Consider the following 67,082-nt stretch of genomic DNA (forward strand, 5'->3'; position numbering starts at 1 on the left):
CCCACGGAGGCGAGGACAGGAAGAGACAAACACCAAAGAACTTCAGACAGTTCCATCTCTGCATCGGGGTAGCTCCGAGTCGCAGTTACGTCCAGCAGCCTTGGCTGGCTACGGAAACAACTGCATCACTACCTAGCTCGGAGTGGCTGGCGGCCACCCATCTGGCCCGGGAAGCGGCTGAATCCATACCGCAATGACAGCTCCGAATACTGATAGCAAGGCTCCAAGAAGCAATGGTTCTCCAACGCGGCCTAAAGCTGGCAAGTGGCTGTTCTAGCCTTCCACCGGCCATTTGCTCCCAGGGAATCTTGGCAAGACGACCCCGCAAACACACTCAATCCCAGGGCCACTTTTATTCCCAGTACCAAAATGCCCAGTACGAAGATGAGCATCAGGTTAAGTCCAACCGAAACTAGGGACAGCCGGTGGACTCGGAGTCCGGAGTCTGTGAACCGGACCATGAACTGGAATGCGACTTCGGGCCGGACCATGACAATATAAGAATTCAATAAGATCATATTCAACCAGCATTCTGTGTGTGTTGTTTGATTTTCCAGCATCTGAAGATTGACTCGTGTTTGCAATATATGAATTGATTAGAGAACTATACTTTGCCAAATCATTTATATCGATGATTTGGCTAAACGAATACATAGGTGCATTACCAATAATGCTGATGATACAACGTCTGATGGGATTGTCTGCAATATTAAGAAGATCAAAAGCACAGTCGGTTATAGATATTCACAGAGAAATGGTACACGGTGTTTAATCCGGGTAATTGTGAGTTGCTTTATTTTGTGAGGTAAAACGGAAGGCAAGGTATACACTTAATGGGTAACCGCTTAATATCATTGATGTAAAGAATGATTTGGATTTCCAAGCACGCAGTTCACTGTAAGTAGCTACACAAATGAATCAATTGTACGGTAGGGCTGTTGAGCAGAAGAGTAAGGAAGTCATACTGCAAACATATAAACGTTTGGTCAAACCTCACTTTGAGTATTGTGTGCAGCTCCGATCCATAAGATATCGGTCCAGAATTAGGCCATTTTGCCCATCGAGACTTCTCCGCCATACTCCTCCACTGTTGTGCAGAACAACTTGGAGTGCTTGTGCATGAATCGCAGAAGGTTGGCTCGCAGGTACAACAGGTTATTAAGAAGGGAAACGGAATGTTGGCCTTCATTGCAAGAGGGATTGAATTCAAGAGCAGGGAGGTCATGCTGCCCTAGACAGGGTACTGATGAGGCCGCACCTGGAGTACTGTGTGCAGTCCTATCCCCATACTTGAGGAAGGATATACTGGCTTTGGAGCCAGTGCAGAGGAGCTTCACCAGGTTCATTCTAGAGATGAACGGTTAGCCTATGAGGAGAGATTGAGCCTCCTAGGAATATACTCTCTGGAATTCAGAAGAATGAGAGGTTAACTCATAGAGACATATAACATTTTGAAACGGATAGATACGATAGAAGTAGGAAAGTTGTTTCCATCGGTAGGTGAAACTTGAACTAGGGGACATTGCCTCAAGATTCAAGGAAGAAGATTTAGGACGGAGATGAGGAAAAACTGCTTTTCCCAGAGAGTGGTCAATCTGTGGAATTCCCTGCCTGGGGAAGCATTTGAGCTTCTTCAGTAAATATATTTAAGACATAGTTAGATAGATTTTAATATAGTCAGGGAATTAAGGGTTATGGGGAAAAGGCAGGTAGATGGAGCTGAGTTTACGGACAGATCAGTCATGATCTTATTGAATGGCGGGGCAGGCTCGATGGGCCGGATGGGGCCTTCTCCTGCTCCTATTCCTTATGGTTCTTAAGTTGTATACTTGTATTTCCAGAAGGCGTTCGATAAGGTGCCGCACAATCGACTTATAAATAAGATACGGATGCATGGAGTCGGAGAAAGTGTATTGGCATGGGTAGTTGATTGATTAATCGACAGAAGGCAGAGAGTTGGTATAAATGGGCGTTTCTCCGATTGGCAGTCGGTGGTGAGTGGGGTGCCGCAGGGGTCGGTGCTGGGCCCGCAGCTGTTTACCATTTACATTGATGATTTGGAAAAGGGGGCTGAGTGTAGCGTAGCAAGTTTTCCTGATGACACTACACTGAGTGGAAAAGCAAATTGTACAGAGGATGTGGAGAGTCTGCAGAGGGATAAAGATTGGTTAAGTGCGTGGGCCAAGGTCTAGCAGATGGAACACAACGCTCGTAAATGCGAGATCATCCACTTTAGAAGGAATGATAGAAAAGCAGATTATTATTTAAATGGAAAAATATTGCAGCATACTGTTGTGCAGATAGACTTGGGAGTGCTTGTTCATGAATCGCAACAAGTTGGCTTGCAGTTACAACAGGATATTGAGAAGGGAAACGGAATGTTGGTCTTCATTGCTACAGAGATTGAATTCAAGAGCAGGGAGGTCATGCTGCAACTATAGAGTGTACAGGTGAGGCCGCACCTGGAATATTGTGTGCAGTTCTGGGCTCCATACTTGAAGAAGTATATACTGGCGTTGAAAACAGTGCAGAGGAGGTTGACCAGGTTGATTCCAGGGTGGAAGGGGTTAACCTATGAGGAGCAATTGAGTCGCTTGGGACTATACTCTCCGGAATTCAGAAGAATGAGAGGGGATCTTATAGAAACATACCAAATATTGAAAGGGATAGATAAGATAGAAGGAAAGTTGTTTCCCCTTAATACGACCACATGGTTAGCACAGTCAATGTGGGCCGAGTGGTCTGTTCCCGTTCTTTACCTTTCTCTGTTCTATGTAGGACAAACAGAAGGCAGAAGTTTCTTTTCTCAGAGCAAACAATCCTGTCAGTGGTGATGAACGTAGAAATGTTTTCGACCCAGGACAAGGTTTGGTGCAATTCACCCGAACAAGCTGAGGATGGTTTCTAGTCTCGAGAGTGGGAGATAAGGTTACAGTGAGATGAACTGTGATTACAATTGGTGGAGAATCAGAGTGGAGCCGCTGCTAAACTCTCAGTTTATCTGCTCAGCCGATGGACAAGAGTCGCACTGACACAAGGTGAGGTGGAGAGTTGGGTCTGATGGTGTTTGAAACAATATCCCCTTTGCTGGAGGAATGCCACTCGCTGTTTGCAGCCCTAGTAACATCACAATTTCCATTGTTTGCAGTTTCGCAATTAATTCACTAAGGTAATCACAATGTCGCAACCCGAGGTTGCACTTGGCTGAGGCAATCAGATTGTAAATAAATTTTTAAAAAATGTTTATTTTAAAATTTGTTGAAACCTGTCCCCATGGAGTCGGTAAATGGTATTAAAACCCCAGGTATGTGCAGCCTCGACATTTCATTCCTGGAGATCGCCTGCTGTTCATGGGGACAGATCGCTGACCAGAGAAAATGCCTGCATTGTTTGATAGTGTGGATAAAATACTGAACGTGTTCATTGTCGCCATTGGAGTTCCTGGTGAGTGAGCACAGATATTCGTGTCTGGCACTTCTGTCTGTAAACCGGTGTGAGTTGTTTGGGGTCATTTTACAAGCTTCCCGCTTGATGCTCGTGGCAGTATATCCGTCAGTCATATCGATCCTGTCTATTCAATATTCTGATTTATCAGATTTAATGACAAAGGGAACTAAACCCCTGTCTCTCCTCTAACTCACGGAATCGACTCGAACGTTGTTCTTGCATTTGATGGGATTTCGTGCAGAGTGGTACCAATGCTGGGATCAGGCAGCCCTGTGGGAATGTGAGACACTGAATGTTTTGAGTTATTGACCCAATTGAATAATTGGTCCTTTAATGACACCCTTTCCGTCTTGTCCCAGGGCTGGGATCCGGGAATCCTTCGGGAAGGTGTGATTGGGAACCTTTAGTCCATTACCAACACATCGCCTTATCTCCACATTGAAGACGGCAGGTCGGAATAGCCTTTTTCCTCTCCTATGTCTTATGCTCTAAGGGTCTCAGCGACGGGTCCAGGAGTTTCTGACCTCTGGCGGAAACCCGAACCTGTGAATGAGTTTAATAATGCCCGGTGTCTATTCTCTTCCCTTTCCCTGCAGTGAATTTAGCGGCGATTGTGATCCTGTCCCGGGGAAAGTGCGGCCTCTCTACCTGCACCACTCGCTACCTGGTGGCCATGGCAGCGGGGGATCTGCTGACCGTAGTCATAGAGGTCCTTTTGCGTCAAGTCTTATATTATTACTTTCCGTGGAATTTTCTGAGAATTACCCCTGTGTGCAGGGTAATCGAAGTACTGAGGAAAACAGCTACAAACTGGTCTGTCTGGTTCACCGTCGCATTCACTTTTGATCGGTTTGTCGCCATCTGCTGTCAGAAGCTGAAAACAAAATAATGCACCGAGAAAACTGCGGCTGTGGTTGCCACAACAACCGGCGTGCTGTCCTTTCTAAAAAACTTTCCCCGCTACTTTCTCTGGGAACCCAGACAGATAATCAACAATGTCCAGTGGTTCTGTAAACTCACAGACAATACTTCCACTGACCTCGGGTGGGTAGTAAATCGTTGGCTTGACACAGTTTTAAATCCGTTCATCCCTTTCGTGGTGATTCTGCTCCTCAACGCTCTGACGGTCAGGCACATTGTTGTGGCCAGTCGTGTCCGTAAGGGGCTGAGGGGTCAGAGCAAGGGGGAGAACCGCCGGTACCCGGAGATGGAGATCCGGAGGAGGTCTGTGATTTTACTCTTCACACTCTCCGGCAGCTTCATCCGCCTGTGGATGACGTGGGTGTTGAATTTCATGTATTATGAGATCAAAGGAATACGATTCAATTTCACTGATTCTGAATGGATCTTTCATAACGTCGGAGCCTTGCTGAAGAATGTCAGCTGATGCACGAACACATTTATTTACGCGGTGACTCAGTCGAAATTCAGGGAGCAGGTGATCAGCGCGGTGAAATATCCGTTCACCTCGGTGATTCAGTTCATTACTCAAGCCGCGCACTGAGCGAGTCTGGAGGCGGCAACAGTGTCTCCAGTCCGGGCCCCAGATCCTCACATTCACCGCCTGATCTCTCATGTATTATTTCAGGTAGGAGTATCCCATGGACCGGCAGTTCCTGGACATTAGGAGCAGCAGGGGTGTGAACCAGAAGCGGATGGAGGAGCGTGCATCGTGAACGAGGGAGAGAGGGATGTGGTTGTGATGGAGAACCGTGAGACAGTGACTGAGCGAGGTGGGGAAGAGAGAGCGGTCCTCGCGTGGGCTTGTGGTGTTTGGCAAAACGAGCGAGATTGTGTGTGTGTGTGTGTGTGTGTGTTTGTGTGTGTGTGTGTGTGTGTGTGTGTGTGTGTGTGTGTGTGTGTGTGTGTGTGTGTGTGTGTGTGTGTGTGTGTGTGTGTGTGTGTGTGTGTGTGAGAGAGAGAGAGCGAAATGTGGTCAAAGTGGAAAGTGTACAGAAACGGTTTACGAGTCTGATGCCAGGAAATGGGGTGGGGGAGCTGTGTTATTGAGTTTGTCCAGCCCGGGTCCTTATTCTCCTTCATGAGTGACCAGCCTTGATTGTAAGTTCTACCCACCGTCAATGCGGGGCTGGAGATGGGGAAGGTGGACAATTCACATGCATTTACGTAGTTTTGCAGTCGGGACACAGTGCTCCGTGTGGTTGTAGTGGTGGGTCTGAATTCTGGGATGAGTTCGCAGTCAACGCAGGCTCGTAGGATTTTGCGAGTAAAACATGTCCGTGACTTTTCAGTTTATAACAAAAGTCGGAGACCTTTACTTTGATTCCAAAGAAGCCAAAACCAGTCGCTCTACACTTTCGTCATTAGGTCTGGCAGCGCCTGTGTATGAGTCCCGGTCCTACGTCCTGTTCCCAAGGAGGGGTCCCGGTTCTGTGTTGTATGTATGAGTCCCGGTCCTACGTCCTGTTCCCAAGGAGGGGTCCCGGTTCTGTGTTCTATGTATGAGTCCCGGTCCTACGTCCTGTTCCCAAGGAGGGGTCCTGGCTCTGTGTTCGGTGTTTGAGACCCGGTCCTACGTCCTGTTCCCAAGGAGGGGACCTGGCTCTGTGTTCTGTGTTTGAGACCCGGTCCTACGTCCTGTTCCCAAGGAGGGGACCTGGCTCTGTGTTCTGTGTTTGAGACCCGGTCCTACGTCCTGTTCCCAAGGTGGGGTCCTGGCTCTGTGTTCTATGTATGAGTCCCGGTCCTACGTCCTGTTCCCAAGGAGGGGTCCTGGCTCTGTGTTCTATGTATGAGTCCCGGTCCTACGTCCTGTTCCCAAGGAGGGGTCCTGGCTCTGTGTTCGGTGTTTGAGTCCTGGCCCTACGTCCTGTTCCCAAGGAGGGGTCCTGGCTCTGTTTTCTGTGTATGAGTCCCGGCACTACGTCCTGTTCCCGAGGAGGGGTCCTGGCTCTGTGTTCTATGTATGAGTCCCGGTCCTACGTCCTGTTCCCAAGGAGGGGTCCTGGCTCTGTTTTCGGTGTTTGAGACCCGGTCCTACGTCCTGTTCCCAAGGAGGGCTCCTGGCTCTGTGTTCTGTGTTTGAGACCCGGTCCTACGTCCTGTTCCCAAGGAGGGTCCTGGCTCTGTGTTCTATGTATGATTCCCGGTCCGACGTCCTGTTCCCAACGAGGGTTCTTGGCTCTGTGTTCGGTGTTTGAGACCCGGTCCTACGTCCTGTTCCCAAGGAGGGGTCCTGGCTCTGTGTTCGGTGTTTGAGACCAGGCCCTACGTCCTGTTCCCAAGGAGGGGTCCTGGCTCTGTGTTCGGTGTTTGAGACCCAGTCCTCCGTCCTGTTCCCAAGGAGGGGTCCTGGCTCTGTGCTCTGCGTTCCTGTACCCAAGACCAAAGCTCTCTGTTCTGCATTGTTGTCTCCCAAGACCAAGGCTCTGTGTTCCAGTCTGCCAAGTCTGAGCTTCATGTCCCCGTCCAAGTCTGATCATCCAGCCCATGAGTCCCAAGTCCAGTCCTGTTGCCTTACCATGATTTGTCCTCACCTAGATCCGAACTCCGAGCTTTGGACAAGACCCAGGTTCCAATTCCCAGTCCAGTCTTGTTAGTTTCCAAGTTTCTAGTTCCTCGTCCAGGTCCTGCTTTCCTAGTCTAGTCCTAGAACAGGTTCTGTGTCCTAGTCTTGTACAGGGCCTGTGGCTTGTCCACCGTCATTTCTTTCCCACTTCCCTTTCTTTCTTGACACCCCTAGTCTTCTGCCTGGTATTTCAGAGTCTGAAGCTTGCCACCCTATGACAGATCTCACCAAACCGAATGGGGCAGAACGGGAACAAGCGTTACTGCTCACTGTGCTGTTCTGAACCAATTTAACATGGCAATTTCATGCCAAGCTGATCCAATCCCATTTGCACATACAAGGTCCACATCCCTCCATTCACCTCATGAGGATTCTGATATCCTCCATCGCCTCTGTATCTACCATCGCCTCTGTAATTCCAGACACTCACCACTATGAGAATGACAAAAAAGTAACACTTGCAACGCACATCTCCTGCATCCATTATTTTGAGGTTTAACATTACTGTGTTATACAGGTTGTGTTTTATCCCGCATCAGTGTCGGGAAAGGATGCAAATGATACTAACTTAAAAAACAAATAAATAAATAAATAAATAGTTAGAGAACAAGTGCCTGCGTTTCAACCGTCTCTCTTGGGACAGGAATTGGCTTGAATAGACCCCCGTCGCTTTGCACATACGCTGAAGGGTCTTTGTCCCCGCCGTCGGTGTGTATGACCAGACCTTCACTATCCTGCAAGCATACAAAACCATGAGGAGATACAAAACGTCTTTTAAGTTAGTTTAAGCATGTGGCCGTTGAGAAAGAAGTGTTGGGTCTCTTAACGAGCATTAAGCGGGATATGTTTCCAGCGCCTGACAGGAATTACTGCACATTATTGAGAGGGAGGAGATGGGTATACTGCGAATTTGACCAATGCATTTCTGTTCTCACCAAACCCGAAAGGTACAGAACGGAAACAAGTCCTTCTGCTCAGTGCGTTGTTCTGAACGAATTGAACTGGTAATTTCATGCCGAGCTGAACCAGTCTCTTCTGCTCACACAAGGTCCACATCCCTCCATTCTCCAGTCCTCACTCCCTCCGCCGGCCACAGAGGAGGGGAACCTGAGAGTCGTTCCTCCCGTAGTTTCCTTGAAGTCCGAAGAAGGCTCGCTCTTCACAACGCTGAGAGAGCGGTTTAAGATGTAGATAGTTTAGGGTCAGTCTGATATCGAACTGTGATTGACAGAGGGGAGGAGAGTTGGTGAGAGGAAGTCATTACATCGCCCCTCCCCTCATCCTCTATCCACCTCTACACCAAACCCCATCTCCGTTGCCACTCCCTTCCCAATAACTCACTCGGACTCTAAGAACTCCTCTCTCCAGGGAAGAGTTCCGCGCCTCCGGCACCCCTCCACCTGCTGCGCACCTTAATGTGTTAGTCGATTCTTCCCTAACCTGCACAGTTCCACTCCGGCAACCGCTCCGTCCTCGATACGCCGATCACCCCCATCTCCGCTCCCCTCTCTGAACACTTTAGCGCGCTCATCATTCAATTAGGTACCTACAGCCCTCACCGTCTACTCAAACTTCCCTCCCCTACAGCCGTTACCCACTCCCTTCTCCATACCCTAGCGGAACCTCGTCCCCCAGTCTCTTCCCGAATTCGTGACTCCCTCTCTGCCCATCCCCTCCTTCTCCTGCACCCACACCGTCCTCGTCACTCCTCCCTCCCCTACACACCTCCGGGGATCCATCACCGCGTCCGTCACCTACAGCACTCCGCGTCTCCTTCAGTTGCTCCCTCGCCCGCACCTCTCACAAATTTGTGACGCCCCCTTGCTCAAACATTACGTTAATCCGGCTACCTGGAGGCAATCACTTCCGACTGACTAAGATTTACCGCAGAGAAGCAGGACAGTTTCGCATCGAAGTACTTCTCCACTGCCGAGCGCGATGGAAATGGTCCGGATTTACCGGAGAGTGGAGAAGGAGGGGCCGGTTCAGCTCGCTTTCCGCGGGGTTAACCCGTCTCCGCGCTGAGCTCAGACTTGAAACGTCACTGGAGAAGGACAACGATGAAGTGCAGCACCAACTACTATCGTCAGACCGTCTCTCCTATTTCCCATCTGCCCTATCAGTCTTCCAGCCCACAACTCTCCCCTACCCAGAACCTCCTCCCTCCCCAGCTCTCTCCTCTGCTCTCCACACGCCGAATTCCCCTCGATCTTCCTTCTCTCTCCACCTCTCCCCACCTCTCGCACTGTCTCTACCTCTTCTCTATACCGGTCTTTCTCAAAACCTTTCCCCGTCCATCCCATGCACTCTCCCTATTCCCCATCTGCTGCCGATCTCTCTTGTCCTGTCTCTCTTGGTTTTCTCCCCTCTTACTTTCCCATCTCTCTCTCTCTCTTTCTCTCTCTCTCTCTCTCTCTCTCTCTCTCTCTCTCTCTCTCTCTCTCTCTCTCTCTCTCTCTCTCTCTCTCTCTCTCTCTCTCTCTCTCTCTCTCTCTCTCTCTCTCTCTCTCGAAGTCCCCGGATTGTTGGGATATTATCTAGGGAAGGTACGACCTGCACAGAAAGGACACTTTACACAAAAACGACGGCTGTTCGGAAGGGTTTGAACTAATTTGTCAGAGGGAATGGAACCGGGAAGATCGGGCTGAGGACGGAGTATTTGGTTTAAAAACAGACGCCGTGCGTCGTGATCCTGTCAGAAAGACGATACCAATGACAAGGAAAAGGTAGGCTGTTTACGAAAAACTGTCTGGTACTGGATCTGAAGAGAGGGAACTTGTAGAATACCTGCGAGATGGCATTTTAGAGCAGCTCGTGGTTGGCCGACAGGGGGCTCAGTTAATCCGGATTGGGTGTGCGTACTGAACCGGATTTGATTCGGTCGCTTACGGTGGAGAAACTCTTCGGAGACAGTGATCAAAATACTAGGGATGGACAATAAATGCTGGCTTAGCTGGAGACGCTCACACCTCGTAAATGAATTAAAAAAAATAATATCATAGAATTCACCCTGCAATTTTAGAGGGAGAAGGGAAAGTCAGATCTATCAGCATTACAGTGGAGTAAAGGAAATTACACAGTCAGGGGGATTAAGCAGGGCAAAGCTGATTGGAAGGGGACATGCACAGGAACCTAAGCTAAGCGCAATGGCTGCAGTTTCTGTGAGCACATCCCGAATAAGAATAAGTGTTGATGACGAAACCATGGCTGACAGGGATGTCAAAGTCAACAGTAAATCAAATGAGTGGTAATATAATAGAACAAAAATTGGTGGGAACTTAGAGGATTGAAAACTTTACGAAAACATTAAAAAAAAACACCAGAGCGTAACAAAAAAGGCATGAGTGGAAATATGAAATAGGAAGGAAAGCTAACAGCAATATCAAAGATTTTCCGAATTTATGTATTGCCGTAGTTAATATTTCCACTGCGAGCGCTGTAGAAGATTTCATTTTATAGCTTTCTGTGGAAGCGGCGTGCTCTGTTGCTAGTGTTTAAGTTTCAGTTAAAGATAAGGGGACGGCGATAATCAACTAATGAGTCATCCATTCAGGATGGTGGAATGGGAAAAGTTTCTAGAGAAAGCTGGGCGGAGAGCAATTTGTGAGGGACACTGCTGGGTTTCGGGGTCTTTTGGCGGGAGCTGGGGAGAGGGGACGATCAGGGGAGACGGCCATAGGGTTCGATCCGGAGGCAAGGCGCGATCCGAAGGAGGCCAAGATGAGATGTTTTACCGGTGACGGTGATGTGACTCGTCGGCATGAGCAATGGACAGTGCCAGCATTTGGAAGATATGAGCCCCAACGCTGTGTGCATTTAGCCTGGTTTAATTGTTAATGGGCCCTTTGATTTTTCTTCTTTTCCTCTTAATAACTGTTCGCTAAAGCTGGAATTAGTAAATATACTTACGTTATAATTGTAAGTTGTGTATAATCTGCTATTCCCTGCCGATGCACAACTGCATCTGGGTAATATTTACATCCCATCGCTCAAGTCGGGATTCCGTTATTGGAAACCTCCCGGAATTCTGGTTTGCTGGGTCCGAAATCACACCGCCCCTAGACCTACATTGTTTGAGAAAGATGACAGTCCGGTGGCTGTCAGCAGAGCCGACTGACTGCGAAGTTTCTATACAAGTGGCAGAGAAGCGAGAATAGATGTTAGGTGTCTACACTGGAGAGGTTGTAATGGGGCATCGCTCTCCCTCTACCACTGACCACACCTGCTCCCACTGACGCCGCCGCCTCCTCTCCCTGACTCCGTCTCTCATCCTACAAACTCCACTGTCTCAGCTGTACTCCTCCCACCGATGTTCCTCTGGTTGGCCTTCAGTGGTGAGCGGAAAACTAAGCGGGTTAGATCTGGGCACACAACAGTTCACCCTCCATATTACCGGTTTGGACGAGGGGACACAGCGAAGCGAAGTTCATTTTACTGATCACACTAAACTGGAAAGTAGATTCAATGGTGGATATAGATAGTCTGCACAGAGTTATGAACAGGTTCGGAGACATGGCAAAGGTAATTCGGATCTATTACAACGTTGGGAATGCGAGATTCTCCACTTTGGTGGGGAAAACACAATTGATTATTTAAACAGTGAAGGATTGCAGAGCGATTTTGCGCGGAGGGACTTGTGAGTGTTTCTGCATGAGTCGCAAAAGGTGCAATTGTTTATGAGCAGGCAAATGGAAGTTCGGCCTCCGTGGCTGGAGGGGTTGAATTTCAAAGCAGGGGGATTATGCTGCATACTTTCAGGGTAGTGCCGACGCAGCAGCCGGAGTATCGTATGCATTTGTGCTCTCCCTACTTGAGGAAAGATTAAATACAGGACTGGCCCTTCGGACCACCATGTGCTGACCACTTCTCAACCCAGTTTTCCATCCTATCAATGTTCCGCTGTAACCTTTGACAGCCCTCCAGACTATCCACAACACGCCCAGCCTTTGTGTCATCCGCTTCTCATCCAGATCATGTATAAAATCACTAAGAGAAGGGGTCCCACAACAGATCCCTGAGGCACCCCACTGCTGACCAACCTCCATGTTCAATATGAACCGTCTACAACCTTGTGTGTCTTTGTCTTCTGTGGGCAAGGCATTTCTGGATCCACAAACAAGGTCCCCTTGGATCCCATGCCACCGAATTTCTCAATAAGCCTTACATGGTGTACTTTATCAAATGCCTTGCGGAAATACATGTACACTACATCTAGTGTTCTACCTTCATCAATGTCCTTAGTCATATCCTCAAAAAAATTCATTCAGGCTCGCAAGGCACGACCTGCCTTTGACAAAGCCATGCTGACAATTCCTAAACATATTATGCCTCTCCAACTGTTCATAAATCCTGCCTCTCAGGATCTTCTCCATCAGCTTACCAACCACTGAAATACGACTCTACAGGCCTATAATTTCCTGGGCTACGCCTAATCCCTTTCGTGAATAATTGAACAACATCCGCAACTCTACAATTCTCTGGAACCTGTCCCATCGCCATTGATGAGAGAGGTTCCAGAGGATGGTAGAGTTGCCATTGTTGATGCAAAGGTCCTTACCAGAGGCACAAGCAGTCTTTTCCCTCCACTCCCATATTAGTCTGGGATACATATCTTCCGGACCCACAAACATCCAACTTTATGCTTTCTAAAACTCCAGAACATCCTCTTTCTTAATGTGAATATGCTCAAGCTTTTCAATCCGCTGTAAGTTATTCCTACATTCGCCAAGATCCTTTTCCACTACCTCAGCTATATTCTCCCGTTCCATACACAGTCTTCTGCATTGTCACATTGGAATGGTCCTATTCTCTCATGTCGTATCCTCTTGATCTTCACATACGTGTGGAATTCCTTGGGGGTTTTCTTTAATTCTGCTCGCCACGGCCTTCTCATGGCCCCTTCCGGCTCTGCTAATTTCATTCTTAAGCTTCTTCCTGCTTGACTTATAATCTTCATGATTTCTATCATTATTTACGTTTTTGAACCTTTCGGAAGCTTTCTTCTCTTCTTGACTAGGTTTTTATCTGCCTTGGTTCACCATTGTTTCTGTACCCTACCATCCTTTCCCTTTCTCATTGGAACTTACTTATGTAGAACTCCACGCTGATATCCCCTGAACATTTGCCACATTTCTGCCTTACTTTTCCCTGAGAACATATGTTCGCAATGTATGCTTCCAGGTTCTTGCCTTGTATTTCCCCTTACTCCAAGTAAACGCTTTCCCAACTTGTCTGTTTCTATCCTTCTCCAATGCAATGTTAACAGAGATAGAATTGTGATCACTATCTCCAAAATGCTGTCCAACTGAGAGACCTGACACCTGACCAGGTTCGTTTCCCGATAGCAGACCAAGTACAGCCTCTCCTCTTGTAGGCTTATATAAATCTTGTTTCCGGAAACCTTCCTGAACGCACCTAACAAACAGCACACTATCTATCCTTCCTGCTCTACAGAGGTGCAAATCAGTAATTGGGAAATTAAAATCTCCCACCAAAATAGCCCTGTTATTATTAGACCTTTCCAGAATCTGTCTCCCTATCTGCTCCTCGATGTCCCCGTTACACAGGACTTATGAACTGGGACCTTCTTCGTGCAAGGGCTTCAGATAGGGCTGAATTTATTCAGTGTATGCTGGAGAGTTCATTGAATCAATATGTGGGCGGTCCAACTGGACCTGGTGTTGGGTAATTAGCCTGGCCAGGGGACTAACCTTTCAGTGGGGAGCAGTTAGGGAACAGTGATCACATCTCATTAACTCTCACGACCACGACAGATAAGGTTTGGTATGATGCTTCCGGGGGGTGTTAAATTGGAGTAGGATACATTAGGCAAGAACTGAGAAGAGATTTTGCGAAGACCTTTTCTCCAGCAACTCCACATCAGACAGACGGAGATTGTTGGAAGATCAATAGCATTGAGTACAGGAATGGTGTGTCCCCGTTAGCATGAAAGACGGGGTTGGAAATTAATGCAACTTTGGATGTCCAGAGAGATGATGAATGCAAACAAGAATGAAAAGGAAAAGTGGGTCTCATCAAACGATGCACATGAAGCATATAAAGAAGCCGGTAAAGAAGACCGGAGTGGAATTAGGGAAGCCAGGGGGAAGCATGTAATGTCCTTGGCAAGTAGGATTCAGGAGAATCCCAAGGCTTTCCATACCGACATCAAGAGCAACAGGATATCACGGGAGAGGGTGGGACCACTCACGGATAATGGGGGAGCATTTGCTTGTCTGCGGAGAATTGCGTGAGGCAATTAATAAGTACTTTGCTTCTGTATTTATGAAAGAAAAAGATATGAAGGCTCAGAAAGTCAGCACTGAGTGTTTAAACACGTTTCGGTGTTTAGAGATCAAACACGAGGAAGTGTTGTACCTCCTATGAGTACTAAGTTGGAGGACTCCAGGGCCCGACGGGATGTACACCAGTTTTCGTTCCTGTTTTCGGATCCGGGCCTTATGCTTCAGTACCCTCTCGGGCCTGGCCTCACCGCCTCGGTTCTGCTTATTCCGAAATTTCCAATTCGGCCCCACTTTAAAATCGATCTAATCTCGGATCTGTCCTCGGTCTCGGACAGGGCGTCGGACTCTGCCTCGCCTCTGTTCTGCTACATCGAATCGCCTCTAAGTCCGCTCCAACAATGGCTGCACATTGACTCTTTCTCGGATCTCCGACCTGGACCCCGACGGCTTGATTCGGCCTTCAAGGAAGCACCGTCCAGCGCTGTTGAGCTTCCAGTTCACACCGCAGAAATGCCGGTTTATACAGGCGTTCCGAAGCTCAGCTCCGAATGGAACGATAGAGGCTTTTGTTTGCAGCGATCGTTTACCAGAAAAAAATAAGTTGTTGATAACGTATTTAGTTGTTTTCTTTTTCTGTTTGCCGCGGATAAGTGGTTACTGAGCTTGACCAGCACCAACTTACACCGGAAGCCTCTCCGGCTCTCCTTACTTCTACTTCCTGGAGACCACAATCAATTTATCGGTTTCGATTATGTCGAGTGCAAGGCTATTGTTTGTGACCTCAACTTGCCGATCTATCTCACTCCTGTATCGCTCCTCATCACGCTCTGAGATTCTGCCTGCAACAGTTGTATTATCAGCAAAATTATAGATGATGTAAGCTGAGCTGTGCCAATGCCACTGTTACAGTTAGAAGGTTTATCGCGTTTAGTGCAGCCGAATAGTTCTGCATCCCTCGTAGTCACCGGGACACGATGAACACGATCACACTGACAGAATTATATCGGCCAAACCTTAACTGATCAATCGACCGATCCCGTGATGTTCCGGATCCAGTGCTTTTAACTGGGAATTCACTTCGATAGGTTGCGGGGCTAACCCGGCATGTTCACTAGCTCGTTGTGCAACGAGGGATCTACTTGGGGTTCTCCCGATGTGGTCCAGATGTCAGCGGCATACACTATCATCCTCAAGAGCTGAAATTACTACAAATTTTCCTTTCATCCAGGATTCCTGCGAACAAAAATAAACAGATCTCCCACCTAAAAGTGCCGTTGTACCGTATTTCAATCGTACTACACTTTCCTTGCCTTTTGTCTCTCTTGCTCGGCCTTCCGGCTCTGTCGCGATAAATCTAATTGGGTATGCAACCTGCGTTCCATCAGTACCCGTGTGGTGGTTTGTTTGATTATGTGACACCGGAAAAATAGCCATTAGATCCTGTGGAGTATAATCCCCATTCAACGGTTGTGTCCCCGTTTGACAGTCTGGACAGCTCATTCAGCCATACCGTTTGAAGATGGGTGATAAGTGGGCGTATGTTGCGATCGAACTTCACTGCTTTGTAAAAACAGTTGAAATCCCTTACCTGTAAAAGCGGGACAATTATCACAGTATCGGGGATATCATGCGTACAAAATACTGTGTGTAAAATGTTTATCTTCGTCTGGCCGGTCGAGGTTTTAACCGCTTTGGCCTCAATCTATTTGAAATGCGCATCGGCGACTACCAATGATATGTGACTGTCCAATGAACCCGAGTAGTGAACGTGTGAACGTCTTCAGGGGCTAGTTGGCCATGGGACGGAGCGTTTATAGGTCGAGACTGCTGGCAGGGATCTCATGCACGAACAATGTGCTCGATGCCTTCATCAATTTTTGGCCATCAAACGTAATTCCGGGCCAGAGCCTTCATACGTTTTATGAGGAGTAGATCATTTGCCATTTCTGCTTGCTTTGCCAGTCTTCATGATCTCCTTTACCTATACCAAAATATGTCAGTGTCTGGGAATCCATTTTACCCTCTTGAGAGTGCTCGGGAAATAATATTTGGATTGTTTATTTATGGAATGGTGACCTTCATCAACAGTGAATTTCAACATCTCTGTTTTGCATTGGATTGATGAGCGTCCTACTGTCAACACTCGGGGAAAGTGGAAGTTGGTGACCACTGACCAGAACGTGTCTTGGTCAGCCACATCATGATCAGTAAGAAGAGATCTGATGCTGTGGAACGTTTTGGTTTGGATGGAGGCTAAGATCGGTTAACACTGGCCTAGTGTACTTTCTTTTGGCAAGTAGGACTGAATGAGTGTCGGTGTCAACAGTCAGTAGGCTTCTGCTGAAATTCAGCGCAACAGTAACATGGGAAAACCCGGAGTATAATTCCTGTGATTCATAGCTAAGGACACTTTGTTAACGTCAGTACCATCTGCCGCTGTTGTAGATGATGGGGACGTCACCGCTCTTTGTACTTGGCACTCTTGCAACATAACTTTATTTTGATCTGACGCTTCGATACCATTTGCGATATCAAAGGCTGACTGAAGTGAGAGCTCTGATTCTGCCGATAGGCGACGGTGAATGCGAACATCACGCCGACGTCTAAGTGATCTTGTATCATAACTCCTTTAACAGCAACGTAAGCACAAAGTTCAGTCAGTTTTCTTAATTCAGCAACAAACGTTGCTATCGATTCATTTTCTAACTGAAAACGAGAGCTGAATCTAACGCGTTGCACAATATCTAATGGTTTAGGATTGTAATGAGATGCAATTAATCTCAGAAGTTCCTCAGAAAATTTCAGAGAAAGCAAATCGGTATTCATCAAACTTCGGACGATGTTGTTTGTTTCCAGTCTGCATAAACTGAGCAAGATAGTAACCTTTTGATTGGCTCAGTGATGTTGGCCGCGAAGTACTAGTCAAACATTTCAACGCAAACCTTCTCTTCGTCTGTGAAACACAGTGTTACTGAACTTGTCCAATTAAGGTCATGGTTCAAATGTGAACATAGAATCCAAAAGAGCGAGCGTCACAGATCGCATCCTCGTCACCACTGTTTTACGTAAGATTGTTAACCGTGTCCAGTGCAGCCGAAAAGGCCAGCTTGACTCGAAATCACGCAGAAAAAAATGAACATGCTGACACTCACAGAGTTAGTAGGTCAAAAGTGAATTGATAGGTGGAGAAGCCGGCGACATCGACCCATCCCGTGATGACCCATGACAGACTAACAACGCCCACACAGAGGATAGGACACTCTACTCTCACCTCTATCTCTTCCTCTCTCTTTTAAACCCATTCTCCCTCTGTCTCCCCATCCCTCTTCCTCTACCACTGTCTCAGCATTCTCTCCCATCCTTCTCACCGTCTCTCACATTCCATCTCGCCACCCATCTACTGTATTTCTCGATCTCTCGCTATACCCCTCTATGTCTATCCCTCTCTCCACCTACCCACCAAGTTCCTCCCAACATCTCCCTCTCCAACCTTTCCCCGTTTCCCTCACTCTCAGAGGACCGTGTGTGGGGTCACAATGACCTTGTTGTTTAGCTGTTTTGTGTCGCTGATTGTGTCCGTCCTCATCTCCATCGTCAATTGCAGGGACATCGAGTGATACACTGCACGGGCTCCTGTGGTAAGTGGGATCTTTCAGTGCACGGGATGTGTGTGGGGAGTGACGCAAAAGAGAGAGTGGGAAGAGCGAGAGGATGATAAGTGGAGAGAGAAGAATGAGAGACGGGTGTGGGGACGGGGGAAAGGGGGTCTAGGGAAAAGGGACGCTGGAGGGTGGGATAAGGGGAAGGAGACTGAAAGGTAGCGGGATCCGTGAGGGGGAGGGGAGAGCAGAAGGACAGAGATTGGGGAGCGAGGGTTGTATAACGAGACGGAGAGCGTAGTGAAGTGGATGGCTGAAAACGGGGTGAAGATGGTTTTACTCATCTTGTCCCCTCCTTTTCATACTCCGTTCCACAATCTCTGACTCTTCTGCAGTATATCGTGGTGACCCACTCCAACTAGTCTGCACCCCCAGAGCTCGCCACCATCTTCTCCAGAAAGCCCGCCGCCAGTCCTGCCTTTGAGGGGCCCCTTGCCCATGCACGGGACTGTTTGATACAGTTGGGAGGAACAGCCTAAGAAGGGCAGTGAAATATCTCGGCGGGGTTTGGAAACGGTGTGAGGGTGCCAGCAGTTTCTCGTAACCATCGTCCTCCCCGTAGCTAGCTCATTTCCAGCAATAGCGGGTTGACTCCCCAACCGTCGCCATCCCATCACTCCCGATTCCTCCTCCACTCGCCTCTGCACGTCATGCATCTTATTCTCAGCCGGTGGCCATTTTGTGATGGGAATCTTACCGCACCTTCATCGTGCCCCATTCCACCTTCTTCCATCTTCGAGTTTATCACTGCCCCACCCTCACTGCCCCGCCACTCCTGATCCCCTCCACCCCATTATTGCCCGTCCTCCTACTTTGAGTCAATCTCTTCCCCACGTTACTGTCCTCTCACTCCTTACTCCATCCCTTTACTCTTGAAACACTCCACTCTCTGTCCCCTCGTCCTCCTCTCTATCACTGCCCTTCTCATACTGGCTGGGGATCATTTATTTCTGGGTACCAAAGCCGACGCTTCTCCCAGTATCATAGATTGTCTCGAACCCTGACGTTCACCGTCCGCTCACTCCTCGCTCTGTTCATTTAATCCCAACTACCCAATCACCACTTTCCTTTCCTCCGCTTCCCTCTCTCCCCGCCGTCCGTCTAAACTTCTACCAGCAGCCATTTTGTGACAAGGAGTGGGGCCCTCCCACCCATCTCCCCAGCAATAAGTGAGTCACTCTTCACCACAGCGTCATGTCACTTTTTTCCCACATCATCATTGGCAAACCCCTATTCCCGCCCCCTTCCACAGCCCTCGATCCTCACACCACCTCGATGTTGTGCATCTTAAGCTGGTTGACTGACATTTTGTGATGCCAATTTTCATCCCCACTCCCAGTATTTTATCCCTCTTTCATCCAGTCTCCTATCCGTTCCATCAGTCCGGACTCTCTCCCCTCCCTGACCCTTGGCTTCTCTCCCGCCATCCATCCCGTCCTGTGTGGTCAACGTATTCTTTTGTGCACGCACAACTTCCTTCTGTCGATATGTGACACTCCCACTCCCTCCTAGCGACGTTCAACTCTCCTAACCATCAGCCCTGACCGCGTCCCCTGACCCCCTGACCCCCCTTTTCCCCCATCCACACCCCCACCAACAGCCCTTGATAGCGTCCATCTTATCCTGGCCAGCGGGCGTTTTGGGAAGGAACTCTTACCACCCACCCTTCCTCCACTATTGAGTAAGTCCCTCACCCACCCTCACCATCCTGTCCCTCTCTTCGCCGTCCTATCACTCCCTTCCCTTCCTATCGTTTCACCGTTCCACGCCCCGCCCTTGTCTTATCTATGTTCGCCGCCAATTAGTGACAGGCACTTCCGTGAGTGTTGAGTGAGTTACTTCGCCACGCTCATCGTCTTATCAGTCCACTTCTCGTCCCATCACTCTATGTATATACACGAAGTAATTACTTACAATTAAGTCATATATACAATACCCAATCCTGGATAAAATACACCACCTAGACTTTCAAATTAAAATCCCGCTATTACCATCTAATCACACTCGATCCCAGATTGTATCCGTGGACATCGCACGTTCCTTCGCCATCCATTCTTTGTGCAACCATGACCATTGTAAGTCAGTGAATTGCTCCTTCCCAGGCGCCCACATTAACAAGGATCCGCCCATTTTAAATCACCGCGTCATTCACTCTCTTCTGCTCACTTCTATCAATATGCCACTCCCTCCTCAGCAGCTATTTCTGGTGAAGTGTCCGCAATTTTAAGTCCATGTGTCATTTATTCCTTCTCTACCGCTCACTTAAACTAAGGCATCGCTCCCTCCTTGGTGCCCATTTCAACAAAGCCGTTGGGGTCTCTTTCAGTCACGACATCTTCTTTCCCTCAACAAAATTAATAATGTTGTTGGCGTCTCTTCCTGGCGCTGACTTTGACCAAGTTATCACTAACCCTAACTTGCCACGTCAGCAATATAAGCGATTCAGTGGCCGGTTTAAATCAGCGTATGTCTTCCTCCCAGTGGACAATTTTACATCGACCCGTTACCTTCTCTTTTCTCAATGTGTCACTCCGTCCCTTTTGGCCATTTTATCCCAATGGGTCTCTCTCGTCTTGTTGGTGTTTTTAAGTCTGTCCGTCACTCCCTCACTACCTGCCATTACAACAATGGAAACAGTGACCATTTTAGGTCGGGAGCCAAAACCTCTGATTTGTCAGTTTCTCACTCCCTCCCTGGCGTCCATTTTCGGTCGTTGTATCTCTCCCTCCCTGGTAACCAATTTAAATCCGCGAGTAATTCCCCTTATCGTGGCAATGGCATACCGGCGCGTCATTCTCTCCCTGATGATAATTTTATACTCTGGCTTTAATCCCTCCCTAGCTCCCATTTTAATAAGCTCATTACACCCTTCCTGGTGGTCATTTTTAATCAGAGCGTCATGCCCACTCTGTCGGCCATTTTAACTCGTCTTGTCACTCCCACTCTCGTGTATCATTTCCTCCCTGACGGCCACTTAAATAAGGTGACCACGGCCATCACAACTCCGTGTGTAACTCCCTCCCTGGTGACAATATTAAATCCTTGCGTGTTTGCTCCCTATTGACCATTTTCAATCAGGAGCCTCCCGAAGAACATATTTATCATGTGAAATATTTATTATTTGTGATTATGTGATATTATTTGTGATCGCAATCAAATGGAGACCGTTCTGGCACACACATCTCCAGATCCTGTGAGATATTACTCCAAGCGTTTTGCAGAGAGGATACAGAGAGCGAGAAACGAGTGCGGTAAGATTCCTATTTTAGGATACGGAGACAGGGAACCTTACCTTGTAAATTTTCCGGCGTGCTATATGAAGAGCGGGAACCGAATGCAATAAAACTGTTGGCGTGGGGCATGGAAAACATGAAACCCACTAATCCCTCCTTCATCTTCAGGAAGCGTGGTGAAGTTCCTTCAGTCTAACCATTATCCGCTAACTCGACCAGGAAGTAGGGTTCCATTGGTTTTACAAAGTCGTCAATGTCCAAACGACCTTTGTCTGTCCTTGAAACTTATAAACTCATCGAATTCAAATTCTATAAACCCAGCTCTGGGTTCTTGCACACAGGGATTTTAGCAATACATCAAATTTCCAGGATACCAGCCCCGTTGGAAATGAACGGAAAGAGATCTCATTGAGAGAGCAAATGGTGGGAGTGAATGGAAAGGGGGGGAGTCCATTGGGAGAGTGGACGATGGGATGGATTGGGAAGGGAAGGAGTCCATTGGGAGAGCGGCCGTTGTGATTGGATGAGAAAGGAGTGGGGTCTATTAGGAGTGCAGACGGTGGGAGTAAATGGGAAGGGTTGGGGTCTATTAGGGGAGCGGACGATGTGAGTGAATGGGAAGGGCGGGTTCTATTGGGAGTGAGGACGGTGGGAGTGAATGGGAAGGGGTGAGGTTTATTGGGAGAGCGGATGGTGGGTTGAATGGGAAGGGGTGGGGTCTATTGGGAGAGCGGACGGTGGAAGTGAATGGAAAGGGGTGGGGTTTATTGGGAGTGTGGATGGTGGGAGTGAATGGGAAGGGTTGGGATCTGTTGGGAGTGCGGACTGTGGGAGTGGGTGGGAAGGAATGGAGTCAATTGGGAGTGTGGACGATGTGAGTGGATGGGAAGGGGTGTGTTCTTTTGGGGGTGCGGACGGCGGGAGTGAATGGGAATGGTTGGGGTCTATTGGGAGTGTGGACGGTGGGGTTGAATGGGAAGGGATGGGTTCTATTGTGTGCGCGGACGGTGGGAGTGGAATGGGAAGGGGTGGGGTCGATTGGGAGTGCGGACGGTCGGAGTGGATGGGAAGGGATGGAGTCCACGGGGGATGGGCGGTGGATGGGAGAGAACGAGAACGGGTGCGTTCCCATTGGGAGTTCCAGTTCAGACAATGGGAGTTGATGGGAAGGGGTGGGTACAATTGGTATTTCGGACGGTGAGAATAAATGAGAAGGGTGGAGTTTGGATTTCGGATTGTGGGAGTGAGTGGGAACGGATGGAGACCAACAGGATTGCGCCTGGTGGAAATGAATGAGAAGTGGTGTAGTCCATTGATATTTCGGATGGGTGGAGTGAATGGGAAGGGGTGTAATCCCATTAGGAGGCAGATGTTGTCCCTTTGGAAGTGCGAACAGTAGGAGTGAATAGGAAGGGGTAGGGTCACATTAGGATTGCGGCCAGAGTAAGTAAATGGGAAGCGGTGGTGCCCTATTGGGAGTTCGGAGAGTGGCAGTGAATAGTAAGGGTTTCATTCAATTTGGAGTTCAGACGATGGCATTACGTAGAAAGAGTTGGCTCCCATTGGGGGTGCGGAAGATAAGAGTGAATGGAATCCATTGGGAGTTCGGACGGCCGGTGTGAATGGTGAGTTCTCATTGGGAGTCTGCTCGATGGGAGTGAATGGGAAGGCGTGGACTGCCATTGAAATCGCGAATGTGGAAATAAATGGGAAAGAGTGGAATTTGGTTGGGACAGCGGACTCTGTGACTGGCAGAAGGAATGGCGTCCATTTAGGTGTGTGGGCAGAGCGAGTGCGCGGGAAGTCCTGGGACACCGTTATCGCAGAATTATCCTCTTCTTCAATTTCATCCCGGCTTCTTCTCGGATCTCGAAGACAAATGAAATTGTTAACCGCTATGACTCTCAAATCTACCTGTACGCCCCTGCCCGTCTCAGAGTCCTCATTCCTCCGTCACCATTTCCGGGTACACCTACCACTGCGTTAATCCTCTTCTCAGTGTCCCCTCCGTCTCCTGTGACCCTCTGCCTCTCTGCTACACCTGCCCTTCCTGTCTGCGCAGCAACTTCGCCCCTTTACCTCTCTTCCTGTCTGTGACCTTCTCTACAAAGATTCACCTTGTTTGTGTGTGAGGTGGGTAGGGGGTCGCGGGGGTTCTTTATGCTGCATGGATCAGAGTATCTCCTGCGATCTATTTCAAATTAACACAGCTAATATATCTCACACAATCTTCTTTTCTCCATGTCTGGGCACGGGAGTGCGAGATTCCACAGCATTTATCTGTGTGTCCCCAGGAATGTGTGATAGGACAGTGTGAAGGAAGCTTCATTCTGTGTCTGACCCTGCGAGTGTGCGATGGGACGGTGTCGACTGAGATTCATTTGCCTGATCCAGGGATTCTGTGATTGTATGCTGTGGAGGGAGCTTCACTCTGTGTCTGACCACGGGACTGTGTGATGGGACGGTGTGGAGGGAACTTCACTCTGTGTCTGATTCGGGGAGTGTGAGATAAGGTGTTGCGGTGGGAGATTCACTCTGCGTCTGAGACGAGGTGTGTGTGGTGTGACGGTGCGGAGGGAGCTTCACTCTGTGTCTGACACAGGAATCTGAGCTCCAACCTCTTTTGTCGTTTTTGTCTGTGAGAGCAACGCAGTGCGCTGGAAGGTGGCGGTCAGGAAAGTGCCAGTATCTGGTGTATGAGAAAGCGGTGTGTCAGCCTGCATGGGGATGGGGAGTGAAGAGATCCTGGGGACAATACACCATCAAACCAACATCCCTCCGCCTGGAGCTGAGACGCTGCTGTACCAGTGTGAGGAGCTTAGACCCATTATTGCCGTGCACCGCGTGCGGGGGGTGTGGGGGCGGTAATCCCAGCTCACTGTTTCTCCTCTAATGAGACTCGGCCGACACCAAGACAGGAATTTACAACGGTTTATTGATATCATCATGACAAATGCATATTCCACAATGGGCGAGCTGCTCACATGCGGAATAAATAAGCTGGTCTCGATTCACTCACAGTCACACACAATTACCTGACCGGCGACAACAAGTGACAGGTTGAATAATCAGTCTCGTTTCTCATTGTCACTATTCATCGGGGAACCGATGATTATAAAATCACACTTCAGGGTCGTGTCCAGGATCGCTGCAGAACCAGGGTCACTGGCGAGGTATTTGTCTATTTAACATTATTATATCCGCCAGACTGCCAAATGCAAGTTCCTCAGCAAAGGGAGCAAAAGGATTCTCTCCCGAGATAATCCCAGCCCGGGACACCGGTGTCCCAGACAAAGCCCCGGATCCAGGGCTTTTCCTGTATGTGTAATTCCTCGGGGTCTCACGTGCGGGAGTCTTGAAGCCACACACCGGCGGAATCTGCGTCGGTGGACAGGAGGCAGAAATACGTCACTGCGGGAACGCCTCCGATGTCACAGAGCGCGAGACTGAAGCCAGTTCCGTTAAAACCACTGGGAATGACCTTCGGCGTGCGGCTATTAAAGGTAAGGGCGATAGTTAAAGGGGAGGAGTAGTTAAAGGAGAGGGCAGGGAATCCGCCAAAATCTCCCCATCCCGCGCGCGGGGATGTTCACACGGTCACTCTCAGTCCGAGTCTGGGTTCCTGCAGAGATCTCAGTTCCTTCCTCCCGGCCTCACTGAACCGATTTCCCCACAGCCTGAAACAGATGTGAGAATAAAGATGAAATAAACAGATTACACAACAGTATCAGGAACAGGACTGGGGTTAATGCTTCAACAACACTCACAGACAAATATCATCAGAAAACTCGCGGAACCGCTGATATTTTATCACATTGAACATTAATACAAACACTCACTCGGTCGACTCCAGACTCGGGAGGGTCAGTATGAGGCGGCGGAGAGCGGGGACAGATCGGTCTGTCAGCGAGTTTGATCTCAGCTCCAGCTCCGTCAGTGATGGTTTTGTACTGAGAGCAGAGACGAGATCCTCGGCACCAGAATCTGTGAGACCGACATCCCTCAGTCTAGATATAAGAGAGAGTGAGGGTGAAGGACACAGAGGGACAGGAGACGGTACAAGTCCTCACTGTTTATCAGTAACACAATTACTGATCACATTAATGTTCATTGTCAGACACCCAGTGACTGTAAACACAATTTCCCCTTTCTGGTACTTACTCCAGTTTCTGTATTTTACACTCCGGGTTCCTCAGAGCCGCAGACACCAGTTTCACTCCTGAATCTCCCAGTTCATTACTACTCAGGTTCAACTCCTTCAGTGAAGGGTTTGTACTGAGAGCAGAGGCAAGATCCTCGACACCAGAATCTGTGAGACCGACTTTGTCCATCCTGGAGATTGGAGAGAGTGAGGGTAAAGTCACAGAGAGACAGGAGACGGTACAAATCCCCAGAGTTTATCAATAACATAATTACTGATCACATTAATGTACAGTGTCAGACACCCAGTGACTGTAAACACAATCTCCCACATTCTGGTACTTACCCCAGTTTCTGTATTTTACACTCTGGGTTCCTCAGAGCCACAGACAGCAGTTTCGCGCCTGAATCTCCCAGTTCATTATAACTCAGGACCAGCTCCGTCAGTGAAGGGTTTGTACTGAGAGCGGAGGCGAGATCCGCGGCACCAGAATCTGTGAGACCTACACGGGTCAGCCTGGAGATGAGAGAGAGTGAGGGTGAAGGACACAGAGAGACAGGAGACGGTACAAATCTCCAGTGTTTATCAGTAACACAATTACTGATCACATTAATGTTCACTGTCAGCCACCCAGTGACTGTAAACACAATCTCCCACAGTCTGATACTTACTCCAGTTTCTGTATTTTACACTCCGGGTTCCTCAGTGCCGCAGAAACCGGTTTCATTCCTGAATCTCCCAGTTCATCCCAGCAAATTCTAAACACAAACATACAAATTGATGAACAAAGTGATTCAAACCGTGGGTCTGAGGGAATTTCTCTCACTCAGATATTTCAGGAAACATTAAAACCTTCAGTAAATCACTGATCGGAGTTCCCATCGCTGTCAATGTCCCTCACTGACCAGCCCCAGGGTATTCACCGAATGTCAGTAATTTAGTCTGCTGGTGTGACCCTGTAATCTCCACATATTCTGTCTCATTCCCTGGGTCGGAAGGGGAAAGTGTTAGGAAGGGGAAAGGTGAAGAGAGATCCCACAGGTGGAAGGGGGATATGGAAGAGAGATTCCACGGGAGGAAGGCGGATGGGGAAGAGAGATGCTACAGGAGGAGGGGGTATGGGGAACAGGGATCCACAAGGCAGAAGCGCGATGAAAAGAGAAAGCCAAGAAGGGAAGGGTTATAGGGCAAACACAAGGAAATCCGCAGATGCTGGAAATTCAAACAACAACACACACAAAATGCTGGTGGAACACAGCAGGCCAGGCAGCATCTATAGGGAGAAGCGCTGTCGACGTTTCGGGCCAAGACCCTTCGTCAGGACTAACCAAAAGGAAAGATAGTAAGAGATAGTAAGGGTTATAGGGATTTATTACAGTTTTACTCAAATCCATTTACTTTGAAAAAACGCAATGGAACAGTTTCACAGTTCAAAATGAGAGATAAATTAAGTTACCCCAACTCCTGGCACTTGTGCAGCCCAGGTCCCAGCCGCTGCATTCCTACACACTGAATATTACAGACAGCCAGGTTGAGGTGTTTTATTGTATCACAGAGTCCGATGACATGAGACAGCACCGCACAGTCAATCGGGGTCAGTGTCATTCCACTGAATGAAAGTGTTTCCACAGATCCCAGTGCGGCCTGAGCCAGTCCACGATTCTGAGACTCAAACAGGTAGTGCAATGTGTTCAGGAGGCTCCTTCTACCAGCTTCACTCTCTGTGTTTCCCATCTGGCGTTTAACCTCCTCCTTCACCCAGTCAATCACCCGGCAGGTTGTTTGATGAGGAAATGGACCCAGAAACTCCTCCAGGCCCCGAGCTGTCATTTGGGAGGAGAGACCAGCAACAAAACGGAGAAATACCTCAAATCGCCCATCTGTCTTGTTGTGGGCTTCAGTGAGGAATTTCCGGATATCCCCGGGATGTGGATTCAGGAATTGTGCGACTGCAGCTACAAACTCTTGGATGGTGAGGTGTGGGAATGTGTACACCACGCTCCGGGCAGAATCCTCTCTCTCCAAAAGCTCCATCAGGAACCCGGACAGGAACCGGGACGGCTGCAGATTGTAGTTGATCAAATCTCCATCTGTAAACACAATCTTCTTCTCGGACACTCCTCTGAAGGCCATCTGACCAACCCTGAGTAACACATCACGGGGGTTCTCAATCTCACGGCCGTGATTTTTCAGGATGTTGTAAATATAGTAGGAGTACAGTTGGGTGATGGTTTTGGGAACACACTGCGGGTCCCTGACTCTTTGTGTGAAGAAGGGACCCAGTGCCAGAGCGAGGATCCCGCAGTAGGAGGGGTTGTAGCTCATGGTGTACAGGATCTCGTTCTCCTTCACGTGTTTGAAAACAGCTGCTGCCACCGTCTGATCTTCAAAATACCTGATGAAATATTCCTTCTGTTGCTCACCAATAAATCCCAGGATTTCAGCCCAGACACTGATCTCTGCCTTTTCCAATAAATGTAACGCAGTTGGGCGGGTGGTCACTAGCACTGAACACCCTGGGAGCAGCTTGCCTTCGATTAAACTGTGCACAATGTCCGACAACTTGCACTTGAATTCAGGATCTATGTACTGTGATTCTGTCTCTCTACGACCATCAACAAAATTGATTTCGTCCTTGAATTGATCCTTGAATTGATCCAAACCATCCAAACCTCTGTGTGTTTCCAGATCTCTCCCAAGATATTCCCAAAGTAGGGATACTGATGCAGAATCAGTTCTTTCAGGCTTATTCTGCAGTTAATGGAGTTTAAATCCCGGAACTTGAAACTGAAGACAAACTGGAACTGCTGGTATATTTTGCCCGTGGCCCAGTCATAAACAATCTTTTGTACCATTGTTGTTTTCCCGATCCCCGGGACTCCGGCTACTGCTGCGGATATCCCGGATTTTCTTCCAAAGAAAGATCTTTTCAATTTTTGATCAAAACTCCTCTGGAATAACTGATCAGCCCGGATTTTTTCTAGCTCTGTGCGGAGATGTTTCTCTCTCCACTCCTCGTGATCTCTGCCTCTTGCCAGCAGCTCATGTTCCACCTGTCTCCGATCTCGAACAGTAGAAATGACCGTGAGGTCAGCGTATCGATTAACCAGCTGGAAAACCTTCACCTTCTCCCGCATCAGGATCGTGTTCACTCTCAGTGTTTCAGTCTGTATCCGCAGAGTCTCCTTGTGTTTCTGTTGAACATCTTATGACGGACAGAAATAGGTTGTCAATGCCTGATCTGATGAACATGGAGCACACAACATATTTTCTTTAATTTAAAAAAAACTTGTTAAAGACATTGTTTGGGTGAAATCGGGAGATCAGAGATGAGAATGTCTGAAAATGAACGATGGCCCAAAATATTTCAGCTCTGATTCAGATCCACTGTTAAAGTCTCCACTCTCCCCTCTGTTGGTAATTTGCAGATTCCCCGGTGTTCCAGCGAGCACCAAGTGCACACGTGATTCTGGAGAGGAGAGTGTTGTGTGGAGCGGGTGGTTTCACTGCTTTCACTGCTCAGCTTCTGCTGAACTGTGCAACCCTGCAGAGGGTAACAGTGGTGGGTGAGGGGGGCATTTACTTGCTCTACTGACTTTTACTTTTCTCACAATGGACCCCATGTTCTTGACACTCTTTTAGGATTAAACTGTCAGTACTGAGCCACAGAAAAGGAACATAATTTCTGTTTCCTTTTCCAGTCTGAGCCAGTCACGATGTAACACACCCCGCACTGGTCTACAGTCTCTTATTCTCCAAGGAGCCGGTACATGAACTCAGGCAATTCCCCGATATTGCGCGGAAGAGCAGGAAGCTGAAGAGGATGTCAGCGCTAATAGGGGACTCTAAAGTCAGGAGGACAGGAAGGCAATTCTGTAGACAAAAGGAAACACCGATTGTTCTTTGCCTCTCAGGTGCCATTGTCCAAAATGTTTCTGGACGCATCCACGATATCCTGAGAAGGGATTTTGAGTAGCCAGAAGTTGTGGCCAACTTGGTACCAACGATATAGGAAGAGAAAAGGGAGGATGTCTGGAAAACTGAACATGGGGAGTTAGGAAAAAAGCTGAGAAGCAGTATCTCAAAAGTAATGATCTCAGGATTGCTCACTGTGCCGCCCGATAGTGGCAATAGGATTATAATGAGGTGGCAGAGAAATGTGTGGCTGAAGATTCGGAGCAGGGGGCAGTGATTCCGATTTCTGTATAATTGGGACCACTTCCAGTGTAGGTAGTACCTGTACAAAAGGGGTGGGTTGCACATAAATCCGATGGTGACCAATATTCTTACAAGCAGATTTACTGGAGCTGCTGGGAATGTTTTAACCTAAAATGGCAGGGGGACTGGAACAAGGACGATAGAGCTGTGAATGAACCAGGTGGTTTACAAGTAGATGATGGGTGTAACATGAATGTAAGGAAGGACAAGCCAATGATTGGGTTCAAATACATACAGAGCAAAACGTTAAATTGTACCACATGGACAAAATTCAAAAGGGCGGAGATGCAGGACTAAACGCATTGTATTTAAAAGTGCACAGCATTCGGAATAAGGTGGACAAACACTTGGCGCAATTAGAGATTGGTCGGTATGATGTCGTGGGCATCACTGAGTCATGGCTAAGAGAAGATCATAGTTGGAAGTTTAACGATAAAGGATGTAGGTCTTATCGAAAGGACAGGCAGGAAGGCATAGGTGGTGGTGGTGTGGCTGTGCTGGTTCGAGATGGAATCACATCTTTAGAAAGAGGTGACATAGGGTCCGAGAATGTTGTATCTTTGCGGGTGGGTTAAGGAAAAAGTTTATATTGGCCTGAAAATAGCAGCAAAGGATTGCAAAGTGAGCTAGAAAAGGCATGTAATAAAGGTAATGTTGCATTTGTAATGGGGGACTTCAATATGCACGGGGAATAAGAAAATCAAACAACAGGAGTCGGATCGGAAGGGAGGGTAGAATGGGAAAAAGGGGCTTTTCTGGTTGGCTGCCAGTGACTGGTGGTGTTTCGTAGGGATTAGTATTGGGAACGCTGACTTTCAGATTGTTTGTCAATTATTTAGATAATTAATGTATTTGTGGCAAAGATTTTGGATGATACAAAGATAGGTGGAGGAGTAGGTAGAGCGATTGCAACAGGACTGAGACAAATTGGAAGAATGGGCAAAGAAGAGGAAGATGGAATACAGAGCTGGAAATATATGATAATGCATTTTGGTAAAAGGAGCTGACTATTATCTAAATGGGAAGAAGGTCCAAGCATCAGAGATGCAGAGGGACTTTGGAGCCTCGAGCAAGACTCCCAGAAGATTAATTTAAAGGTGGAGTCTGTGGTAAAGGCGGCAAATGCAACGTCGCCGTTCATTTAAAAAAGAATCGAATATAAACGCAAGGAGAAAATGTTGAGCTCTTAGAAGACTGTAGTCAGGTCGCACTTGGACTATTGTCAACAGCTTTGCGCCCCGTACCCCTGAAAAGATGTGTTGTCATTAGAGAGAGTCCAGAGCAGATTCAAGAGGTTGAATCCGAGAATGAAGGGGTTAACATGTGAGGCGTGTTTTGGCAATCTGAGCCTGTACTCACTGGAACTTTGAGGACTGTGAGGGAATCTGTTTGAAACCTCCCGAATGTTGAAAGGACCAGATATGGTGGATGTAGTAGCATATTTCCCGTGGTGGGTACATCCTGAACAAGGGGGCACAGCCTCAAAATTGAGGGGCGTTCCTTTACAACAGTTAAGGAGGATTTCTTAAGCCAGAGAGTAAAGAATCTCTGGAAGGCTCTGTCACGCACTGAAGTGGAGTCCAAGTCCATGGGTATATTTAAGGCAGAAGTTCCCGATCGGTTAGGGCATCAAAGGATATTGGAGAAGGCAGGTATATGGAGTTGAGTGGGATCACGGATCAGCTGTGATGGAATGGCGGAGAAAACTGATGGGCTGAATGGCCTAATTCAGCTCCCATATCTTATGTTCTTATGGAGGAATTACAACAAATCTCGGCTGCACTTTGGATCGGAGGTGTGAGATTTCCCTTGCTGGAGTTGGATGTTCTAATTGGAATGGCTTGGCTTCAGTTTTGTCAAATCTCCAGATATTCGGCCCGATGGAAAGGGGAACACCAAGGCTTCCTCTCTGACCGATGGGAATGTCTGTTTATCAAACTCATAGAGGCCTCTGAGTACAGAGCCCGAGACCGGGAAGGTGTCGAGTTTTGTGACAAATGCAAATTGCTTCCTGTTCTCCAGACACAGCGACAAAAACCTGTCTCCCCGTTTCTGACCGTCTCTAAACATGCCTCTAAAGACAGGTATTCAGACTCTCAGAGTGAAATAAAGGCTTTGAGATTTCCATTCCATCAATTACCTTTCAGATGCTTGGGCGCTTCAGATAAACCCCGCTCAGTGTCCATGAAGGCGAACTGGCCGTCACCTGTTCAAACAGATTAACCTGCATGAAGTCTGTTCTGTGTAATACTGTAAATTCATCAGCATTTACATGTGTAACAGACAGTGTATTGTTCATCGTACCTCGTTCCCGTATTTCATTCAATATTCTGCTCAGCTTCGGTAAATGGTGATGTAGTTTCACAAAGGATTCCCACATCACCCTCCGGGCCCCGGAGCCCTTCTCCATCACCAGATCCAGGAGGAGTTTGGAAGCGCACGCTCGGTTTCCCTTCTCTGCAAGCTCAGTCACGCTCTGTAATGAACAATGGGGAATATATTGAGGAGCGGAGGGATGGGTATAAATTTACCCTGATCATAGACTGACCCAGCACAGGTATACAGCTTACAGTTGCGGGGTATGACCTAACAGAGGAAAGCCACGGCGATTATGTCTCTGACACTGAGTATCGTTTTGTGACTCAGAAGGGATGAGAAGAGAGAATTTCACTAACAGGGGAATTCAATGGTTAGTAGAAAAGACAGGAGATTCTTTTAAGGAGAACAAGATTTCTGGATGGTGTGCTGTCACGGCCAGTGATATCTCGCATCGAGTCCGAAACTTTCTTAAGGGCAGGGTGAGTAGCAGGCGGTCATGGTCCACGTTAGTACGAATGACAAGAGTAGGAAGTGTGATGAGGTCCTGCAAAGTGAGTTCATGCAGTTAGATGTTAATCTGAAGTGCAGGATCTCCAGGGTTGTGTTCTCAGGAGTGCTAGCCGGACCATGTGCTAGTGAGGCCTGAAATAGGACGACAATACAGTTTAACGTGAGGCTGATGAGATGGTGCGTGACCGAGGGCTTCAGATGTTCGGATGATTGGGCTCTCTTCCAAGGAAGCTGGGGCTTGGGCATACGTGATCGTTTTGCACCCGAACTGGAAGGGGACTGATACCCTCGCGGGAAGGGTTGCTAGCGCTGCATGGGGAGGGGGGAGGTGTTAAACTTAAGTAGCAGGGGGATGAAGAACCGAAGTGGATAGTGGAGTGTTTGTGTGGGGAAAGATGTTGTTAAGGCGACATACAAAGTCAGGAGACGAAAGGATGAGCATCGTGAAACTTTTTTGTTCCAAAATGCATATTATTTCAATGCAAGAAGTACTGTAGGAAAGTCAGATCAGCCTAGCGCATGGATCAGCACATTGAGTTACAGCATTGTAACCATTAATGTGATTTGGTTGGAGGAGGTGCAGGATTGGCAGCTCATCTTTCCTGGGTTCCCTTGCATTATAAATGACTCGATGGAGCTGGAGGGATTACAGATGGAAGGGTGGTTAACTAGTCAGATAAAATGTCACTACATTACTCAGACAGGACAAACTGGACAGTTGATCCAATGAGACTACATGAGTGAAACTACGGAATAAGAAAGGTATGACCACGTCAGTGGGATTATATTGTAAAGCACCCAATAGTCAATGGGATTTAGAGGAACAAATGTGCAGGGAGATCACAGAAACAAACACAAGATTCTGATGATAGATAATTTACTTTCCATTTATTGACTGGCACACCGAGTTAAAGGGCTGGATTGGATAGTGTGGGTCAAATGTGTCCAGGGAAGTTTCTGTAATCAATATATTCAGATGACAACTGGAGAGAGCGCATTCTCGAATTCCTATTAGGGAACAAGACTGCAAAAGAGACAGAGGTGTGTGCACGGGAACACTTTGGATCTGGTGATCATAATACCATTAGTTTAAAGATCATTATGGAAAAGGATGGGTCTGGTCCTTGGGTTAATATTCTAAATGGGAGAAAGGCCAATTTTAGTGGTACCAGAAAAGATCTGACGACAGTGGATTGGGACTGGCTGTTTTCTGGTACAGATGTGCTTGGTAAATGTGCGGCCTCTAAAACTGATATTTTGGGAGTGCAGTGATCAAATGCATAAATGACCACAAGTAAATAGTTCGAATGTTCCTGACAGAATAAGAGGCAACGGTATCTTTGTGTAGGGATATCAAGGCCCTGAGCGCATCGCAAGTATAGGCTTAAAGGATCAAATGAGATATTTGGTGAGTACAAGAAATGCAAGAGTTACTCAAGGAGGAAATCAGGATGGCTAAAGTACGGAATGAGTTTGCTTTAGCAGAAAAGGAAAAAGAGAACCCCAAACACTTCATCAAATATATTTAGAAAACAAATATAACAACGGACTAAATTGGTCCTCTTGAAGTTCTGAGTGGGCCTTTATGCATGAAGCTGAAAAAGGTGGGGGAGATTTTAAATGGATTTTTTTCATTTACATTTACTCGAGAGACATGCAGAGTCTTTAGAGTGAGGCAAAACAGCGGTGAGATCATGGACCCTGTACGGATTACAGAGGAGGAGGTATTTGCTGTCTTGAGGCAGATTAGGGAGGGTAAACCCCTAGGGTTTTCCTTCCTACTTCGTTTAAGGCGAGTTCAGAGATTGCAGGTCCTACAGTAAAGATATTTAAAATGTTAGCTCCGGAAGTATTATGTTAGCTCCGGTAGCTAATGTTTTTTTTCTGCTGTCTGAAACGGCTGTAAGATTAAGCCAGGGAATTACAGGTTGGTGAGCCTAACATCAATGGTTGTAAAGTTATTGGCAGGTTTTCTGAGGGATTGGATATGAGTATTTGGATGGGTAAAGATTCATTACGGATAGTCAACACCGATTTGTACCTGGTATATCCTGATTAACTAACCTTATGGTTTCTCGAGGATGTTACCAAGCGAGTAATGAAGGCAAGCGAGTGGATGTTATCTACGTGGACTACAGCAAGGCCTTTGACAAGGTCCATCATAGTAGACTGGACAATAACATTAAGTCGCTTGCATTCATGACATGGTGGTAAGTTAGTTTAGATATTGGATACAAGAGAGAAGCTAAGAGTGGTAGTAGAGTTTTGCTTCTCTGACTGGAGGTCTATGACTAGTGGTGTGCTTCAGGGATCTGTACTTGGTCTGGTGTTGGATGTCATATGTATATAAACGCGCTGGATGGCAATGTGGTAAACAGGGTCAGTAAATCTGTGGATGACATCAAGGTAGTAACAGCGAGGAAGTTTAACAGAGTTTGCAGCAGGACTTCAAACAGCTAGAAAAAGGTAGAATGGAGATCGGCAGATAGAATTTAATGAAGACAAGTGTGAGGTTTTGCACTATTTGAGGACAAACCACGATAACACTAAGACATTGAGTGGTAGGGCATTGAGCAGCACGGGGAAAGCCAGATATCAGGGAATACAGATCCAAAATTGCTTGAAAGTGTTGTCGAAGGTAGAGGTCTTGGTAAAGTCTTTAGGATAGGGGCATTCGTAGTCAATATATTGAATATAGAAGTTGGGATATAATGTCGCAATTGATGTTTCAGAGGCGATTTTGAAGCAATGGGGGTACCTACCTCTGGGAAGGATATCAATAAGATAGAACGAGTGCAGAAAATAAATACAGATTGTTGTCAGGACTTGAGGACCTGAGATATAGGGGAAGTTTGAATAGGTTAGGGCTGTCACAGAATGTAGGAGGACCAGGAGAGATGTGATAGAGGTTTATAGAAGGTATACATGAGGTAGATACGAACAGGCATCTATTACTGTGGTTGGGTGAGACCGGAACTTGTGATCATGGATTAAGGATGAAAGATGAAAGAATATCTGAGGGAGAACTTCTTCACTCAGAGGCTGGTGAGAGTATGGAACGAGCTGCCATTGGAAGTGGTATATCTGCATTCCATTTGAACATTTAAGAACCAGTTGGATAAGTACATGAATGGGAAGCGTGTGGATGTTTCTAGTCCGTGTGCAGATCAACGCGACCAGGCATATGATAGGTCAGTGTGGACTTGATGGGCCGAAGAGCCTGTTGCTGTTCTGTAGAGTTCGATGTCTATAGCTAAGTCAAACTATGACAGGGTCACTGTTGACTTTCCCTGGGATAAACCCTGGTGAACCGCAGCAGGTTCACAATTCACTGCCAGGCTCTGTGAGGGTCCAGTGTCAGCCTACAGCTGGGAACTGGCAGTGAGAGGCAGCCAGCAATTGCAGGACTTTTGTGCGTGTCAGAGAGACCAAAATCAAATGGTAGTAATGCAGAGAGGGAAGTTTGGATTAAAATTGTCAGCTGTCTCGTGTGGAATGGCAGAGTTAGGGATAATGCGTGGATCTTCTCTAAAATTCAGTCTGGTGAGCAATAGGTGAATGTGTCCCAGTAAAACGAGGACCATTAGAAAGGCGTTTCTTGGTAATTCTGTGATAGCTGGAGATTTTCAATTGGACTATTTTCAATTGTATGATTTTGCAGTTCCCAGTGTTAACAGTATTTGTAATTACAAACTCCAAATGGAACAGTCACAAAGAGGTAACTGAACCATGAGGCCTGTTGGGATATTTGATCAAATGCAAGAGGGTCAGTAGTTGAAAAGAGAAATGATATTCAGTGCTGCCTGTTCAATTGACGATGGGGTTGAAGGTAGACTCGAGAAATGAACTGAGAAATAAGCCACTATATATTTGATTTGTGTGAAACCCGTGGATAATCAAGTCAGTCTGGTGAATGACCATTAAGGTCGAGCATTGGGAACATGTGATGTCAATGGTTCTCTGTCCACTTGCAATGTCCGTCAAGAGTCACATCATTAACTTCCCTTCTCTATCATTGTTTGTATCCTAACACGTCTAAAAGTGAATATGCTCAGAAATATGGACAGAGGCGTGTATTGGTTAATAAAAGTTCAGTGTTTCAGCAAATGAAAACACTTTTCTTCATGTTGATCACAAGCATTGCAGGATTTTCACTGCCCAGAGGTGACGTTACACCGGTTCTGTCAGTCTGTGATAGATTCAGTGGAATCTACTCTCAGCCTATGTTTCTTCCACTTACGTGATACTCTAGCCCGGTGAAGTGATCCTCGCCCATTAACATGAAGCCGACTCCCTCCACACCCTCCTCAATCGCCTGCTCCAGTCGCTCCTTGTAGAATCTCGTCAACCGCAACAGTTGGTGATCCTCACAATTTGACAGGAAGGCCGAGATTGCAGTGTTCAGATCTGTAGATAGTCATAGAACATAAAATAGTAGATGTGCCATGCGTATGCAGACACGATGCCAATTTAAACCAATCCCATCTTCAGGAACATGGTCAATGTCCCTCCGTTCCCAGCCTAAGCATGAGTTCAAACGCCTCTCAGATGCCGCTGAGTAACTGTTTCCAGTCCCTCCCTCGGCAGCTCATTCCAGACACCGATCACTCTCTGTGGAAGACATGCGTCCTAAATCCCCTTTGAACTTTACCATCTAACCTTGAACCTATTCATTCCAGAGCTTGATATTTGCATCGAGTCACAGACTGTCGAACTGTGTTATGCCTCTCATGAATTTATGAATTCTCTGAGATTGACGTCTCAGTCTCCAACGGTCCAGACAAAGCAATTCAAGCGTGATCGACCTCTCTCGGAAGCCAATATTCTGTAATCGTGGTGAAACTCATCTGCACCCTCCCAGAGCCTCCACATCGTTCTCGTGACGTGGACACCAAATCTGCGCACAATATTGAAATTGTCTCTTCACCAACGTTAGTTCAGTTACGGTACAACTTCCAAAAATACATACTCGCACCTGAACTCGTCGCTTGCACGCTACCAATTGTGTTGCCACTTTCAGGGAGCTATTCTCATAAGGAAGCTTCCGGCACTTTCAGGGAGCGATGGACAAGACCCGTCCGTATATCAGTATTCCTAAGGGTCCCAGCATTCACCGTGCACATCGCTCGCGAACTTGGCCTTCAAAAGAGCAACTTCTCACATTTGCCCGAATTAATTGTACCTACCGTCTCTCTGAGAGCTTCACGGGCATTTGGCCATTGAAGAGGCCCTCTCAGCGGCGGACGCAAAGCACTGCAAACTAAGTAAAAGTACAGAAGGGACAGGCCGGGCGGTGATTGTTGGGAGTAGGCTTGTGGCGAGAGTAGAAGCCTCAGCCTTTGGCTCAAAGGAGGCTTCAGCTAGGAAGAGGCGTTGTCTCTGAGCAAGTTTCTACAAGTTTTCCTTCTTTTTGTATTTCTCTTACTGTGCCTGGTATTATTAATGGAGGTTGCGTGTTCTTCATGCCAGATGTTGGAATCCTGGGAGACCCAGAGTGTCCCAGGGAACTACACCTGCGTGGTGCATCCAGCTGCAGCTCCTTGAAGACCATGTTAGGGATGGTACATAGAGCTTAGTGATTTTGAAGGAAATAGGTAAGCCTGGTAATTTCTAAGGTAGGGACACGTTCGACACAGCACTCTGGGCCGAAGGTTCTGGATTGTGCTGTAGGTTTTCTAAGTTTCTGTGGATCTGGAGCAGGACTTAGATGACCTTTGATTTGTATGGGAGAGTGGAAGATAATTGGACAATAATTGAACAGAGTTACAGGGAAACAATCACCCGGACACCACGAAGTTGCAAGTGCCCTGAGGTAACTGGGTGACTGTCAGGAGGAACTGAAATGTAAATAGGCAATTAGAACAGAGTACACCAGAGGCCACCCCCCTCAAAAAATAAGTATATAAGTAAATAAGTATACCACTTTGGATACTTTTGTGGGGGATGACCTCCCGGGGGAATACCACGGCAACCGAGTTACAGGCACTGAGCATGGGTCCGTGGTGCAGAAGGCAAAGCGAGAGAAGAAGAGAGCGGTAGTGATAGGGGCCTCAATAGTGACGGAACAGACAGGAGATCCTGAGGACGTGAACGGGCAACCCGGATGATATGTTGCCTCCCAGTGCCAAGGTCAGGGACGTCTCAGATCATATCCACAACATTCTGGAGAGGGAGGGACTGCAGCTAGGTATTTTGGTACATATTGGTACCAATGACATAGGAAGGAAAAGCAAAGAGGTCCTGAAAGGAGATTTTAGCGAAGTAGGTAGAAAGCTTGGAAGCAGGACCTCCTGGGTAGTAATTTTTGGATTGCTGCCTGTGCCACGCGCCAGTGAGGGTAGAAACAGGATGATTTGGCAAATAAATGCGCGGCTGAGAAACTGGTGCAGGGGGAAGTGCCTCAGGGTCTTCCATAATTGGGATCTCTCCTCGGAGAAGTATGACCTGCTCAAAAGCGACGGGTTGCACCTGAACCCGAGGGAGACCAATATTCTTGCGGATAGATTTGTTAGAGCTGTTGGGAAGGGTTTAAACTAATTTGGCATCGGGGTGGGAGCCTGGGTGAATGGCCTCAGGATAGGACTGTCAGGAAGGGCTGGCAGGTGATGGGACGTAGTTGTAGTCAATAGATTGAATATCAGTACATTAGGGATGCAAAATCAAAAAGGGTAGAAAATGCAGTACACAGGGTGCATCCCACTGCGCCGAGTATAAAAAGTAAGATGGATGATCTTGTTGCACTATTACAGCTTGCCAGGTTTGATGTTGTGTCTATCACCGCATCGTGGCTGAAGGATGTTTGTAGTTGGGAGCTGAATGTCCAAGGTTACTCGATATAGACAATAGATAATAGGTGCAGGAGTAGGCCATTCGGCCCTTCTAGCCAGCACCGCCATTCACTGTGATCATGGCTGATCACACACAATCAGTACCCCGTTCCTGCCCTCTCCCCATATCCCTTGACCCCACTATCTATAAGAGCTCTATCTAACTCTCTCTTGAATGCATCCAGTGACTTGGCCTCCATTGCCTTCTGGGGCAGAGCATTCCACATATCCACCACTCTATGGGTGAAAAAGTTAATCCGCATCTCAGTTCTAAATGGCCTACCCCTTATTCTTAAACTGTGGCCTGTAGTTCTGTACTCACCCATCAGCGGGAACATGCTTCCTGCCTCCAGCGTGTCCAGTTCCTTAATAATCTTATATGTCTCAATCAGATCCCCTCTCATCCTTCTTAATTCCAGTGTATACAAGCCCAGTCGCTCCAATCTTTCAACTTATGACAGTTCCGCCATTCCGGGAATTAACCTTGTGAAGCTACGCTGCATTCCCTCAATAGCAAGAATGTCCTTCCACAAATTTGGAGACCAAAACTGTACACAGTACTCCAGGTGGGGTCTCACCAGGGCCCCGTACAACTGCAGAAGGACCTGTTTACTCCTATACTCAATTCCTCTTGTTATAAAGTCCAGCCTGCCATTAGCTTTCTTCACTGCCTGCTGTACCTGCATGCTTGCTTTCATTGACTAATGTACAAGAACACCTAGATCTCGTTGTGCTTCCCCTTTTCCTAATTTGACTCCATTTAGATAGTAATCTGCCTTCCTGATCTTGCCAACAAAGTAGATAACCTCACATTTATCCACATTAAACTGCATCTGCCATACATTTGCCCACTCTCCCATCCTGTCCAAGTCACCCTGCATTCTCATAACATCTTCCTGACATTTCACACTGCCACTTATCAGTAAATGTGCTAAAGTTACTTTTAATCCCTTCATCTAAATCATTAATGTATATTGTAAACAGCTGCGGTCCCAGCACTGAACCTTGCGGTACCCCACTGGTCACAGCCTGCCATTCCGAAAGGGACCCGTTAATCGCTACTCTTTGTTTCCTGTCAGCCAGCGAATTTTCAATCCATGTCAGTACTCTGCCCCCAATACCACGTGCCCTAATTCTGCCCACTAATATCCTATGTGGGATTTTATCAAATGCTTTCTGGAAGTCCAGGTACACGACATCCACTGGCTCTCCCATGTCCATTTAAATAGTTACATCCTCAAAAAACAGAAGATTAGTCAAGCATGATTTTCCCTTCATAAATCTATGCTGACTCGGACTGATCCTTCTACTTCTATCCAAATGTGTCGTAATTTCATCTTTATAATTGACTCCAGCATCTTTCCCACCACTGACGTCAGGCTAACCGGTCTATAATTCCCTGTTTTCTCTCTCCCTCCTTTCTTGAAAAGTGGGACAACATTAGCCACCCTCCAGTCAGCAGGACCTATTCCTGAGTCTATAGAACATTGGAAAATGATTACCAATGCGTCCACGATTTCTAACGCCACCTCTTTAAGTACCCTGGGATGCAGACCATCAGGTCCAACACCGTTTATCCAACTCAGTCTATCCAACACCGTTTCTTGCCCAAACATTTCCTTCAGTTCATCCTTTACCCTAGTTCCTTTGACCACTATTACATCTGGAAGATTGTTTGTGTCTTCCCTAGTGAAGACAGATCCAAAGTACTTGTTCAGCTCATCTGCCACTACCTTGTTCCCCATAATAAATTCACCCGTTTCTGTCTTCAATGGTCCAATTTTGGTCTTAACTATATTTTTGCTATTAACATACCTAAAGAAGCATTTACTATCCTCCTTTATATTCTTGGTTAGTTTACCGTCGTACCTCATTTTTTCTTGGCGTATTGCCTTTTTTGTTATCTTCTGTTGCTCTTTAAAAGCTTCACAGTCCTCCGGTTTCCCGCTCATCTTTGCTATGTTATACTTCTTCTCTTTTATTTTTATACTGCCCTTTACTTCCCTCGTTAGCCACGGCCACCCCTTACTCCCGTTAGCATCTTTCTTCCTCTTTGGAATGAACCAATCCTGCACCTTCTGCATTATTCCCAGAAATACCTACCATTGTTGTTCCACTGTCGTCCCTGCTAGGGTATTGTCCCATTGAACTTTGGCCAGCTCCTCCCTCACAGCTCCATAGTTCCCTTTGTTCATCTGTAATACTAACACATCCGATTTTCCCTTCCCCTTCTCAAACTTGTAAGATAAAGCAGATCATATTATGGGCACTACCTCTTAATGGTTCCTTTACTATTTACAAGGTGGAATATGGAAGATTTTTTAAAAGTATGTTAAAAATAAAAGTGAAATTGGAGTGAATCTAGGACCGCTAGAAAATGAGGCAGCAGAAGTAATAACGAGGACAAGGAGATGGCTAAACTAATTTACGTAATTTAATTAATTAAATTAATATCTCGCATCAGTCTTCACTGTGGAAGACACTAACAACGCGCCTGATGTTGTAGTGCGTAAAGGAAAAGAAGTAGGTGCAGTTACTATTACAAGAGAGAAGGCGCTCAAAATGCTGTAAGACCTAAATGAACAAACGTCACCAGGACCAGATGAAATGCACCCTGGGGTTCTGAAAGAGGTAGCTTTAGAGATCCTGCTGGCATTAGAAATGATCTTTCAAAAATTATTGGACTCCGGCATGGTGTCAGAGGACTGGAAAATTGCAAATGCCACTCCACTCCTTAAGAAAGTAGGAAGGCAGCAGAAATGTAATTATAGACCAGTCAGCCTGATCTCAGTTGTTGGGAAGATGTTAGGATCAATTGTTAAGGATGAGGTGATGAAGTACTTGGTGACACAGGACAAGAGCATGGTTTCCTCCATGGACAATTCTGCCTGACGACTCGTTTGGAATTCTTCAAGGAGATTACAAGTAGATTAGATAAAGGTGATGCATTGGATGTTGTACATATGGAACTTCAGAAGGCCTTTGACCAGCTGCACACACGTGAACTGCTTACCTAGTCAAGAGCCCATGGTATTACAGGAAAGTCCCTAAAATGTTTAGAGCATTGGCTGATTGGCAGGAGGCAGCGAGTTGGAACAAAAGGACGCTGGTCGGCTGCCAGTCACTAGTTCCGCAGGGCCCAGTAGCAAAAGGCCTCTATGCTTTATATAAATGATTTAGATGATGAAATAGATTGTTTTGTTGCCAAGTTTCCAGATGATGCGAAGGTTGGTGGAGGGGCACTAGTGTAGAGGATTCAGGTAGGATGAAGACGGATTTAGTTTAGGAGGATGGGAAAGAAAGTGGCAAATGAAGTACAATGTGGGAAAATGCAGGGTCATGCAATTTGGAGGCAGAAACAAATCTGCGGACTATTTTCTAAACGGGGAGAAATTCCAGGAATCTATGATGCAGGGGGAGATGGGAGTCCTTGTGCAGAACACCATGAAGGTTATCTTGCAGGCTCAGTCGGTGGTGAGGAAGGCAAATGTCACGTTAGCATTCATTCCAAGAGGTCTAGAATACAAGAGCCATGATCTGATGCTGATTCCTTATAAGGCACTGGTGAGGCCTCACCTTGAGCATTTTGAACAGTTTTGAGCCCGTCGTCTTAGAAAAGATGTGCTGCCAATGTTGCACGAAATCTATCCCGAGGCCTAATTTGGAGCAGTGTGCGCAGTTCTGATCACCTATCTACCAGACCGGAGTTATTGAAAAACTGCAGAGGAAATTTAAAAGGATGTTGCCTGCACTTAAGGATTTGAGTTATAGATAAAGACTGAGTAAGTTAGGAATTTAGTTTTGAGCGGCATGGTAGCATAGCGGAGAGCGTGTTGTTTTACGGCGTCAGTGACATGCGTTCGAAACTGGCCGCTTTGCAAGGACTCAATCCTTTCTTCTCACAGCATGTGTTTCCGGTCTCATCCCAGATTCCAAAGGTATTTGGTCAAGGAGGTTAATTAGTCATTTGTGTATATTTGGTGGCGCAAAACTGTTGGATCATGCTGTATGAAGGAATGAAGGGAGGAAGGAATATATTGTTTGCCATGTTCGCTGCCTGCTCCTCAGTTATTTGACCTGCTACATTTAGTAACACATGGTTCAGCAGAAGATTGAAGCTCTGGTTAGTAGGGTCACACTGTATTCTATTTTCTTATCTATTGCAGAAATAGTCAGAGACTTATCTTTGACAAGGAGCTCAATGTTTCATTTGCAAATATTTGCAGTCTACTGACCTGCTCCATGGTAAAAGCTTCCAGATGGTTCCGAAACACTTCTGTCAAAAGCAATCTCTTCAGGAGGAGAGGCTCCGGTGTGTGGATCTCCCTGAAATAGATCAGGATCCAGAAAAAGTTTTTCTTCACTGACACTCAATGTTGTTGCATGATCAGCTTCCGCATCCGACAAGTCCTCAGACTGGGTGTTAACGCATGCGTGTATTCCTCCCATTTCAGTTGTTTTGTCAGCTGGAAAAGGCAAAGTTCAGGTTAATGATCAAGAAGCACGTGACTGACGCCAATTAGAATTTGGCAGACAAAACTCTCTGGTCCCAATTAAGTGGCAGGTTCCCAAATAATCAGAGGAAATCCCATTTATTTTCTTGGTTTGATTTTGCCTTACGAGATGTCCCAGATATGCGGCGGCCATGATTAAATAACCTTTTCACATCAACTGTCGTTAGGCCTTTCAACATTAGAAACATTTCAATTAATTTCCCCCTTATCCTTCTGAATTCCAGAGAGTACAGATCCAGAGCCATCAGTCACTCCTCGTATGATAACCCTTTCATTACCGGAAAAATCATTGTGAACCTCCTCTAGACCCTCTCCAATGCCAGCACATATCTTCTAAGATGAGGGGCCGAAACTGTTCCTAATACCCAAGGTGAGGCCTAGTGCACCAGTGCCTTATAAAGCCTCAGCATCACATTCTTCCTATTGTACTGTAGACCACTTGAAATGAACGCTAACATGGCATTATCCTTCCTCACCACCGACTCAACCTGCACAAGTTTAGGGTGCTCTGCACAAGGACTCCCAAGTCCCTTTACACCTCAGATTTTTGGACTTCCTCCAGCTTTGGAAAATATTCCACAAGTTTATTTCTACATTCAAAATGCCTAACCATGCATTTTCCAACATTGCATTTCATTTGCCGCTTTCTTGCCCATTCTCCTAATCTGTCTAAGTCCTTCTGCAGCCTACCTGTTTCCTTAACATTACCAGCCCCTCCACCACTGATCGTATCATCTGCAAACTTGGCAACAAAATAATCTATTCCATCATCTAAACCATTGCTATTAAGCATAAAATTAAGTGGTGCCAACACCGTCCCACGCGGTAAATCACTAGGCAGTGGCAGCCTGCTAGAAAAAGGATCCTTTGATTCCCACTCGCTGCCTCCTACCAATCAGCCAATGCTTTAACCATGTTAGTAACTTTCTTGTTATACTATGGGCTCTTAACTTGGTAAACAGTCTCATGTGTGACACCTTGTCAAAGGCCTTCCGGAAGTTCAAATAGATAGATAGATAGATAGATAGATAGATAGATAGATAGATAGATAGATAGATAGATAGATAGATAGATAGATAGATAGATAGATAGATACTTTATTCATCCCCATGGGGAAATTCAACTTTTTTCCAATGTCCCATACACTTGTTGTAGCAAAACTAATTACATACAATACTTAACTCAGTAAAAAATATGATATGCATCTAAATCACTATCTCAAAAAACATTAATAATAGCTTTTAAAAAGTTCTTAAGTCCTGGCGGTAAAATTGTAAAGCCTAATGGCATTGGGGAGTATTGACCTCTTCATCCTGTCTGAGGAGCATTGCATCGATAGTAACCTGTCGCTGAAACTGCTTCTCTGTCTCTGGATGGTGCTATGTAGAGGATGTTCAGAGTTATCCATAATTGACCGTAGCCTACTCAGCGCCCTTCGCTCAGCTACCGATGTTAAACTCTCCAGTACTTTGCCCACGACAGAGCCCGCCTTCCTTACCAGCTTATTAAGACGTGAGGCGTCCCTCTTCTTAATGCTTCCTCCCCAACACGCCACCACAAAGAAGAGGGCGCTCTCCACAACTGACCTATAGAACATCTTCAGCATCTCACTACAGACATACCCCCATCCATCAACTTTATCTATCCCACTTTTAATCTCCTCAGTGAATTCCAACAGGTTCATAAGACAGGAGTTACGCTGAGGCAAACCATGCTGACTTCGTGCTATCTTGCCGATTTTCACCAAGTACTCCATCACCCCATCATTAACAATGGTCTCCAACATATTCCCAAACACTGAGGTCAGGTCTATAATTTCCTTTCTGCTGCCTTCCTCCTAACTTAAGGAGTGAAATGACAATTGCAATTTTGCAGTCCTCTGGCACCATGCCAGAATCCAATGATTTTTCAAAGATCATTTCCATAACACCACAATCTCTAATGCTATCTCTTTCAGAACCTTAGGGCGCAGGTCATCTGGGCGGGTGACTGTGTACCTGAAGGTCTTTTAACTTTTTGAAAACCTTGTCTCTTGTAAATTAACTGCACCCACCTATTTTCCTTCACACACTATATCACCAGGCATACTGCTAGCGTGTTCCACAGTGAAGACAGATGCAAAATACTCATTTAGTTCATCTTCCATTTCCTTCATCCCCGTGACTATTTTTCCTGCCTCATTTTCTAGAGGGACTATGTCCGCTCTCATTTCTTCTTTATTTTTAACATACTTGAAAAAGCTTTTACAATCCAATTTGATATTGTTTGCTAACTTGCTTTAATCTTTTCCCTTGAAATGATTTTTTTTCTAAATTTCCCGATCGCCTATCTTCCCACTAATATGTTCTTTGATGTATGCCCTTTCTTTTGCTTTTATAGTAGCTTTGACTTTCTTGTCAGCCATGGTTACACTATTTTACCATTTGAGCGTTTATTAATTTTTGGAATATGTCTATGCTTCACCTTCCCCATTTCCCTCAGAAACACACGCTATTGCTACTCTGCTGACGTCTCTGCTAGAAGCTCCTTCCAATTTACTTGTACCACTGTAATTTCCCTTACTCCACTGAAATATTGCTACCTCGGAGTTTACTTTCTCCCTATCAAATTTCAAGTGATCTCAATCATATTGTGATCACTGGTTACTAAAGGTTCTTTTACGATTAGCTCCCTAATCGCCTCCGGATCATTATATAACACCCGATCAAATGCAGCTGATCCCCTAGTATGCTCAACGACAAAATGCTCTAAAAGCTATCCCTTAGGGATTCAGTAAACTCACTCTCTTGAGATCCATTACCAAACTGATTTTCCCAATTGACCTGCATGTTAAAATCTATCATGACTACAATAACATTGACCTTTTGATTCACCTTTTCGACGCCCTGTTGTAATCTGTCATCCACCTCCCAGCCACAGTTGGGAGGCCTGTATATAACTGCCATCAACGTACTGTTACCCTTGCAGTTTCTTAACTCAACCCACAAGAATTCAACCTCCTCTGATCCTATGTTTCATCTTTCTTCTGATTTAATGTTATTATTTATCAGTGGAGCCACACCATCCCCTCCACCTATCGTCCTATACCACCACTATAACCTTTAACCTTGGACATTCAGCAACCAACTCCTATACAGAATGATTTGATACACAGCAGGCTGGCTGCAAATTTGTCCCATCACCTGTCTGCTCTGACTGGCGGTCTGATTGCACTCCATCTTTAATTTGTTACCATCTGTCTTATCCTTTGCTCCAGCAGCAACCCTACCACACCCTCCCCCCACCACTAAATTAGTCTAAACCATTCCCAACAGCTGTAACAAACCTGCCCGCGAAAATATTAGTCCATCTCGGGGTCATATGCAACCCGACACTTTTGAACTGGTCAGACGAAATCCCAATTATACCAGAACCTGAAGCCCTGCCCACTACGCCGGCTTCTCAGCCACGCATGTATCTGCCAAATCATCCTGTTTTTACCCTCAGTGGCGCGTGGTGCAGGCCGCAATCCGGAAATTACTACCCGGGAGGTCCTGACTCTCAGCTTCCTACCGAGCTCTCTACATTATCCTTTCAGGAATTCATTGACTTTCCTTCCCATGTTATTGGTACCAATATTGAGCAATACATCTTTCCTATTGCTCCAAATGACAATTTCCAAAACGTTTCTATCTCATAGACCCCTATACTAGCTGAGGGGTCCTTGGAGCAAGGTTGATAATACCCGTCTACTCTGGTCGATCTATTCCCATTCCCAATTTGATTATCACCAAGAATCCTGCGATGATAACCCTGGGAAATCCCATACTACGGAATGTTTCAGGTGTTTTCCTGACCGTGAAACACGCTGCTCTATCAATATCTTGTACGTCAAGAACGGTCTGATCCATCTTTATTCTATGCAGGGTGCCTTATGCCACCTTCCATTTGACTTGCCAAATCCAAATCGGTAACGTCATCTCCTCGGCCACCATCATACAGGAATCGCTTGATGTCTCAAACGCAGTTCCCACACCCTCCCCGTATCTTGTGATGTCTCATTCCTTCACCATGGCACGCGTCAACCCATCCATCGGGACCCCGCATCTTTCAGGCCGTGAGCTGCCCTAGTCCAGGGACCCCACATTCATCATTTCAAGTACTTAACGCCATGATAATTACGCCAAAGATGGGAGAATTCCACTTGCCATCCACTATGGAGGATTAAACCCGTCTGGCAGGATGCAGGAGGAATTTACCAGAAAGATCATCTTTAAACTGGGAAATGGATTTTAATGCAGCCAGATCAAAAGTAATATGTTGAACTTTGCAGGGATATTTGAGTAGTAATTACACATCGATCTGTAAGAAGTTGAGCAGCGTGGTAGGACAGAGGTACTCGATGTTTTATTTGCCACTATTTGCAAGCTACTGACCTGCTCCATGTTCAAAGCTCCCAGACGGTTCCAAAACATCTCTGTCAAAAGCAATCTCTTCACCAGTAGTTATTCCTACGTGTGGAACTTCTTGGAATTGATCAGGACCCAGAAAATGGCTTTGTTCACTGTCACTCGATTTTGTGGCATGATCAATTTCCACATCCGACAAGCATTCAGGCCGGGTTTTAATGCATGTGCATATTCCTCCCATTTCAGTTGCTTTGCTGTCTGGAAAATGCAAATTCAGATTAATGAGCAAACAAAAAACACGTAACTGACGCTAATTAGAATCTGGTTGACGAAACTCTCCTGTCCCAATTAAGTGGCAGAGTGTCCTAAATAAACAGACAGAATCCCAGCTATGTTCTTGATTTGTTTTTGTCTTACGAGATATCCCAGATAAGCGGCTGCCATGATTAATCAACAGCCGAATTATACGGAATCGACTATACAATGCCTTGAAAAGCCCTATCCTACATATGTGTATTACATCCAGGGGTTTTGACCAATTCGGTTGAGGGGTTTTACTTGTGAATTATTTTTTCTTATTTAACGTAAGAACAGAAAATTAGGAAAAAATTAAAGCATGAAGAAACGAGAAGTTCAAAAACTGAAATGTTAGCTGCTCAGAGTTACTTTGCCCTGTACTTAGTTGAAACACCTCTCGCAACTATTACAACCAGAGGATATTTTGGATACGTCTGTATTAGCTTGGGACAACATGACTGAGCAAGTTATGCCTATTCCCCTTGCAAAACTTGCTCAAGGACTGTACGGTGAGGTAGGGAGCTCAAGACAGCAATTCATGGATCTTTCAGAGATGTTCGATCGTGTATGCATGTGTCCATATATATGATCATCCGTTATTTTTCTTCAAACTATATAAAAGACTACAACTATATCTTTAGCTACATATTATAGGACGAAGATTTCCATCCCTTGAATGAGCTTGAAACGCCCCTTTTAGACTGATTTCAATACATCTCTTCCATAATAATTGACCAATATAAATCGAGACGGACTGAACGTGAATTCTAAGAGAGCGATTTTCCTCCTGGGAGGCATCTGTAGTAAAGAAACTTAGTTCGAGAATAAAGAGATTAATTTAATATAGATTTAGATGTATATCCTCCCTGTTGCGTCTCTTTGGAATTCTCTAGCCCAGAGGGTTTCAGTTTCATCCAGAGATTGCTAGACACGGTAAATCGGGACGAAAGAAAGAACAAGGAAGTCGTGCTGATACTATGTTTCACACACAGAAAATGCTGGAGGAACTCAAGGGGCCAGGCAGCTTCTATGGAAAACCGTACAGTCGCGGTTCGGGCCGAGACCCTTCGGCAGGACTGGAGGAAAAGGACAATTAAGGAGTCGATTTTAAAGGTGCGGGGAGAGGAGGGAGAAACAGGAGGTGTTAGTTCAAACCGGGATGGGGAGGGATGAAGTAAAGAGCTGGGAAGTTGATTGATGAAAGAGATACAGGTGGAAAAGGGGGGATATAATAGGAGAGGACAAGAGGCCATCAAGGAAAGAAAAGTGGAGAGAAGCACCAGAGTAGTCAGTTCGCCAGACTACTACGGCACTTAGTTTCTTCACGGGTTTGATGGTGAGGTTGGGATTAGTGATAGATAGATAGATAGATAGATAGATAGATAGATAGATAGATAGATAGATAGATAGATAGATAGATAGATACTTTATTCATCCCCATGGGGAAATTCAACCTTTTTTCCAATGCCCCATACACTTGTTGTAACAAAAACTAATTACATACAATACTTAACTCAGTAAAAATATGATATGCATCTAAATCACTAACTCAAAAAGCATTAATAATAGCTTTAAAAAAAAATGAGGGACTGGAGACCCAGGCGTTCGGAAGGAGTGAGGTTCGAATTGGAGAGAGGAGTTTTGAAGTCGAGACGGATGACGATTTTCAGTCCATGGTCTCCTCTACCATCGTGTTGAAGCCACGCTCTGGTTGCAGGAACAACACATATTCTGTCTGGGTAGCCTCAAACCTGATGGCATGAAGTCGATTTCCACTTCACTATTCCCCATCCCGTTTGCCCTCTCACCTAAACTCCTTGACTAACCATCACTTTCCTCTGGTGTTCCTCTCCCTTTTGTTTCTTACAAGGCCTTCCGTCCTCTCCAATTATATTTCTCTTGTTCCGCCCCTGTATCTCTTTCACCAATCAACTTTCTAGTTATTTACTTCACTCTTCCCCCTCCTGATTTCACCTATCACCCTGTGTTTCTCCGTCCCCAATTCCCACATTTATCAAATAAATGAACGGGCAATGACCATGTACACTACTTCACTTATTTTCTTCTTTATTGCTCTCTATTTCATTACTTAGTTAATTTAATTTTGTGTCTTATTGTAATTTATGTTTTTTTTTCTTTGTATGTTTTGCAGTGTACTGGCACCGTGAATCAAGGTATTTCAGACATATGCCAATGATATTAAACTTGATTCTTGTACTTACGTGAGAAACAGTAGATAATATCTGTGGAGAAGAGAACAAACGTAATGTTTCTGGAGCAAAACCCTTCGTCAGCATGGTTTCAAACAATGTCTGATATTATGCAGCATCTAGAGTTCTTCTTTGTTCTTTTTGCTCACTCGTAGGCTACAGTGAGGGGAATGTCTAAACACGGTTATAATACTGAATTCGATTATGCAGACAACAAACAGTTATTTACTAACCTCTGTGTAGTTTCTCTAAGGACTCTTAAATATCTTGTTTTTTTATCCTTTACATGTTGACTCTGCTTTCAGTTTCTACAATCCCAGGAAAATGACCATGGCTATCCATATTATCTATTCTCCTCGTGATTTTCGAAAGTTTTATAAGGTTATCGTGATTTCTCCCACACATTGGGGAAGTAACATCCATCTTGGCCAACTTCCTCCAAAGCTCAGGCTACCTTATCCAGCCGGTGTCCTCGCAAATCTCTTATGCTCCCTCGTCAGCAATATTTATTCTAAAACGGGTTGACCAAATCAGTCCACAAATACTCTATGTCGCCTACCCAACGACGTATGTAACTACAACATAATGTCGCCTCTCCAAAGAAACATGTCCTGACTGATGAAGTCAAGTGTGCTAAGAGCATCCTTCACACCTTCTACACTATTGTTGGCACTTTCAATGACGGTACACTTGTACCCCCAGGCACCTCTGTTTCACAATACTCTGTACCCTATAGCATCCATTGTTTTATGTCTCCCTTTGAAAGGGATGTAGTGAGCCAAACCAGGAACGAGACGAGCAACCGTCCGTGCCTTCCTTACACTGGCCGGTCTTCGATTTTTTTGTTTTTTTTTTTGCTTTTCTTTTCTTTGTTTTGTTTTTCAAAACACCGTTATAATACCAAATCTGAGGCATATAACCAATGATGCAAACAGCAAATAGTTACGTAGTACCATCTATGTAGGTCTCACAAGTCTCTATATCTCTTCTCTTTTATCTTCTACCTGTGCTCTCGGATATTGGAATTGCCAACCCTGAGGATGTAACCATGGCCATTCATATTATCCATGCTCGTCATGATTTTATAAACATTTACGAGGTTACACTGAATTGTCCTACACTCTGGGGGAAACACATCCATGTTGGCCAACCACTCCTTAACACTCAGGCTGCCCTGTCCAGATACCATCCTCATAAAACTCTACTGCAACCTCTTCAGCAATATCTCTCCTAATGCAAGGTGGCCATATCTGTCCACATCGACACTGTGTGTCCTACCCAACGACATATGTAACTACAAGATTGTTTCCGTACTCCTAAACTCCATCTCATTTACCATCCTCGCCACGTGTTGCCACTTTCAATGAACCGTGCACTTGTACTCGCAGGTGCTTCCGTTCCGCACACTGTGCAAGGCCCGCCCTGGTGTGATTGTCCAGAATGTATCAGCTGACAATGTCGTCGCCGATAAGTGGACTCAGAACACACACATTTATTACAACTCAATCACACTTTATTTTACTTATTAGAACATAGAACATAGAATAGTACAGGACATTACAGGCCCTTCGGCCTACAATGTTGTGCCGACCCTCAAATCCTGCCTCCCATATAACCCCCCACCTTAAATTCCTCCATATACCTGTCTAGTAGTCTCTTAAACTTCACCAGTGTATCTGCCTCCACCACTGACTCAGGCCGTGCATTCCACGCACCAACCACTCTGAGTGAAAAACCTTCCTCTAATATCCCCCTTGAACTTCCCACCCCTTACCGTATTTACACGGAGAACACTGTTCTGAAGTCTGAACAGAGAAATTCTACTTTTACAGAGAATTGACTAGTGGTTCCAGATATTGGCTGTTTGCTAAACCGTGAGTGTTTGAAATCCTTACTTGAAAAATCAATCACCATTCACCAACAATGAAAAGTGACTGCAAGCTGACTACCAAGGTTACTTTGTATTTAGTAAAGCAAATTTATCGAGCCCATTTGTTATATTCTTATCTCGTTTCCAATAATGGTAAACTGCTATGCAAACGGAATTTATGCGCTTCAAATATCTTTCTTCCCTGCATATTATGTTCAGGCTTGCTTTGTCACAACTTCCACAACATTTGTTCAAGTTGAAACCTGTTTGCCATCTCTCAGCACATCTTCCCAAATGAACAAAATATATTTAAAATCCATTGCAACCTACTTCATTATCATGGTGATTTAAATCATCAGTCTTTCTAATCATGCCATGTATATTCCTATCCAATTATCTACGTTAATTATGAACTGCAAAGGTGCCAACACTGAACCAGTCACCGGCCGACAATCACTAAATCCAAATTCAGCCAACACAATCTGCTTCTCATCATTTAGCTAATTGTGAATTCGCTTCCCCTTATTTTAATCTGCAAGGTTTTGTGAGCTTCCAGATCTGTCTACCATGCAGGACGTTATCAAGGGTCTTATTAAAGTCCATGTTAACAAATCAACTGGACTATCCTTATCTTATCCAGTTATTTCTTCGAAAAAATCCAAATGCTTCTAGTCACAAAACCATGTTGACTATTCCGGGTCAGGCCTTGACTATCTAATGCCTCGATTAGGAATAGTCAGCAGGATTTGATCGTAATCCTGTTCGCATGATTCTTGTCCAGTAACAGTCCTTGAATGAGATCAAGCTGATTCTCCTCCCGTCTGTTTTAATATTCCTATTGTACCAGCCGTCAGCACTACTCGAACCGAATGCTCAAAGCATCCACCACTTCTGTGTAACGAAACCTACCTCTGACATATCAGCTGAACTTTCCGCCACTCTCTTTAAACAGATGATTTTTGGCTTCAGGCGATGCCGGCTTTGGAGAGATTTGTTCGCAGTCCAATCTATCCATGTTTCTCATAATCTCACACACTTCGATGAATAAAGCTCCCTCACTCTCTATCACTACAATGTGAAAATCTCTAGTTCACTTAAACTTTCCTCATGAAACATGTTCAGGCAGCAACCAAAAAAATCTCTTCTAAAGCGCCCATTTCCACATTAAAGCTCCATCGGCCACTCCTCCAAATGTCTTTGCAATTGTCTATAACGTACAGTACATGTGGATATCTTTGATATCGCTTTTTTTCCCTTTAAAGTTCTTTTGAAGACACTGACCTGGAGTTACACGCTGACTGCGGTTTTTGCGGAAATGGAACCCGCTTTCCGGGGCTCACGACCGACCGCTTTTCGATATGACAAGGATACGGCCTGAAAGACGAGCGCGCTATCAGGTTTCCGGATATTCCGGCTCTGAAGACAGGCGGATTCAAGGCCGCCGCCTGGTGCACCTTGGGAGACAGATGATCGTAAGCAGCGAGCTGACTGCAGCATGTGCGCAGAGACCCGAGTTCTTTTGGCACAGGGCTGGGAAAAAGTGGACTTCGAACCCCAGAAATCAGCGAGTTGCTTTGATATATCTCCCCTCTCGCTGTGAAACGGGGATTACTCTTTTTTTCCCTTATTAAGGAGAGAGAGAGAGAGCCTGTGGTGTGTCATGTTACGAGGTGAACGAGTAGCCTTTGGGGTACTGCAAGTCTGTGTCTTTATAAATGCTTTAATGCAGGCTTGAGCGCTCGGTGGAGGGCGCCGATGCGCTTTTTTTCTGGTCGTTGCATTGCTGTTGTTTATGCGTGGGAGAAAGGAGTTGGGAAGGGGATCTAACGTTTAACTGTCTTTCATTATTTGCTGCTGTTTATGCGTGGGAGAAAGGAGTTGGGGAGGGGATCTAACGTTTAACTGTCTTTCATTATTTGCTGTTGTTTATGCGTGGGAGAAAGGAGTTGGGGAGGTGATCTAACGTTTAACTGTCTTTCATTATTTGCTTGCACTCCTCTGTTTTCGTGGATGTTTGTGAACAAAAATATTTTCTGGGAGTACATTGTATACATTTCTCTGACATTAAATATACCTATTGAGTACAGGACCGAAGGCGTTATATTTGTTTGCATGATGTTTACACAATAAGGTGCATGATTTCGCAGCACGGGTAGAGTTTGACAGAGAGGATATTGTGGGCATCCTTGAGTCGTGGCTGATAGAATATTAAGGAAAATTAAGTCAGATTCTTCGAAAGAGTTGACAATGGATCGGAGGATGTATATTCCTTGTGGGCATCAAAGAGTCTATGAGGGCAAAAGGGCCATAGTGGGAGTAGATAGGATTTATCTACAAATTACGACGTTAAATAGAATGACAATCTTACAAAAATGTAATGTTGCACCAGTAATTGTAGATTTCAATATGCAAGTTGCCGGTGGATCCGAGGAAAGTGAATTTGTAGAATGTCAACGAGATAACGTTTTGTAGCGGCGAGTGGCTCAGCCCGCTCAAGCAAAGACAACTCTTGAATAAGCGTTGTGCAATGGACAAGATTTGACTGGGGAGCTTGATCAAATTAGGAAGCTTAGGAGGTAGTGATCATAATATACTGGAATTCACCCTGCAGTTTCAGAGGGAGAAGATGAAGTCGGATGTCCTATTATAACTGTGGGGTAAAGGGAATTACAAAGACACGAAAGAGCAGATAACCAAAGATATTAGCAAGAGAACACTAGCAGGATTGACGGCAGAACCGCAGTGGCTGGAGTATCTGAGTACGGTTCTGAAAGTGCAGAGTAGATACATGCCAAAGATGAAGATGTATTCTAAATGGAGGGTGAGGCAATTCTGTTTGAGAACGGAAGCAGAAGATAGCATTAAATTCAAAGAGAGGGCATATAACATTGTAAATATTAAAAGAAAGTAAGAGTATTGAGAAATTTTCACAAATGAACAGCATGCAATTGAAATGTCATTGGGAAAGAAAGGATGGAATATGTAGTAAAGCTGCATCAAAGACGGTACTATTTTTTCAGATATATATAACGTCAAAGAGAAACGAGTGTAGATATTGGACTGTGGAAACTGACACGGGAGATATAGTAATGGGGGACAAAGACACGGCACAGGAACGTATTAAGTATGATCGAGGGACAATTGCGCTAGCGTGTGGACGTCAACCAGTTAGAATAGCGAGAGAGTTTAAAAGGAGCACAACTTTATCGAGCGGGCGTTTAAGGAGCGGGCATCAAAGCAGGTAGAGTAGGATTGATTTGGCTCAGCACGTCTTAGGCGATAACGGGTCGTGTCGAGATCAGTTATTTGTGAGGAATAGAAACAGGAAGTATGTATGTAAGGCCGGTGTTCAGTGATGGGTGTCAGATGTGGGAAGGTCTGGAGAGTCCCAACGACCCGGACGGCAACATCTGCATAAGGTGCTACTCTTTAGAGACAGTGTTAGGCAACTGGAACTGCAGCTTGATGACCTTCGCCTAGTCAGGGGAAGTGAGGAGGTAATAGATAGGAACTATAGGTAAGTGGTCACACTGGGGCCTTGGGAGACAGGTAAGTGCGTAACAGTTAGGAGAGGGAAGGGCAAGAGTCACATACTAGAGAGTACCCCTGTGGCTGCTCCCCTTAACAAAAAGTACTCCTGTTTGAGTACTGTTGGGGAGGGGGTCAGCCTACCTGAGGGAAGCAATAGTAGTTGCGCCTGTTGCATAGAATCTGGCCCTGTGGCTCAGAAGGGTAAGGAAAGGAAGAGGATGTCAGCAGTGATAGGGGACTCTATCGCTAGGGTTTCAGATAAGCGATTCTTTGGTCGCAGGAAAGAAACACCGATGGTAGTTTGCCTCCCATGTGCCAGGGTCCGGGATGCTTCTGATCGCGTCCACGATATATTGAAATGGGAGTGAGAACAGCCAGAGGCCGTGGTACAGATTGGTACCAACGACATAGGAAGAAAAAAGAGTTAGGAAACTACAAAGAGTCAGGAATTAAGTTGAGAAGCTGGACCTCAAAGGCAGTAATCTCGGGATTACCGCCTGTGACACGCGACAATGAGCATAGGAATAGAATGAGGTGGAGGATAAATGCGTGGCTGAGGGATTGGGGTCAGGGATTCAGATTTCTGGATCATTGGGACCTCCTTTGTGCAGGCCTGACCTGAACAAATAGGACAGGTTGAGTTCTACGGGACCAATATCCTGGCAAGAAGGTTTGCGAACAATGTTGAGGAGAGTTTAAAATAGAATTTCTAGTGGGTGGGAACCGAACTGAAGGGACGGAGGAAGGGCAGTTGGTTCATAAATAGAGAAAGCTTGTAGACTGTGCAAGTGGGTGGATAAGCAGGTGATAGAGAAGGGACGCGCTCAGACCGATGGTTTGAGATGTTTCTATTTGAATTCAAAGAGTATTATGAGGAAAGCGGACTCGTTAAGAGCGTGGATCAGTACTTGGAGCTATGATGCTAGATCATAAGACCAGAAGACCATAAGCTATAGGAGCAGAAGCAGGCCATTCGGCCCATCAAGTCTGCTCCGTCATTCAATCATGGGCTGATCCACGTCATCCAGTCTTCCTCACTCCTTTGCTTTCACCCTGTACCCTTTGTTGCCCTGGCTAATCAAGAACCTATCTGTCTCTGCCTTTAATACATCGAATGACTTGGCCTCCACAGCCGCTTGTGGCAACAAATTCCACACATTTACCACCCTCTAACTAAATTAATTTCTCTGCATCTCAGTTCTAAAAGGACGTCGTTCAATCCTGAAGTCGTGCCTTCTTGTCCTGGAATCCCCTACCATGGGAAATAACTTTGCCATATCTAATCTGTTCAGGCCTTTTAACATTTGGAATATTTCTATGAGATCCCCCCCCCATTCTACTGAACTCCAGGGAATACAGCCCAAGAGCTGCCAGATGTTCCTCATATCGTAACCCTTTCATTCCATTGAATTAACTCTTTAAACACTGATTCAAAACACAGATAACGGTTTTGTTTAAATAAAGATCCGAAATCAATATCAGAAGCTGAATTATTCTCACCTTGATTCCAGAATAATATTCTGATAGTGCGGGTATGTCGTTTCTTTCAACTAACCCTGCCCACTGTTCCACGCCGAAATCATGGAAACATATAAAATAGTGGAAGAAAGTAGCCTGTCTGGAGGTATTTATGGATGGGATAAACAGTTTCGAACCGACATATTTTATTAGGACAAGATTGGAAGGTGGAAGAGGCCAGCTGTATGATTGATTTGCAAGGAGCGGGTTGTTGTGTGAGAGGCGGAGCTCAGGGTCTGGGTTTCAGCAGCTGTCTCTCCGGGGACATTGGTCAGAATTAGCAGCCGCCTTTCTGCTGGAATCAAATCGAAACGGTTCGAAAAAAATACTTTCATACAGAGGTGGACCAGTGCCGCTTTGATATTGCATTTAACCCTTTCTGCAATATAAAATAGCGATAAATCCTATGTCGTGATGTAAAGAGTATTACCTGGGGCCTCGAACCGGCTAAGCTATCAGTTACCGCTACTGTCCTGTCTGCTGCGAGTTTCCTGAACTTATTTTTGACTCAGTTTCCTATAATTTTCAGATGTGTCAAACATAATTTTCACATTTCGTTCCAATAAACCATTCCGGGACATTCATCAAAGCGACATTGATAAGAATAACTGGGCGGTCATCTATATAGCTACTCTATAGAAAGCATTCCGGAGTGCCCTTGTGGTTCAAAGGAACGACGTCGTCGTGCTGAATCGATTTGTAAAATAATAAACCTGTTAAAATCAATATGACAGGGATCCCATCTGCAAAACAATTCACTCCCTATCCCCAGCTAAAAGGATCCTTGCTGTTAACGCTCACTGGTTGTGCTGAATCAGAGGGATCACTTACCTCCGTCGTTGTAACTGGACGGCGTTCAGAAAGGTCCCGGGATATCACAGTCTGACTTTCCGGGTGAGAAACAATGGGTCTGCACCGGTGTGCTCACCGTGTATGGAGAGTTGAGTCTGAGCTGCTGCTCCCAAGGCCACTCGGCTGTGATGTGTCCATCGCTCATTACAGATGGACAGGGCCGGGTGAGCCGGGGTAGAGCGGGACTGCCGCAGTCTCACCGGCTCAATACGGGTCTAAAAGAGGGAGGAAACGGGAGTAGGATAAATGTAGCAAACCGACAGAGGAAAAGAAACAGGCTTCGTTAAACATTCTGTCTAGATTTCCGTGTATGTTTCTCCTATTTCTTTCATCGCAACCAGTAGGGCGGAGTTTATCTGTTTACACTGAGTTCCAGGCTGCGAATTTGATCCAGTCCGGGTTCTGATAGGGTCTGATCTCCGTGGAAATAGGACTGTCCGGAGTAGGTATAGTTTCAGTTCTAACGTCCCTCAACCGTTCAGGTACAGGAAGCCGAAAAAATAATTAAACTGAATATGTTGGGCTAAATATATTGACACTCAACTGGAATAAATCAGGCCAAAGATTTTCTCAGCGCCTCTCGATTCAGAGGAATTTATTAGCATCCATTTATTAACTCTGTTATTGAGAGATTATTGTATTTCCATCCAGACAACTATTGTCACAAGAAACCCACTCGCCCACGGTTAACAGCCGGTGCCATTTCATAAGCAGTGTTTGTTGATCCACACTCCGCCGGAAATACTAGTGGAATTAGTTTCTCATAGAAGTTATCTGTTAGAAATGCCCAGAAGTTTTACCGAGGAAGGTGGTGATGGGCTGATTGAAAATTGCCACTACTGTAGGACGTTGGTGTCAGACAGGCCGACTGGGGGGGGAATGACATATTCACAGAAAACATTCACATCAGTTAAAAAGGCCGACAGGGAGGGAATGACGAACTGATTGAAAAGGAGCACTAGGGAGGGAATTGTGTGCTGATTAAAAATGGGAGCCCACTCCTCTCTATTCCGTATGCTAATCCTCACACTCCCCATCCCTCTACCGCATCTATACCCTATCTATACACCTCATGATTTTGTAGACCTCTATCAAATTTCCCCCAAATTTTCTATGCTCCAAGTAACAAAGACGTAACCTATTCAATCTTCCCCAATAACTCAGGTCCTCCAATCGCAGCAACATCTTTGTAAATTTTCGTTGTACGCTATCAAACTTATTTATATCTTTGCTGCAGGTGGGTGACGTAACTGCATTCAATACTCCTAACTAGACCTCATAAACACAGCAAACACCTTCAACGTATCATGCAATCTCCTGTACTATATACTTTAATTTATAAAGGTCAAAATTACAAAAGATTTCTTTACTACCTTATCGAGGTGTGCCGCCACTTTCAATGAATCACGGACCTGTATTCACTTTGTTCTGCCGCACTCCACAGTACCCTACCGGGCCCTGTGTAAGATCTGCCTTGGCTCACCATAATGAACTGCAACAGCTCGGAGCCCTGCATTAAGTTCGATCTGCCACTTTCAGAGAATTTTTTCATTTGATGCGGATCCCAATGCAAGCTCTCAGAGTCTTCTTCGCAGCCAAATACACGCCAGATCTTGGTGTCATTAACACATTTGCTGATCAAGTTAATCAAATTATCAGCCAGATCATTGATATAGATGACAAACAACAACGGATATCAGTACCGACCCCTGCGGCATTCCACCAGTCACAGGCCACTAGTCAGCGAGGCAACCATCTGTTGCCACTATTTGTCTTCTTTCACTACCCCAAAGTGTACTCCAGTTAACTTCCTCACCTTGAATACCTGGCGAAATAACTTTATTCGCCAATATGTTATACGGGGCCTTGTCAAATGCATTGCTAAAGTCCATGTAGACAACATCCAGTTTCTTGCCTCCATTAATTTTTTTGTTAGCTTTCCTCGTATCATCTTCGAAAAACTCCATACGATTCGTCTAGATTACACCGAATCATGTTGAACGTACCTAATCAGTCTTGTTCATTCAAATACTCATTATTCCGTCTCTTCCAATGCTTTCCCACTACTGATGTCAGGGCTCCGGCCTAGAATTTCCTGCTTTAATTTTAGAGTCTTTCATAAACAGAGGAACAAAATTAGCTATCCTATCATCCTCCGATACCTCTCCGGTCGCAGAACATAATTTAAACATATTGGGTACATCCCTACAATTTCCGCACTCGCTTTCTTCAGAGTCCGAGGAATTAACTTGTCAGTCGCTGGGGATCTAGCCACTGTAGTTTGCCTAAAGTCAACAAACACCTCCTCATACGTAATCTGTATAATATCCATGGTCTCACTTCTACAGATTCTGTGTCCTTTTTCCCGAGAGAACACAGATACAAAATTCCACTTAATAACTCCTCTATCTCTTTTGGCTCCACGCACAGATTACCGTTCTGGCAATCCATAGGATCAATTGTGTCCGCTGCAAATCTCCTGCTTCTACAATATCCGTATAATCCCTCGGGATTCGTCCTCACCTTGTCTGCTAGGGCAGCCCTATGCCACACTATATCCTTCCTGGTTTATTTCTCACCTTGCATTTCCCTGTCTCTATAACTACATCACTTTTTCCAATCTGCCTACACTTGCTATGCACCTCGTATGTTCTTTTTTTTTTTACATTACCAGGGTCTCAATATCGTTTCAAAGTCAAAGTACCCCAAATCTTGCATGTTTACCTTTTATTCTGAGAAGCACATAAATGCATTGAATTCTACAAATTTTATCTTTCTATGTCTCCTAAACAGACATTTGGCAGAATATAAACTGCTCAATCCACACTTGTCAGATCCTTTCTGATACCATCAAAATTGTATTTTCTCCTATTTAGAATCTCCACCCACGGAGCAGTGCTATCGTTTTCCACAGCTCCTTTGATTCTAGTGGCAATGCGAATACCAAATGCAAAGATTTTCCCTACACACACTTCTGACACGTGTGTCCTGTCTCATTCCCTAATGGGAGATCATGTATCACAAACTATCTCTTTGGGACATCGACGTATTGATGAAGTAGCCCTCCTGCACACATTTCTCAAATAGATCGGTTCATCTACTTACTTTACTGTATGGGAGCTCTTGTCCTGATGTGGAAAGTTAAAATTAAATCTAACAAATTATGTTTTTTGTAATAGTCCGTGACCTCCAATAATTTGTTCTTCTTAACCGGGCGGACTCTTGGGTGCTCTATAACACAGAACTAATAACATGTTCAAATAAAAAGCATAAAGCACAGAAATTTAAGGCACATTACAGGCCACTCGGTCCACAATGTTATGCCGAGCATGTAACCTACTCTAGATACCGCCTAGAATTTCCCGAGCGCACGGCTCTCCATTTTTCTAAGCTCCATGTATCTGCCTATGAGACCTTTAATGACCCTATTGTAACGGGTTCCACCACCGTCGCCGGCAGTGCATTCCACGCATCCACCACAGTCTGTGTGGAAAACTTACCCCTAACATCCACCGAGCCCACTTCCAAGCACTTTAACACTAATGCCCCCTCGTATTAGCCAGTACATGCCTGGAGAAAAAGCCTCTGGCTATCCACACGAAGAAGGCCCCTCATCATCTTATACACCTCTGTCAGTTCACCGCTCACACTTCGTCGTTCCAAAGTGGGAAGACTAAGTTTTCGCAAACTATTCTCATAAGATACACCCTCCAATCCAGGCAACCTCGTTGTAAATATCCTCTGCACTCTTTCTATAGTATTCAGATCCTCCCTGTAGTGAGTTGACCGGAAATGAACACAGTACGCCAAGTGGAATTTGACTAAGGTCTTATATAGCAATAACATTACCTGACGGCTCGTGAACTCCATATGCCTTCGGAACGACACTGTCAACCTGCGCTACAGCTTTGAGTGTCCTACCGACACGGACCCTAACATCTCTCAGATCCTCCACACTGCCAAAAATCTTATATTACCACAAATGTCCCCGTGGATCCCATGTTCTTTACTTTCTGAAGGAGACTTGCATGGGAGCGTTATCATATGCCTTGTTGAAATCCATAAACACTGCATCCACTGCTCTACCTTCATCAAACATTTTTGTTACTTCCTTAAAGACCTGCCCTTGACAAAGCCATGCTAACTATACCTATTCAGATGATGTCTCCCCAAATGCACATAAATCCTGCCTCTCAGGATCTTCTACAACAACTTGCCCACTATTGAAGTGAGACTCACTGGTCAATAATTTCCTGATTATCACTTCTCACTTTTCTGAACAAGGGAACAATATTTGTAACCATCCAATCCTCCGGTATTTCTCTCGGAAAGATAATCGCAAGAGGCTCAGCAATTTAGAAACTTAGAAACATAGAAAACCTACAGCACCATACAGGCCCTCGGCTCACAAAGTAGGGTGGAACATGTCCCTACCTTAGAAATTACTAGGCTTATCCGTTTAATTACCTTCTTCGCTTCCCAAGTATATCTCATCCTTTCCCTAACGTATCTAATTTAATTCTTTTCAAAAGCTCCTGCACTCCTCTTTCTTAATGTCTATATGCTCAGGCGTTTCAGTCCGCTTTAAGTTATCCCCACAATTGCCAAAGTATTTTTCCCTGGTGAATACCGAAGCTACCTCCTACGACGCCATGCACACGTTGCCACTATCGCACATGTTTTGTCTTATGCTCACACAGCTAATCTTCTTGCCATTCACGTACTGCTCACTGCACTGTCAATGATCTCATTCTTACTCGCCCGTCTTTCCTCGCCGTCCAACTCAGTCACACTTCCTCCTCAAAGTACAGCCCGACCCACCTCACTCCTCACCGCCTATCTCACTCATCCATCTCTCCTTACCTTCCAGTCACACCCTACTTTCTCGCTCCCCCTCTCGCTCATTCATTCCTGCTCGACACCTCGTGTATCCCTCCTTCCATATCCCACTCACTCACCCCCTCCTCGACAGACTTTCCCCCTTCCCCTTGCACTATCGCTCACTGTGCCTCCTGCTCCCTCTGTCACCCCCTCACTAATCAAATCTCTCTCTCTCCACTATTTACTCCTTCCGCGCTCTCGCTCCACCCTCTTTCCCATTCTCTTCACACTCTCTCCTATCCCACTCCACTCTCTCTTCTCCTCTCATCATCATCCCTCACTTCTTTTTTCTCCACACACTTTCCACTCTTTTCGTCCCTCCCTTTCTCTTCTTTTCCTCTGTAACTCACTCCCCTTCTCTCTGTCCCTCTCTCTCCCCTTTCTAGCCTTCTCCCCAACTCACTCGCCTTTGTCCCTCTCTGTCCCCCTTCTTTCCCTCTCCACTTATCAGTCTCCGTCCCTCCTTCGCTCTCCCTTTTCTCACTCCCGCCCCGCATTTTCCCCGCCTCTCACTCCTCCACTCTCCCAACTCTGTCTGCCCCTCCCCACAATTTGAAATTCACCCTGTCCACCTTCCACACACGCACCCTGCCTTTCCCCTTACCCTGCTCACCCCATCACTCTCCTCCTTACCCTCATAGTCTGCCCCTATCCGCACCGTTACATTAACAGTATTTAAAAAAAAAAATTGGTGGAAACTTTAACCGGGAAAGAACAATGTTCCATCCCCTAGGGTAATATTGTTTAAAGAAAAGAATGTCCCAGTTGGGAATGACATGGTCTAGTTATTTAAAGGAATCGTGAACAAAAGGTAAAATAAAATAAAACAACTTCAGATGATGAGGGTTGGGGTAAAAATAAAATGTTATAAACACACAGCAAACGGGGCAGCAGATGCGACTGGTAAAGTTACGGGTTCGAGACCCTGGGTCATGTTCATTATATCACGATAAAGGCTCTATCACTCTACTCTGCAGCAAAAATGGTTAAATACAATATTAAAGAGGCTTTGTTCACACCCGAATGAGAGAGATTTGTCGAGCCGCTTCCATCTGATTTCAGCAGACCTGCCGTTTACGGTTGTGAGAAAAGTGGGTGTGGCCGCTTGAAATGACGTCAAAACATACCCACGCAGATGGACTATTCTTGGGGAATTACTGTGTGAATTATTCAACTTTTGATATTTATCAAAAGTTCCTGTTGAACCAAAGGACGCGGATGGAAAGACACGAGAATGTTAGACGGTCAGGGTGTGACAAATTTGATCAAGAACAAAAATGAAATATATGTAAAGTTTCATAAGTTAGGGTCAAACAAAACACAACAGGAGATGGGAAAGGAAGAGGGAAGGGGCAACATGATTGATTGGTTAGGAAGAAGCGGGTTGTTGTTCTGTGAAACTCGGAGGTATCTGTGTGTAAGCAGCTGCCTGTTCGAGCACATTCCTCAGAACAGGGAGTGGCTTTTCTGTTTGAATTAAATCTAAGTGCTCAGACAATTCACTCTCGTTCGGTAATTATCAAAGTCTCTTTAATATTGTAAACCCGCTCTATTGCAGGGGTGAGAAATAAACTCTATAACCTACTACTGGAAATATCACTTCCATGCAAGCTGATAGGCTTCAGTGCGGTAACCACAGTCTGCAGCACTTCAAATCCGCTGTTTATTAAGAATCTCGGCCTTCAACAGAATTAAACACTTTGCTTCCACTGGCCATTGAGTAGAAGAGCTTAAAACACCCACAATCGATCGACACCGGAAAAACAGATGTATTCCTGTGAAACAGGAAATTCTTAAAACTAAGCAGATATTTGCTATACAGGTCGCGCCCTCTTGCTTTGAAACAGGTGTCTATTGTTCTCGAGCTGTTCTTTATGTTTACTGAACCTGTGAAAAATGTAAATCATGCCAGCAGGAAACAGTTGGAACACAAAAGGCAGCACAGCCAGAAGTGGCTTAAAAACAACAAATATCTCCCTGATCGCTGATCCAATGCAGAGACAACTGGCTATTTGGAAATAAAGATTCGAAATAAAAATCAGAAGCTGAATTATTCACACCTTAATTCCCCTAGAATAGTCTGACAGTGTGGATACGGTGTATCGTTTTTTTACAAATAACCCCGCCCACCGCTCCACACGGATCTCTCGTAACCATGGCAACACATGGAATGCTGGAGGAATTCAGGCGGCAGCTGTGGATGGTTATAAGCAGTCGACATTGCGGACTGACACCCTTCATCAGGATTGGAATGGAAAGGTAATGATTGACTGATCTGCAAGGTGTGGCTTGTTGTTGTGAGAGACTCGGTGCTCAGGGTCTGTGTGTTAGCAGCTGCCTGTCCGTGCACATTCCTCAAACCAGGGAGCGGCTGTTCTGCAGAAATGCAAATACAGCACTGTCATTCCAGCGTGAAGAACGTTTAATATTGTATTTAACCCTTTCTGCGACAGGGAAGAGCGATAGAACCAAAGACGCGATGTAAAGGACATTACCTGGTGTCGCGAACCCGCAACATTACCAGTTACGTTGCTGCCCTGCATGTTGCGAGTTTCCACCATTTTGTTTTTTTTCTCGCTGACGCCCTGCATCTGTAAACGTGCTAAATATAATTTTCAGGCTTCCTTCAAAGAAGTCAAGCCGAGGCATTCCCAAAAGCGACATTTCTTAATGTAAACGTGAAGTCGCCCTGTTATTCTGTGCAGCTGCATTTTAATGAGGGAGATGGTGACGGGTCACCGTCCCGTGGGTTATTTCACGTGCCACTATCGTTGTGAAAGGTGTTTCTGCTCGCACTCAGTAGAAACCACCCTGGAGAGTATTTCTGGTTGAAGGCAACGGCATCATTTCACTTAATTGATTTGGACAATAATTGACTCGTTTACATGAACATGTCAGGACTCCCTTCTCCCACTAAATTCACTCCCGATTCCGATCAAAGCCGAGCCTTGCTGTAAACGCTGAATAGTTGTACAGAATCATAGACAACACTAACCTCTGATGATGTAACCGGACGGCGTTCAGTGTGGTCCCGGGAAATCACAGTCTGTCTACCCGGGTGATCGACAATGGTCCTGCACCGGTGTGCTCACCGTGTACGGAGAGTTGAGTCTGAGCTGCTGCTCCCGAGGCCACACGGCTGTGATGTGTCCGTCGCTCATTACAGATGGACTGGGCCGGGTGAGCCGGGGTAGAGCGGGACTGCCGCAGTCCGGGTCACACTAACTCTCACCGGCTCAGGACGGGTCTGACAGCGGGAGGAGGCGGGAGTGGGATCAATGTAGCAACCCTAAAGAGGAAAACAAACAGGCTGCGTTAACCTTTCTGTCCGGATTTCCGTGTGGATCTCTCCTTTTTCTTACATCGCAACCAGTGGGGAGGAGTTTCTCTGTTGAACTCAGCGAGTCCCAGGCTGCGGATTTGATCCAGCCCGGATTCAGGGAGGGTCTGAACTCCGCCCTCTGTGTAAGAAAGACTGCCTGACATGGATAGTGTTTCAGCTCAAACATCCCTCACCTGTTCAGGTCCAGGGAGCGGCATTTCTGCTGAAATTGAACCAAACACGTACAGGTATATATATACACACACACATATATTCACACTCATCTAGACTAAATCTGAACAAACCTTTTCTCGACACTTCTCTATTCAGGTGAGTTTATTCACACTTATTTATTAACAGCAAAATTGAGAGATTATTGCATTTCCATCCCGACAACCATTCTCACAAGAAACTCCCCCGCTTAACAGAGGTTTCGTGTCACAAGCAGTAGTTGTTGATCCAAGCCCCACTGGAAGTACTTGTGGGATTTGTTTCCCTTAAAATTCGACAATTCCAAATGGCCAGAAGTTTTACCGGGGGGTGGGGAGTGAAGTGATGGGCTCATTGAAAAT

The 67,082-nt window shown here is 45.8% G+C and overlaps 2 protein-coding genes across 2 annotated transcripts; both read right to left on the reverse strand.

The window, feature by feature from the left end:
- Positions 1-24,029: 24,029 nt before the first annotated feature.
- LOC140721503 (NACHT, LRR and PYD domains-containing protein 3-like) lies at positions 24,030-27,834 on the reverse strand. The gene is made up of 6 exons (XM_073036319.1): positions 26,710-27,834; positions 25,925-26,011; positions 25,599-25,769; positions 25,274-25,444; positions 24,952-25,119; positions 24,030-24,789 (listed from the first exon to the last, which is right to left on the reverse strand). The coding sequence occupies exons 1-6, from the start codon at positions 27,576-27,578 to the stop codon at positions 24,702-24,704; spliced, it is 1,554 nt and encodes a 517-aa protein (XP_072892420.1). The 5' UTR covers positions 27,579-27,834; the 3' UTR covers positions 24,030-24,701.
- LOC140721504 (uncharacterized) lies at positions 27,834-58,365 on the reverse strand. The gene is made up of 7 exons (XM_073036320.1): positions 58,287-58,365; positions 48,057-48,287; positions 43,363-43,593; positions 36,541-36,707; positions 31,776-31,947; positions 31,612-31,677; positions 27,834-28,458 (listed from the first exon to the last, which is right to left on the reverse strand). Exons 2-7 carry the CDS (start codon positions 48,268-48,270, stop codon positions 27,836-27,838), a joined length of 1,473 nt encoding a protein of 490 aa, XP_072892421.1. The 5' UTR covers positions 48,271-48,287; positions 58,287-58,365; the 3' UTR covers positions 27,834-27,835.
- Positions 58,366-67,082: the final 8,717 nt, after the last annotated feature.

This window comes from Hemitrygon akajei, unplaced genomic scaffold, assembly GCF_048418815.1.
Source record: "Hemitrygon akajei unplaced genomic scaffold, sHemAka1.3 Scf000057, whole genome shotgun sequence".
NCBI classification, from domain to species: Eukaryota; Metazoa; Chordata; class Chondrichthyes; order Myliobatiformes; family Dasyatidae; genus Hemitrygon; species Hemitrygon akajei.

Coding starts and splice junctions, on each gene's coding strand:
- LOC140721503 (XM_073036319.1), bottom strand. CDS start 27,578: ATGAGCTACAACCCCTCCTACTGCGGGATCCTCGCTCTGGCACTGGGT. Junction 26,012..26,709: donor CACAAGTGCCAGGAGTTGGG/GTAACTTAATTT, acceptor GTTTGTGTTTAG/AATTTGCTGGGATGAACTGG. Junction 25,120..25,273: donor TGTAAAATACAGAAACTGGA/GTAAGTACCAGA, acceptor TCTTATATCTAG/ACTGAGGGATGTCGGTCTCA.
- LOC140721504 (XM_073036320.1), bottom strand. CDS start 48,270: ATGGGAGGAATATGCACATGCATTAAAACCCGGCCTGAATGCTTGTCG. Junction 43,594..48,056: donor GAGCTTTGAACATGGAGCAG/GTCAGTAGCTTG, acceptor TGCCTTTTCCAG/CTGACAAAACAACTGAAATG. Junction 28,459..31,611: donor AGCGCCCAAGCATCTGAAAG/GTAATTGATGGA, acceptor GTCCGTCATAAG/ATGTTCAACAGAAACACAAG.